Consider the following 69,460-nt stretch of genomic DNA (forward strand, 5'->3'; position numbering starts at 1 on the left):
AGTCCGGAGTGCACTCCGGTGTTGCTGATGCCGTTGACCCGTGTTGCCATCGCCGCTCTATGTGTCTTCTCCTATAGAACGGGTCATCTGCTGCCAAAAAAACGAGAAGCAAGTCAGGGAAGATATGAAAAATCACACTGGGAAAAGGGGAGCGGAGGGCGACCTGAAGAGCTCCGGCAAGGCAATCGCCACCCTGATCCGCTTCCGCAATCTCGAGCTACCTCCCGCTTCGGACCAAGCGGACGACCGGCCACGTCCTCCCGCCATCGCCTCGAGAAGGGCCAAGCGGAGGCGCCGCCGCCCCTAGGACTTAATGGTGGCGAGCATAGCTCCGCCGAGAGGAGACAAGGGAGGCCGGTGGAGCGGCACCGGCGGCAAGGTTGCGTGTGAGGAGGCGGCGGCGTGGAGGTCGAAGGGGCAGCGAGGAGAGGGGAAGTGCGAGTGGAGACTGCGGCAGCACGCGAGTAATTGTGGTTAGGGTTTTCGCTCTTTTAGCTCCTCCAATCAGATGATGACACGTGGACCGGATGAAGCAACGCAGCGTCCAGCCTCTCAGCGCGAGGTGGGGATCGTGGATAGCCCCAGAGGCCTCCCTACCCGCACGCACTTGCTTGTTCTACATAAACCATTGTGCATGCGACCACAAGTATATATCAGGTCTTTTAAGACTCCCTATCACACACGCTTGGCCTCAAACATTGGTAATAACTAGCAAAAATGTTTGTGCGTTGCAACGTGTTAAAAATAATCACTATATTTTAAGTATACCTTAATTATGCTTGTAATATTATTTTAAAAGTATATTAGTTTTGACAAAATTTTCAGCTCAGATGCCCCCATATACAACAATGTTCACAATAGTTATAAAAGATGAACTCGCAATTTAGTTTCTTCAGAAAATCACTGGTTAAATCTTACTAATTTTTTGTTGAATTGCTAAAAAGATGGATTGTATGAAAATGCCAGTTCAATTGTTAACAACGAAGCACACAGAAATGGTCATTATTGCAGGAAATTACATGTTGTGGCATGTCTATGTTTCACAACTATTAGGCACTGCAGCCTGGCAAGTTAAATAATTTTGCAAGGATCGAAAGAATATTGAGGCTATTTCAAACACGTCTACTCAAATGTACCTTGACCTCTTCCAATACAGCCCCAATCGTGTTTGGTTATGTCAGTTCTCTCTAGTGATTTTTTCAACACCATTGTTGTCGGCCTGGTGGACTTTTTTGTCGCTGCCATGGGCCTCGTTGGAGCTGCCTCCTTGCGTGGAGGTCGAAGCCTGATACAATGTGTCTTTCTGGGGTAGCACTACCTAAAGACCAACCTTTGCAAAGGGAAAAATTATCCCGCACAACACACCAGGAATCAACACGTGTCAGGCCGCGAGTGTCCTGTCGCGTACCGCGTCACGCCTCCCGGGCGGCTGGCTCGCGCATCTGGCACGCCTCCCGCGAGCGTACTTCCACTCGAGCCTGGGCGTACCGCGTCTCGCCTCCCGCGCGTGAGCGTACTTCCACCCGCGCGTGTACTTGCTCTACCGTCTGGGTACCTACTTTGTGCTAATGCATGCAACTTCCGGCGCGATGTACTTCATCCTGGATACCTATTTACTTGCTAATGCATGGAAGTTTATGATATCAGCTAGCTCACGATTTAATCATCACGCATCTGCGACTTATTTTTTCCATGTGCGCACACACACGAGTACGGTAACGTACACCACACGAGTACAGTTACGTGTACCGCACGAGTACATTCACACACACGAATGAGTGCAGGTACAGTTGCGCACAGGAGACAGGTACAGTCGTGCACACGAACGAGTACAGTCGCGTACACAAGCGATTACAGGTACAGTCGCGCACACGAGACAGGTACAGTTGCGCACACGAGTAAGTACAGTCGCCTACACGAGCGAGTACAGGTACAGTCATCCACATAAGACAGGTACAGTCGCGCACACGAACGAGTACAGGTACAGTTGCTCACACGAGTAAAGGAAAAAATGCACCAAATACATTCAAAACAGAAGTACTTATCAGTTTATGCACGAGTACAGTTAGGTACACACCACAGGTACAATCATAGTGGTATAGTAAGTACGAAAAAAAAGTATCTCGAAACCGATCTAGTTTTGAAGATCTCGACGCGAGGATCTCAAAAGTGGAAACGGTTCGCAATTTGGACTTACGGTTCTCAAGATATTCATTTTAAAAAAATGAATCTAGAAGAAAAAGGGAAAAGCCGGCCTGGCGTCTTCTCTCTCCATCCCCACCTTGCTTCCCCTTTCGACACGTGGCGAGCAGGGAGACCACTTCCCAAGGATTTTCAGGCACCACAGCGCGCCACTTGTCGCGTCCGAAGCGAGTTGCCTTCCCTTCGCGAAGGTCGGCCTTTTTCTAGAGTTTTCCGTCTTTCTGTCTTGAGGTTGAGGTCAGGCTGACAACGGGTAGGTACGGTCATCATATTTTAGGTTAACTCGTCTAACCATATATGTAAAGATGGTTATTTTTAGCCAATAAATATTAATGAAAATTGTTTACTTACCCAAGTCACTGCCCCGCGGGCCTTGATAACAGCTAGGCGGACACGCGAGCTATCCGCGTGCCGTGCGTGAGCATATTTCGACCCCATATATGCGTCGTGTTTGGACAGCTTGGATATTTCTGTCAGGTCGCACGGCTGGGGTGTAGATCTATTTTCCATCTGCGTAGATGCAAACGGATGCATCTTGTCCGTCCACGTAGATGCAAATGGATGCATCTAGTCGTTGGAGAGCCCTTATTGGCTGTTGAATATCAGTTTTTTTTTCCTAGATCATGTGAGTCCAAAACGGATCGATCCTATTGCTGTTTTGCACCTTCGGGATGGAGGCTGCCTCTGTCCTTGGGATGAATTATGGGTTGGATTAGCGATGTAATCACTCATTGGGCCGAGTTTAGCAGCCTATATATATCGGGATCAGCTGTGAGCACTAACCAAATGTACGCCAGCACTGGATGATGAATCTAAAAATCGGGATGATGAATCTAAAAATCAAACAGAAAGATACGGCGCAGCGACACCCGTGGGTTGAAGGGCAATGGTGGGCAAAAGATATTTCACATAACAACAGTTAGATAAATTAAAATGTCCAATTAAGTTTCATAGTAATGTGTACAACAATAACAAAACTAAACAAATGAAATGCATGAGGTATATATTCCTTTTTTATTTGCATCTAAAATACCCTACCAAACTTATGTATTATGGCTGACACACCATACTCCGATTATTTCCTATGGTAGTAGTTCGCCATGGGCAGCAATAACCAGTGTGGCGGAAAGCTCACGCTCAAGCACAAGCATCCTCCGCACAGGCGCAGCGCCTCTGCAACCGAGCGTTGATGTCGTCACGAACCAGCGTTGAAATGTCAGCCGACATTCGGCGGTAGCTCCGAGGTCATGTCCAAAGGTACTTTGAGAATCACCGCAACATGAAGAAGGTCCGGGCAACCAAACAACCTATTTCGTCTACTCCCTCCGTCCAGAAATAAGTGTACATGCAGATCTTTCAAGATAAATTATAAAGTGAAGTGAAAAATGCATTAGAAAGATGCATCTCTCCTCTTTAATTATTTCACCTCCAATGAGCTAAGTGCTTGTAGAAAATAAGAAAAATATGTGTTCAATATTGTTAGGTTTTATTTCCGTGCGATAAAAGCAATTAAAAGATAAGTGTACATTTTTTTATGAACAAAATTTAGAGCTAGATGTTCACTTATTTATTGACTGAGGGAGGCGATACTAGGATAGCAAGTCCCCACCGATTGGTAGGGCAGACTGGCATGCCGCGAGCTGAACGCGAGTTAAGGGTTTGCTGGACCAGTCTCACATTCTCCAGCCATCTTCCATGTGGCGCTGCCGCCGTCGGTGCCCCGCCGGAGGATCCAGTTGCGCCAATTCGACACCCTGGTCTGCTCCGGTCTCGCCAAGACGACGAGACAGGTGAAATTCTTTCTGGCCTCGCCAGCACGCCGGCGCCCCCACTCACCCACGCGGTGGTGTCGAACGAGAGAATCGTCTGTTTGTGTGCGGAACTCGCTGGGGCCAGTCCAGCCAATTTCACTGCCATCTTCTGTTCTGGCGGCATCTTGCTCCTTCAACCATCGATCCAGTCACGCATGCTCCAAGCCGTTTATTTGGACGCATCCACGTCTCGCAATTTTTATATACAGTGACAGTTTCTCCCAACGTTTTGCAGTGCTCGGCAGCTCAGACACAGAGCTAGCCGTTGAAGCAAGAAAGAGACCTCCCTCCTACTACAGGTTGAAGCTGAAAGTGACTGTGGATGCTGTCGAAAGAGAGCGGATACTGCACATACTCTCGACAAAAAAAATCAAAAAGTACCCCAGATATTACTGTGTATGGTCAAACACAAGATTATGGCATGGCATCTTAGAGTACCCCCCAGAAATCATGCAAGTTAATCGAAGGCGACTGTACAGGTCAAGTGACCTTATCATCATAGGCTGCAAACTAATCATCTCTGTCAGGGATCAAGTCTAATCAAACACAAGATCCAATCATCATGCTTCCACGATCTGCTCCCACTACAGAGCAACAAGTTCTGTGACCAGTAATAAGAACTGCTGACTGAAAAGATCCCGGCAACAGCTGGATGAAAAACTAAACTAGGAATTTCACAAAGATTTCAAAATAATAACGAACACAGCAGCTCAGGGCAAGACGAAGCTACAAGAGCTGACGAAGACGCTGTTTTACCGAGTCGCTAGATGCGGTATAGTGGACAAAAAGCATCCAGCCAACTAATGTTGATGATAAAACAAAGGCTTGAGCAGCATCTTGGGGGAGAAAATTAAAGGGTGAAAGTGTTTAAGTGTGGTGCAAATGCCATGTGACCGCATGTGGATGCTCCAGTAAGCTCCAACAGCAAGGCACCAGTTCTTCTTCCAGAGCCAGGAATCAGGATTTGGACTGGGGCGGTAGATAGATCAGCAGAGGAGACAAAACATGACATTACCACTTGCATTAGGTGGTTGGGATCCACATTAAAACTGTGGAGTGTCAGCTGGGGGAATGGCATGTTATGTTAGTAACAAGTCAGAACACCAGCATAAACTTGTGTGTGGTTCAACTATCATCTGTCACAGAATGATGCTCGCATATAATACAATCAAGAGCATGGAGAGGTTGTTAACAGACCCAATGAGGTGCCAAAAAAGAATGTAACGACCACTGGTTAATACCGTACATATCTAGCAGCAATCCACACAAACCCAAGTTCCGGTTTTAGCATCGTTGTCGGCCTTTCATCGTCTGTACCGTTGGTTCTCGCGCTTGCTCGAGCTCCCATCCTCCCTTGAGGTGGATCTGTCCGATGTCGCATGAGGAGCATCCCTTCTGGGCTTCCTATCCTGCAATTTTCATCGCAATTGATAATGTGAGTAGTGGTGTTAAAAGAACTGAGAGAAGGTCAGCAGAATTGTTAAGTAGGACATACATCCCGGAAGTTGAGGTCTTCCATCTCGAGCATGTGGATCACATGCCCCATTTTAGGCCTCTTATGGCCATCGGGGTCGACGCACCGAAGAGCGACTAGAAGTGCCCGCTTCAGTGCTTTCGGGGAGGGCTTCGCGGGCATCTTGGGGTCAACTACTTCTTCTGCTTTCCTTTCAGCCACCATGTTCTTTAGCCATTCAACCAAGTTCACCTGGACAAAAGACGCATTTTCCATGGAACAATTTAGCTTCATCGGACCTCCACAGTTCTGAAAATAAACAAGTGTACTAAAAACAGGCAAATTAAACTAACCTCTGCAGATGCCCTAGTGTAATCTACAGGAGATCTACCGGTGATAATCTCCATTAAAAGGACGCCAAAGCTGTAAACATCGCTTCTCTCAGTTAGCATTCCAGTGCTGGCGTACTCAGGTGCCACATAGCTGCAACGTAAACAAGAGGGGTTCAGTCATGACAAGATCAACCTTAACATACAGCATTGAGCATTAGAAGAACACTAACCCAAATGTTCCCATAACACGGGTAGTAACATAGCTTTCCTCCGAGCACAATAGCTTTGCAAGCCCGAAATCTGATACTTTAGCATTCCATTGCTGGTCAAGGAGAATATTGCTAGATTTGACGTCGCGGTGAACAACCTTCGGTTCCAGCCCCTCGTGAAGATAGGCCAGCCTGGGCAAGCAAAGTCGAGTGTCAGAGGTGAGGAGTTTTACTATCACATACATCTTTGAAGAGAGCTGTTGAGACTGTTTCAGCGAACCACTGCTAGAGTGTTTGCTAATGCACATGATGCTTGAGTTCAGACTTTGACTGTTAAACCGAATCGCAATGTTCTATCCTAAAAACATACGCAAGCTAAAGTATTATTGAGGAATTGTATATTACATTTCTAAAGAGAGAGAACCAACCACAAGGAATCTCAGGCTTTGTGCTATGACTAAAATAAAGATGGCTGCAGGAAAGCAAAGGGAAGGAGGCATGAAAGATAAGCACATGCCTGTGTCTGAGAATTAAACACCTTTACTGTCCCATTTATATGGATGTGAAGTTTCGAATTATTTCCAAAAGCAGCTATGTCCCACGATGTACAAAATGAGAAATCCCATAATTTGTACACACATAACTGAGAAATATAGGTTACAATCAATTGTCTCTTTCTCTAACCTCTCAGAAAGGAATATGTGCATGTCAAGAAATAGGACCTAACAAACTTCTGAGCGAAGCACCTGAATTCCTTGGGACACCAGAACCCGGCTCAATTATCCCAACCAAGACGCATGTCTTGTAACAGAACACACCTAAACATGCCAGCTAGCACTTATGTCGTCTAAGATGATTGCCCATATTTGGCTTTTCTCACAGTCTAGTTAGTTCTAGTCAACAGTTGCTTAAGCTTAAAATGATGGAAGGTTATAGTCCAAGAAATAGCAATAAGCAAAGCACTCACAAGGGTGACAGAAAAAGAAGCATTACCCTTTAGCAGTTCCAATAACTATGTTCATCCTCATATCCCAGGTCAGTGGGCTCACTTCACCAACATCGCCGTGAAGCCACTGATCAAGATTGCCATTGTCAACATACTCGTAGACAAGCATCCTGTCCAAGCACAACAAATTTGAGAAGAGTATTCTGGAAATGAATGCAGAAACTGGGGAAGAGATTGCAGTGCATTTCACCTGTAAGCGCCCTCTACGCAGTAGCCGAGCAACCTAACCAGGTTCTTGTGGCGAACACGGCCGATCGCTTCGACCTCCACCTTGAACTCCTTCTCGGCCTGGCCCCTGGTAAAAAGGGGGGAGAAAATAAATAAATAAATATTTTTGACAGAGATTAGGATAATTATGATGGGGTGAGAGATGAAACAGCAATCCAGACCTAGAAGTCTGTGCAGAAATTAAAAAATATATCTTTGCAGTAATCGAGATGACTCGAGAATACAGATGGGCGCACAGAACGAGAGTGAATGATGGCAACTATTTGAAATTTTATTGAGCCCCACAATCAAACAGTTCATCGGCAAACACCGATTAATGAAAATAAAATCATGCCAGAGGATGCCTCTGTCTTCAAATGGAAATGTATAGTTAAAGTGAATTCACTCGTATATCAAATCAAGCAACAAGAGGGATTCGCTCTGGCAAATGGATGAACAAACCAAATCGCAGAAAATCGAACCACTGCAATGATGGATCCTTTCCCCATTTCAAATTCAACAATTGAAATCGGCTTAACTTGTGAAGTAAAACTAAAAGCTTCAACACGTAGGGGAGATTTTTGTTGAATTCAAATGGAGCAGCTCAAAGGAGAAAAAAGAAGCAGCAGCTTTCGAGAAAAGGAACACAACGATTACCTGTTATTGAGCAGATTCTTGACGGCGATGATGGTGGAATCCTGCAGCGTGCCCCTGTAGACAATCCCGTAGCCCCCTTCCCCGATCACATTCTCCTCGGTGAGGCCGCCGGTGGCCTCCTCGAGCTCCCGGAGCGTGAACCAGTGGCCCCACCCGAGGTGCGACACCTCCGGCCCCATCGAGCCGCTCCCGGCGCTCCTCGGCGTGGCCAGGTCCCGCTCGCTCCCTCCGCTGGTCGTGGCCGAAAGCCCGCTGGCCGCCGTGGAGCGCTTGGATCCCGCGGGCATCGCCGGCAGCTGCGCCCGCTGCTGCTGGAACGTCGGCGGCGGCGGCGGCTCCACCTTGGCGGGCTGCGGCGCAGGAGGAGGCGGCGCCGCCGACATCTGCTGCTGCTGCTGGTGACGAACGATCTCCTGGATGTCCTTGGCCGGCGTGGCCGGCTGCTGCATGTGCTGCTTGAGGACCTTGGTGTCGGCGGCGGGGTAGAGATTCGGGCCGAGGAGGCCGTCGCGGCGGCGGCGGCGGCGGGAGAGGCAGAGGAGGAGGAGCAGGAGCACGAGCACGATCGCGGCGCCGACGGCGATGCCCATGAGCACCCAGAGGCGGAGGCCGAAGATGGGCGTGTGCTGCGACAGCCACCCGTTGAGGTACCCCAGGCTCCACGTCGGCTGCTGCGGCGGCGCCGACTGCTGGTGCCGCGTCAGGTGCTGCAGCCGCGGCGGCGCCTCCGCCGCCTGCAGCAGCCGCCTCCCTGCCGCCGCCGCCATCGCCATCGCCACGGCTGTATGCTGGTGATGGAACAGAGTCGCTTGCGAGTCCAGATTTTCTTGGGCTGCCGCTTACATACGCACGCGACTCTGCAGATTGGAACTGGGGAGACTTCTGTGTAGCTTTTCACGAGTGGCGTTGGCGATTTGCTGAGGTGTGGGGTTGTGCCGTTACTGGTTTTGCATCACACGAGGGGCCGACTGAAATGTGGGCCCAGCTGCAGTGAGGTAATCGGATATGGTTTTGTGCCTTGATCTTTATTATTATGTGAAAATTTGCTGGTTTATATGTAATCTTGCTTTTGTTAAGGATAGTGCTCTCTTGCGATGTACTTTTCCAATATTTTGTTTTGCCCAGTTGTTAGCGTCTTTAGCTTTGCGAATCAAGAGTGTGCTTTATCACCAGTTGGATCATATAGTGGCGATCTTTAGTTGAAAATAGGGTTTATGTTGGTTGGTGGATTGGTGCCATATATGCCCAAAAGGCGTTAAATTGGGCGCTAAGAGTCGATCGAGTTTGTCGAGACTAAAAAGAACACCAATTAACATGACAAGCTCATAATGCATCATGTAAATGTGTTATATCAATATATCAAATGGATGGTTAAGTTTAAAACAAATTGTCCACCTTTACCAAATCGATTGAAATTCTGACTGAAATGGTTTGCTACACACAGTTAGATATTGTATATAGGAACTGAACATATAAATAATATGTAGTTGTGATCGGTCGAATATTATGACATTGGCGGGGGGGGGGGGGTAATTGTACATATTTCCACATATTTGGGTGATCTACGAACTAACCAACTACTTCATTTATTTTTATTTCATACTAAGTAAACTACTATATAGTACACGAGTTTTTGAATTTGGATTTACCACTTAGTTCTAGAGTCTTCCAGCCAGTGGAGTAATCTAAGTCGTTCATTTGCTTGTTGGAGCTTCTAGCTGCCGTTCATCTAACCGAATCTCATTTGATCCAACGGTTGTGAGCTCTTGGATTCGTCACTGCCATTCCCGCGCGGGCGGACTCTGCTGCAGTGTTGTAGTTGCTCGATACTTCTAGACAAGTCTACACCGGTGGCAGAAAAAGCTCCAGCGTTTTATCTGGGTGGTCAGGTTGGGGCCATGCATGTGGGCATGCATCCTGTTACTTGGTTTGTCGCGTGCGGTATGGAATAAACAACTGCTACATGAGCATGTCTACAGTTGGCCTAATTCCTCTTCCCTGATTAATGGTTCTTCAAACGCTAACTACAAAACTCCTTTAGAGAGCGGGAGAGAACAAAAGCTTACAGTATCCGCTGCTATACTTTTTCCAACTGTTATACGTTGTTATATAAATACAATATATCAGGAATATATAGTTTCTACTGTGTAACTATTTTTGTCGTTATTTTTAGTACGATTACTTTAGTACAAAATGTAAAACTATGACAATATAAAAACCATAGTTTTTTTAGAATATACTTTTTTCTCACGACAACGTTGCTATTCTCCAAGGTTAATTTTCCCACACAATTATTTTTGGATCACATGCTTCCTAAGAAAGGACATCAGTCACCTTTTTCGTGTGATTATATTTAGTCCCCGTCTAGAAAAGGATGTCGATTTTTTCTTCTTCTAAATATCTAGACACCATTTAAAAAACTCCGCGACATCCTCTTCGGGATAGAGCGAGTAATACATTTATTGAATCATAAAATTGTCCCCAACAATTGCAAGTCTAAGTTACTTGTTAATTCATGGCAATTCTTATTACAACTTAGATTGTCACTGCAGACAATACATCATGCAAATGTATAATATTACTGTGATGGAAACCAATTCTTGTGTAATAGATTCTTGTCTATGGATACATTGTGTTACTGTATGATAGAAACATTTTCTTGTGATGGTGATTTTTTTTGTGTCATGCACGTTTTCATGAGATGGTAATAAATATACTAATTATAAATATGTGACACAAACATTTTATATATGATAAAAAAGGGTCAACTCTATCCAGCTCATTTCATGCGACATTGGAAATAACAGTCGTTGAATGTAACTTTTGTAAATTAGAAAATGAAATAGACGGAAAATTACAAACATCGGCGAATGGATGCTCGAACCAATGTTCATGGAGAGCTATATGCTCATTGTTTTTATGGACGACAAATGTGTTTAGTTTGTATATCAATGTTCATGGAGAGGTATATCAATTTACCCAGAGTCATTGGTACTCCTAAATACCTGATAAATTACCAAGTGTGGTACCGACTTCTGAATTATGCCGAGTATTATTATTATGTCTCAGTAAAGTAAGATAATATGGTTACGTATTGTCGTGCAAAGCACGTGCACTTTACTAGTACTAAGTAATGATATAGATATAGATATGTAGATCTAGGTGTCAGTCAAGATTGTCGAATTTAATTGTACATATCTGTACGGATATAGCATGGTGTATAAGGTAAAGATTTATCCACGATCTCAAGTAGTTGTAGCATGTTGTTATTAGGCGCATGCAAATCAACACTAGTAGCCATGTTTGCTTGCACTTCTCATATTATTACATTTATAGGTCAACTGTGATTCGAAGATACGGGCTGATATAGAAACTAAGAATTCTGCATTTACACGTATAGATATAGTTATTGATGTAGATATGGATATGATCGATCCAGAAAAGATCACAAGGGTTGTGAGATATGGATGTGAAACCAATAAGGTAGCCCTCCATTAATTGTACTACGTATTTTATACGATGGCGGTGGACTCAATAGAAATTTAGTTAGGTTCGATCTCCGCAAGTAATTGCATCATGTGATTAAATGTTCATGCAAATCAAAAGTATTGTGGTTGGATGAGACGTGAGGACCGACCTCTTGATTTGACGTTTATATAGATCGAAGTCAAGTGTGGATGTAAACTATGGCTGATATATAGAAACTAATAAATCCTCATTTGCTTGTATATACAGATATTATGTGAAATTTTTACACATTTGCTGGTTTATATGTAATCTTGCTTTTGTTGAGGATAGTGCTCTCTTGCGATGTACTTTTCCAATATTTTGTTTTGCCCAGTTGTTAGGGTCTTTTGCTTTGCGAATCAAGAGTGTGCTTTATCACCGGTTGGATCATATAGTGGGGTGGATCTTTAGTTGAAAAATAGGGTTTCTGTTGGTTGGTGGGGTGGTGCCATATATGCCCAGAAGGCGTTAAATTGGGCGCTAAGAGTCGATCGAGTTTGTCGAGACTAAAATGGACACCAATTAACATGACAAGCTCATAATGCATCATGTAAATGTGCCATATCAATATATCAAATGGATGGTTAAGTTTAAAACAAACTGTCCACCTTTACCAAATCGATTGAAATTCTGACTGAAATGGTTTGCTACACACAATTTGATATTGTATATAGGAACTGAACATATAAATAATATGTAGTTGTGATCGGTCAAAAATTATGGGTGATCTAGGAACTAACCAACAATTTCATTTATTTTTATTTCATACTAAGTAATGAAATAGATATAGATATGTAGATCTAGATGCCGGTCAAGATTGTCGAATTTAATTGTACATATCTTTACGGATATAGCATGGTGAGTAGAAATTGTGTAAGGTAAAGATTTATCCACGATCTAAAGTAGTTGTAGCATGTTGTTATTAGGCGCACGCAAATCAACACCAGTAGCCATGTTTGCTTGCATTTCTCTTATTATTACATTTATAGGTCAAGTGTGATTGGAAGGTCGGGCTGATATAGAAACTAAGAATTCTGCATTTGCACGTATAGATATAGTTATTGATGTGGATATGGATATGATTGATCCAGAAAAGATCGCCATGGTTGTTAGATATGGATGTGAAATTAATAAGGTTGCCCTCAATTAATTGTACTATGTATTTTATACGGTGGCGGTGGACTCAATAGAAATTTAGTTAGGTTCGATCTCCGCAAGTAATTGCATCATGTGATTATATGTTCATGCAAATCAAAAGTATTGTGGTTGGATGAGAAGTGAGGACCGACCCCTTGATTTGACGTTTATATAGGTCGAAGTCAAGTGTGGATGTAAACTATGGCTGATATATAGAAACTAATAAATCCTCATTTGCTTGTATATACAGATATATATACTGGTATGGTTGCAAGATTTAGATACGGGCATGATCGATCCAGAAAAGATTGTGAGGGTCACATCAGATCTGTATGCATTTACACGTAGAGGTGGTTTGTACACGGAACAATTTAATTAGGGAACCCTGGAATATCTGACTAATCAAGCGTGCACATCAACAATTAATCCTGCCTGCTGGCTGGATATGTAGGTGTATCTCCCACCAGTTCGCCGGAGTGAGGTCGATCTGGACTTTGGCGACGGAGGGTCTAGGCGACGCGTTGTTCCAAGATTAGCTCGGGCTGTCAGCTGATGATGATAGCTTCCCGGCGGTGACAGCTCGGCGGCGCGCGCGTCACGGTGTGTGCTGATAGACAATTAGACAGGTCGTCGAATCCGTTGTTCCTTTCGATCCGTCTCCCGTGCATGTGAGTAGAGGCTTCCAAAATCTGTTCTCGCTCACTTGTTTTCGCTTCGCTGCTTTTCGGTTGGTTTGGAGGATGCGGAAGAAATTCGCTGTGCTGGTGGCGAGAAGATATCTAGTGCTACCACCTCTTTGCATGCTACCGTGCTACCGTACAAAAAACGTATTTTATACGTGTCAAAAAATTATACGAAAAAATGTGAGTACTCATGAAGCATGTCTAGCACTATTCATGCTGATTTTCTCTTTTTTGTTTCTCAGTGTCCATGTCGTTATTGGATATGAAATTTTGGGATGTTGTAGGGACATGCTTCATGAGCACTCACAATTTTTCGTATAATTTTTTGACACGTATAAAATACGTTTTTTGTACGGTAGCACGATAGCACCTAAAGGGGTGGTAGCACTAGATATGTTCTCTGCTGGTGGCGACCGGCGGCCTCTAGCAAGATGAGACCAGCGCTCTGCCAGCTCGGGGATTTTTTGTTACTTGTGAGCGTGCCCCTTTTCGAGTCCAACAACCTCCGCCATAGATCCAACGGCGGCGGCAGCCATGGGGGCTGCAGATCGTCGATCGAACCCTCTCTTGTTGTCTTGTCTGTTTTCGGGGACCTCGTAGCGGTGTCTCCCGACTCCCTTCTTCTCCCATGTTCATCGGTGAGCTTAGTTTGACTTCTAGGACGACGGCCCTTGATGGTGGGAGCCCTGCTTGTTGGCGAGCGAGGGTGCTAGCCGGGTTCCTCGGTCGTGTGGACGGTGTGGTTTCGGCCAGCTGTGTGGTGTGATGGCGGTTCGGTTGTTGCTAAGGTGATGGCTATTGCCCTATGAGGATGTTGGAGTGCATTTTTCGGGGTTAAATCCTTGCCCTTCTAGGCCACGACAGCAGCGTTCGTGGATGTCGTCCCCTTCTTGAAGTTCTCGATGTGGCTACGCTCGGTTTGTCGACGGCCTCCGGGTGAAAACTCAACATGCTTGGATCAGGTGGTAGCGGCGCTCTTGCGTCGTGATCTTTACTTGAAGATGCCGCCTTGGAGTTCACGGCCTGTGGCTCTCCGATGGTTGGGTGGCGTAGCGGCGGTGCTTCTTCGGATGGCGTTGGTTCTTCGGTTGCTATTATCAGCAAAGTTTGCTTCGTGCTTTGCACCCACGGTTTTCCTTGTTGGGTTCTACTCGCTCGTGTCGGTGTGTCGGTGGTGTTGGCCGATTCATGGTGGTGGTCGGCTACTAGTGGTGTTGCCCGTGGCGGTGAAGTTGTCTCAATGGGGTGAAGATGTTCGTTGGTTCGTGCGTGCTCCGGCTCAAGACAGCCTAGCCCGTCTAGCTTATGCTATTTTTCAGAGTAGTCTTAGTAATTGTTGTGCATGTTGTTTCGCGCTTTCAGGCTTCAAATGCCGCTACTCCCGGAGGATTTGGAACTCTTTACTTTCTTGGCTTGGGATCATCTCGGTCGACATCTCTAATTGGCCTAACTTCATGACGGTCGAAGATTGGTGGCTAAGCTTCATCTTCGTCAATGGCACAAGACGGAAATCCTTAGCGTCTCTCATCATGCTCACCTCTTGGGAAATTTGGAACGAGCGCAATGCGAGGGTTTTCCGTAAGGTTTCCACCATGCCGATGGTTGTTGTAGCTAAAATTAAATGAGAGGCGGCTCTTTGGAGCGCGGCGGGTGTTACACACTTGGGTTCTATCATGCCGCGAGAGTGATCTTTTGTTTTCCGAGTTTGTACTCGGCTTGTAACAAACCATAACTCTTTCTTATTCAATGAATGGGGCAAAGCTTTTGCCCCCTTTCAAAAAAAAAAAGGTTTAGCCTTTTTGGTAGGCATGTACCTTGTAAGTTAGATTTCGCATCTTGTATCCTATTCGCTATTGTCCTTTTTTAAAAAAAATAAGAAAATAAGGAACAATGGTACTCCCTTCGTCCATAAATAGATGCCAACGATTTATTTAAAATCGGATGTATCTATATACTAAATCGTGTCTAGATACATTTATTTATGGACAGAGGTAGTACGTTTAATATATCGTACGAAAATATAACCTCCGTTAGGAAATAAGCGGACTTAAACTTATGTTGATATACGGACACTGAAATGAGTACTCCCTCCGTCCACAAATAAGTGGACGTGCGGGATTTTCAAGGTAGATTAGCAAAAGGAGAAAAAAATTGCATTAGGAAGATGCAACTATCATCTCTCTCTTCTTTAATTATTTCACCTCCAATAGGCTAAATACATGTATAAAATTAAGATAACATGTGTTGAATAATATTGGGTTTGATTTCCGTGCGATGAGAGAGAAACAATTTTTGCTCATTTAATGTGCATTTATGAACAAATTTTAAGGCTAGATGTCCACTTATTTAAGGACGGAGGGAGTACTATCGAGTGAGCAGTGAGCAGTCAGGCAAACACATCGTACCAATCGATGCCTTTTTTTTCGAAAAGGGGCATCGCCCAGCCTCTGCATCAATGTGATGCACACGGCCTTTTCATTTATTAAACAGTTCAGCAGAGTTCAACAGAGTATAAGGCTTACATCACAGATCAGAAAGGGTTGAGACATGTATCAACCATCGAAAAAAGAGAGGAAGAAACTTTTTTTTTTTTGAAACGAGGCAAAAGATTTGCCTTTCATTGATATAGGAGAAAAGAGTTACCCGTTTATGAGGAAAACTGGCAGAAAACCGTTACAAGACGACACCACACGCCAGCCCCGAGGCTGCGCTCCACACGGGTCGACGACCAACCAGGTCGACACCACACCTCAACGCAACAGGTGGAGGCGAAAAAGACCGGAGCCACCGCTCCAAACTACCACGCCGGCCCCGAGGCCGCGCCCCGCCTGGCCGAAGACGAACCCGCCTGGCCGAAGACGAACCCGCCTCCACCGAACCACCAAAACACTCCACAAGTCCCTCTGTCCGGTGGATGTCCAAAGCGAGGCCTCAAGAGGCAAAGCGACATAAGAGTGCCGCCCACGCCCGATCCAGCGAAGGATCTAGGGTTTCCCCCGGAGAGCCCGGACGGAGATCAAGAAACACCCGCTTCGACGACGCCTTCAAGAAGGATGCTGCGCCCACGGGCGTCACCGGCGTCGGTCCTGGCCGGCCGCCAAGACAAAGCTTTCGCCTAGCGAAGAGTCCCGAAACCTCGCGCCCGCCTAACAAGGACCGGAACAGACCACCACGTGCAACCGCCGCATCGCGACCCCCGGAGAGCCCCGCAGCCTCAAACGCTCATCTTCAACCTCGAGCCGCCGCCGAGCTGCACAGCCTATAGCAAACGAAGTACCGCCGAGAAGCACCGTGGGCGCCGCCGGAACGCCACATAGAGGGGGCTCCGACCAACACCAACACAGGGCTCGAGGACGAACGCCGAAGACCGCAGCCATGAGCTCCAACACACCCGCAGGGACGCCGCCCCGCCATCCAGCACCGCGCCCTCCCCAGCAGAAGGGCAACGCCTCAGCCCCGGCACCCACGGCCGAGGCAAGCACGACTCGGGACGATCTCGAGCCGGCCCGCCTTGCTCGCACCGCCCGAGCTCGAGCGCGCGCCGCCGGGCCCGCCTTGCTCGCACCGCAGGCACCACCGCCGCAACCACATCCGCACCGGGAGACGACGCCGGCAAGAGCACCCTGGCCCGACCAAGCCCGGAAGGGCCCGGCGGGGCCCGGATGCAGGCAGCGGAACCGGCCGCCGCCATTGCACCGCACCGCCCCGCCGCTCCGGCGCCATCGCGACACGACGCAGCCACACCGCGCACCAACCGCCGCCTACGCTGCCAGCCGCCATGCAGCACCGCCGCCGAGGGAGAGCTTCGCCGCCGCCTGACCGCCAGCCCCGCCTGGGGAGGTCCTGCGCCGGGTAGAGGAAGAGCCACCGCCGCCGGCACCGCCCGGGCTTTGCCCGGCGGCTCCCGTCGGCGGCGGCGGCGAGGGGAGAGTGGAGGAGGACGGACGGGGGGAGGGTTTGGGTCGCCCTCGAGCCGCTCACGGGGGAGCGACCCCGAGAGGAAGAAACTTCAAACTAAGCATATTTCAATCTACTAGTGTGCCGCCACCCAGTAGCCTGGAAATAAAAGTCCTGAGTAACCGTTAGCAGACGGTTCCATCCAGTAGCCAAACTGTCCCGCTGATCCTCCGGAAGTAGAAAGGCCCACTGCTGAATGCAGTATGCTGCTTCGGCGGATAACACCGCAAAAATTTAGTTCCCTTTTGTCTGTTAAAAATAATGTCATTCCGACTAGTCCAAATTGACCAACACACAGCGGATATTCCAATTCTTATTTTGGCTTTATCAGTTTTGCCTACCCCATTTAGCCATTTGCCAAACATATTGGTAATGTCAGCCGGTGGTGGCAAATTATATAAGTTAAATAAAGCATGCGCCAAATAATTTTTGCAAAGGGACAGGTTAAAAATAGGTTTAAAAATAGGTGTTGAATAGTTTCAGATTCATGCGCCAAATAGTTCCAAATTGACCAATCGATGCCTAACGTGCAGGTACTAGTCTCCAGGTGCGCGAGGCGGCTAGTTGCAGCGGCAGAATCTTTCGTGTCTGTCCCGGCCGGCCGCACGGCACGGATAAGCGATCCACCAACCGCTTCCCGTGTTCGACTCGAATACTCACTCGATCACCTTCGCCGACGGCATGCTATAATGTACAGCAGTGCGCCACCAACGCACGTCGGCACCCGGACGCGTCACTCTGCTGCGCTCGGCTAGCATGCACGCCGCTCCCAGCCTCCCACCAACGGCTCTCTCTCGCCGCGGTTGGTCCGTCACTTCACTTGTTGGCTGTAGGTGGGCCATACGTGCGTGCACGACTGCAGGTGATATCGAATTCCTTTTCCGTTCAGCTCTAGCTTGTCAAATCAGGCAGAGGCTTGTTTGAATTGGGAATTCGCTACATTTCATCACTGGAACAGAGCCTGGAAGAAGAGAAGCGCCACAAGTCCACATTTCTGCAGTCGAAAACGAAACATGGGAAAAAGATTTTTTAAGAAGAAGAGCTTTAGAGGTCCAAATACAAGCCATTCACATACAAGAGATCAATACTATCGCGGCATCAAATTACCCAGAAGTCCGGGTGAGGAAGCCCAAGCCAATCTTTAACAATTTTCCAAACACAAGCGGAATACCGGCGTCGAAATAGGATGTGGCTCGCCGTTTTGTCCTCACATCGACAAAGAGGGAAAAATCCTCCCATTCGGACATCGTCTTTGCCCAACATGGTCTGCCGTCTAAACTCGGTTTTGTAGGATAAACCAAGCAAAAAAAAAAAAATCTTACGTTTTGGAGGCGACCAATTTTTCGACACAATTGCGTTCAAAGCAGAGCGGATGGACCCGATAAATTGCGCATGTTAGGTCGAAGAGCAAAAACTATTGACCGGAGTAGTTAAGCTTCCAGGTAATGGAATCCGGAGTGCCAATGGTCAAGGGGGTTCGAGATGAAATCCCAAAGCTTGGTGAATTCTTCAAAGTGTTGGAGGGAAAGGCCATTGATGATGTCAATTTGTGAGACCCAAGCATAATCTCCAAGTTCCAAGCATAGGCAGGCACAACTGTCTTCATAGGTATTCAAATACCCTTTTTTTTTGGCAACAAATAATCGCTCATTATTTAACCCACATAACCCAACGAGTCTAGGTATCTTTCTCACCAAATAGCAGCAAGACTAGCGGTAGATTTACTCCTATAATGGTCCGACGGTAGCGCGGCGATGCCATACGCAGTCCGAGGCAGGAGCATCGGGGCTAGCAAGGGGTATCGATGGATTCTAAGTAATTTTTCTCTAACTTTGAATACCTATTGTTGATATCATGTGCCCGCCCATGATTCCAAGACTTACTCTTGGAGAGAGTGAAGATGTTTGTTGCTGGTCTTAGGCCTAAGACCATCAATTCAAGTGGCATCCCAAAATCTAGCTTTGTTATCGTCGCCAACGGACCTTTGCTAAAGAGTAGAAAAGGTTCATGCCATCTTTTTTGCAAGGATTTCCCATACCTACCCACGGCCTCTCTGGTTCCAACCATTGAAGCCACGGCCATCCAATGTGAAGGGCCCTTTCTAAATTCTACATGTTTAAGATACAGAGGCCTCCCAAAGAAGTTAGCTTTCAACCGCCGTCCAATTGATTTTGCGCTTTCTTACGGTGACCGTTTCATTGGCCTCCCAAAACAAGCCACAAATAATATTTTGGATTGCTTGGAGGGGTTCCATCGGAACATCAAGAGGAGTGAGAGGATAGCTGGTTTGGGAGGTTAGCACCGATTTGACAAACGCTTTCCTCCCCGCAATGTCGAAATATCTACCATTCTATGGAGCAAGCCGCTTTGTTGATTTGTCTTCAAGGGATTGAAAGTGGGATTTTTTAGCCTTTTGACCCCAAGAGGGAGGCCAAGATATTGCATTGGAAAGGTCATAGGCTTAGCCACTAGATCTTGAAGAACACTCTCAAGGTCAATCTCATTCTCACCACGTCTTGACTTGTTAGAACTGATCTTTTTTTTTTCCAGGCTAATTTGAACCGGGAATTCGAAGGGAGAAACCAAAGCCGGATACGCATGGAGAGGGGAAACACCTTTACCTGCTTGCTGCCGCATCACATGACAAAAAGAAAAGACTGACGGAAATTTACCAGCAAAGTGCCTCCTGCCACACCATAGGTACATGCGCAAGCTTTCTCCGTTTCTACCGTCACCCCCCAGCACAGCACTCTCCTCGCTATTCAAAATCAAAGCTGATGTACTTCTTCCAAAGTTGCAAGTCACCCATACGGTCAATCGTAGTATTACTATGAGATAATGGTCAAGCCATCGAAGAGCATGTACTTACTGCATATGGGAATAAAGTCAAGTCATAGCCAAGGGTTAAAGGAGCATAAAGTCTGGTGTCATGGCATCAGGGAGCACCCTACTTTATTTTCTGAATTATCAATGGTCAGTTCAGTTTCCAAGCAACGGACAATATTCCTTGAGTACGCAAGGAACAAACAGAAGAGATTCTGCTCGGGAATCACTTCACAGCAGAGACCAAGTTCAGCCCAGGTTCAGAGAAAAAAAATGTCAGGGCATCAAATCACAAGTTCAACAATCTACTAGATAGTACATTTGTGGATAGATCTGCCATATCTACTAGTGGTACTTACCAAGGGAGCAGAACAAAATTTCGGTCATTGGTGTATTACTGCCCCGTGCACGGTGTTAAAGCTGTTGCCACGGCATGTACTTTGGAAGCTGGGAATGCATTAACTTGACACTGGATCTACAGGTAAGCAATGTCACTCCTGTTATTCGACCAACAAGCACGTATTATTGCACATGGTACAAGACTACAAAAACAACTCAAAATTTACAATCATGCCAGTTCGGCCCCTGTGGTTTTACAGCTAGTCTATGAAGTATAACATGGCGGGGTGCAGCAACACAACAGTAACTAACTTCTTTGGTGCACTACCAGAAGATGAACGGAGTAACGTGATCGCCGTATCATTTCAGGATAGTATAACAGGATGAAAGATCGCGAAGATGTAGCAGAAGCCTTCAACTGGGTAAACAGGATGAGCTGACCAAGAATCATGCACCTTCTGTCGGTTCCGACGGGAGGAAGAAGCGCGGTGATCTAGCAGAAGAAATCAACTGCACCGGGAAGAACTGAAAATTTGGTTGGAAGAAAACCAAAATGCTCCCCATCAGATTGCACGAAGATGTCACCATTAGCCACCACCTCTGCTACTTCAATAGATTGAACTCTGCAACAGCAATGTTGTTGTTGGTTAGATGAAGACATCTAGAGGAAATTCTGAATTAGACTATGCTGGTTGTGCTTTAGAAATGCTTCGGAAATCAGGGCCGCGATGACAGTGTTTTGACTTTTGAGAACTAACAACATGCAGTTGGGGAGGAATCAACTGAGCTTTCAGAAATACACACACACAAAATGGACGTCTGTCAATATTATAGCTGGTGCTAATCAGAAATGATAAGAAATACCTGTGCAACCGATCAACATTAAAATATACTAGGAAATAGACCTGCATGTTGAACTGCCTTCCTTGGGAGCAAGAAAGACAATATGCTTTTATGAAGTATCTTTGTGTGTTCTCCATTTACGGAAGGCAGATTTTATTCCATTTCACAGAATCATTTTAACTGCACTTCTACTTCAGTCTCAAGTGCAGGAACCTTAACAAAAGTCAAGGTTGTGTTTACCTCATTGATGACACGCCATTCACGGTTAAATGTGTGCCCCCATACAACCTATGTAGCTTAAGAAGAAAATCGTACCACTTGAAATTTTGTAGAATGACAACCTGTAGAAGGTCATACAAATTACTAAAAGCACGGCATTTACTCAAAATTGTAAAATCAAATTTGACTGTCTTAGGCACCTCAAGGTCACCGCTAAAAGGATCAGCGGTCGGAGTTATCTTCATGCCACCACCAAAGTACTTGGCATTTCCTACGCATAGAGCGGTGACTTTATCAACTGTTTGCCACTCTCCACCATTTACCTATTATATGTGTTACCAAATTGCAGAGATTCAGAATTACAGTGGGAAGGGAAAAAAGTACATGCAACTCTCTTCGAAGGAAAACTTAGGTTAAAGCTCACCTTTATTCTCATATCTCGGTTGTTATGTCCCCAAAAGCCTCTTAGAGCTCCAATAACATAACATAAGTTGCCAAATCTCTTGTACATAGACGCAAAATAACCTGCCTTGGCACTCCTGTAGACGTAGAATTTTTTATATTTCCAAACTATCCATTGAATTTCATGTTTCAAATTATCGCTATCCGCTTACAGATGGATATCAGCAACATTAACAAAGAAATGGGGGTCTCCACTTGGACCTTCCATCATGCCTATGTCTAGTTTTGATTTAACTCCTGCAGAAACGGTTTACCTGTGAGTCTCACATTTCAAACATACAAGTCCACGGGTACATAAGTATCTGATGATAGTCTTGGTTTCAGAAATGTTACTCCCTCCGCCCAAAAAAGGATGTCCAAGATTTGTCTAAATTCGTGTATAAACACATCCAAATTTAGACAAATCTGCGACATCCTTTTTGGGGTGGAGGGAGTATAAAAACAGCTAAGTTTTATTGAAATGTTAAGTTGGAGTGGTTAGAATTTTCTCATTTGGTACAGCTATCAGCATATCTGTATTAGTTTAATCAGGTTGCTGTACCCCGCATACTTCACTTGATAATAGAGAAAGAATGAACAAAGATGCTATATGAGGATAAAGTAGCACGAAAGAAACCTCTGACAATTCGATCAATCGCTTGACGGGGATCATTTGACCTGGTATAACAATCCAATGAAAACAGGGGTTACCAAACCACAATGACATATGTAGATCATACAAGAAAGAAAACAAAATTACCAGCCAAATGTCCTAGCAAAATCTGAGCCAGTTCCAAGTGGAATGAGCTGCCACAGAAAAACAAGGCGCTTCACTACCGAACAAATTCCAGCGACTAAAAAGCCACAGCTCAAAGCACTGTTATAGTTCGTTCTCAAAAGACTAAACAGGTAATCTCGCTATTTATTATCGCGAAGCAACAAGATATGGTACTCACACCAAGCGCCGTCAAATGGTCAGGCCCTCGATCAAGAGCGCGGACTGGGCTGCCTTTCCAAAAGAATCCGTTCACCACCTGCACATGTTCCCAATGTCAATTGCAGGAAATGCTAACTAATTTTGTGCCAATATCATACCAACACGCCACACACGAATACCTCATGAAGGGTCCCGTCCCCGCCGACAGCGATCACAGCATCAGCCCCATCCTTTATAGCCTAAGACACGCACATAAATGCCAGTGTTCACAAACAAGGGGAAACCCATACCGGGAAAATTAACAGGTGATGATTGAATTCGGTGTGAAGCCGGGCACACACCTCCCTCGTGACATCTATGGCGTCGGACGGGCCCGAAGTGATGCACTCGCAAATCTGATCACCGGATACCCACAGCAAAGGGACAAAGCAAAACATTCTGTGAGATCACCGAATCAGCTCGGATCTGAGCCCAAACGGCAATTTTGAAAAAATCAGTTGCTGAGTGGCGTGATCTGCGGCGATCTCGGAGCTCACAGGGGGCTTACGTTGCATTGGTCAGCGAGGCGGGTGCGGAGTTGGGGGAGCAGCTGCGTCCACTGCTTGCCCGTGCGGCCATTGGCGCCTGCGCGGCGGGATCCGCGTGACGCGGGGAGAGTTCAGAGCTGGGATGGCTAGTGAGAGTGGCTGGGGTGGAGGGGGGAGGTTGCATCAGGAGCGTACCGGAGGGGTTGACGACGAAGACGAATTCGCGGCGGCGGCGGGAGGAGGCCGTGGAGGCGGAGTTGTCGGACGCGAGGCTGACCGCGCCCAACTGGGAGTGGCTGCGCGAGGCGCGCGGCCGGATCAGCGCCGGCCTCGGCGCCGCCGGCGAGGCCATGACGTCGCTGTTGCTTATCGCGATTTGACTGTGTAGAGTGTACACACACGCACTGGGCGAAAAGGTGTACACAGAGCTGAAAGGCGCCGCTTAATTCATTACGTTTCCCAAGGACAAAGCATTATCCACGTGAATTTTCTTTAAAAACGACAAAGTATTACATTTATCTAAATTTGGATGTATCTGCTGCGGTTGGAAAACTCAGGGTATTACAAAGCATTACAAAGCAGTACATACTTTCTAACATCCAAATAGATAGGGAGTATTAATTTGTGGCAAGGTAACAAAGTTCAGGCGATTAGGGAATTCAGGGTAAAATAACATTGCTAAAACTGCGGCATACCTAAATGCCACCCACAAACTAAATCTCTATCTCTACTATATTAAAAGGAGGAACTTCCTCCGTTTTCTGCCATCATCTTTCGTCAACCATCGCTAATCCCGAACGGGCTTTCGTCTCCCTATCGCTAATCCCGAACGGGCTTTCGTCAGCCATTATGGGCCGCGTCGCTACCTGCTGGCGCTCGTTCTCCCGAATCACGGAAATCACCAGAATCACTCGATCACCAGAATCACGGAAATCAGCAAAACAACAAGTAACGGAAATCCACAATTCAGCAAAACAGCAAATCACGCAATAATTCACATGCCAAAATAATCGAATGCAAATACTAATTGATAAATTTTATGATCATGAGATCCTAATTGATAAATTTATTTTCTTAATAATCGGTATGCTATTTTCAAGTTTAATCAAATATGGAAAATACAAGTATAATTAGGAAGTACTCAGGATTCGTCAATAAAAACAACATGATCACACACCAAAATAAACAGGAAATAAAATATTATGCGCTCCAACACCTACCAAATACCAAATAGAGATTACCTATTATTCTCCTCGCTCATCAACCTTCACCAATCCAATACCGCCACGAATTCTTCCCTGATAATAAAAAACCACCACGAATCCTTATAAAATAATCACCTTCCTTATACAAAACCTGAATTATAAACATTGCCTTCTAATATGTTTATTGAAATGCCAGATCACCTTCCTTATAAGATAATCACCTTCTCAGGATTTATAATCACATACTATTAATTCCGCCCGTTGCACAAATTTCGCACACTTCCCAAAAAAATAACCTTCCTTATATGACAAACAGTTATTAATGAAAAATTGAAAATATATTACTCCGTAAGATTGATTATAAAATGCTGACGAGAGACTCAAAAAGGAAAATATCTCTCCACGGCTACCCCAAATTGTGCTGCTTTTATGGCTACCCTCTCTCCCTCTCTTCAACGCTTTTTCATTAACTACCTGAGGCACTATCGTCCACACCCAGCACATCCCCAATCTGAAGCAATTCTGATCATCATCGACAACAGGGAGCCAAGGTATGTTAGAATGGATTATTGCATCACGTGCATAACATTTAATTTCTCGCAAACAAGTTGTAACCATTGAGCTGATTTTTTTTATCTCAATGAGTATCTTTCATAGATGAGCTCAATCGATGTTGAGATGGGCGAGAGTCAGGATAATCATATGAAACAGAAAGAAACGGTAGACAGCGCTGAGGTAAGGCAATGAATATAAAATGATATCATTTTGCTGAACATCTTATTATTATTTTAATCTATATATGACTACTATTCGTAGGTGAGCTCAATCGATGAAGATGTAGGAGAGATTAAGGAAAAGGAAAATGATGATAAATTGCGTGACACGGTAGGCAGCACTCAGGTAACGCAATTATGAGACAATGAGTTTAATACACATTATCACATGCTCTTAGTTCTTCATCTTGCTGACTAACGTTCTATTTTTAACTCTATATAATTACTGTTTCCATAGATGAGCTCAACCGTTACAGAGGTGGGAGAGATCAAAGAAACTGATAAGAATCAGATTGACATCGTAGCAAGCACTCAGGTAAGGGAGTTGTTTGAAAATGTGGTTAATGCATTAAACCACATATACCATCTAATCTTACCTTGCATAGATGGGCTCAACCGATGTTTGGATGGGAGAGAATAAGTAAAATGATGAGGAACAGATTGTTGCGGTAGGCACCATTCAGGTAATGTGCTTTACAAAGAAAATTATTATAATGCACTTTACCACATTCCATTTACATAAAAGAAACCATTCTCTTCCAGACTATCTTGCTAAATTTATTAATATTTCTATGGATACCTCTCATCGATGAGTTCAACCGATGGAGACATGGAAGAGATCATGGAAAAAGATATTGACGATACTAAAAAATACATCATGTCGTTCCCTTCCAAGACCAAATTAGTCCGGATTGATGACGCATGCTTGAGGCGCATTGATGTTGAAGAGTGCTTATTTCCGGACGACGGATGGTTCGATGGAGACGTAAGTAAACATTTTCGCATTTATGTCTATTGTATTGTAAATCAATTTGCTAATTTGACACAATATTTTGCTTTGAACTACAGTGCATTAATGCTTACATCTACTGCTTGAGGGCCAAAGAACATCTAGCTACCAGGGCAGGTGGAAAAGTTTGGTTAGAAAGCACACATATTTCGAACTTAATCGGATATTATGCGGGAAAACCCACAAGTGTGAGCTATCATGACACTATTATAAAACGTGTGCATAATTACCTAAAACATGACATGGTAAGTTCAGCATACCTTATTGAGTTCAATTTAAATAGAGATATTATTCCACAACTTACTTTTGTGCGTAGAATGTGCTGCCAATATGTATGCTGTTGTGGTGCATATTGTTGCTTGATTATTTCTTCACTCTCACAGTCTCACTGGTCACTCTAAGAATGTCTCTCGCCAAACCCAGTCAATATACCTGAATCATAACATTAGCTTTTTCCAATGCATAGGTTGTCAGTTTGTAATTGTTACTCTGGATGAGCTTTTGATATCTGGATCAGCAGATAAGGTGCACTCAGTTTAAAACACCCACACGTAGTGTATATCAGTTAAGTAGATCATTACTTTGTGTCAGTTCTATCCATTTCAGTTCTTACAAAAACTGATTTCAGTCATTGAGTTTTAATTATGGTAAATTATGTCTCAATGGTAGTCTCCTCCTAATGGCGTATTGGAATATAAAATAACTTTCTTGCACTGAGCTGTCAGTAGCTCACTGTCGAGTATAATTTGTACGTTGATCTATTAGAACATCCGACCACAATAACATTTGGTACCTAGCATATTGCCAAACATCTAAATAAGGTTATTACCCTCGTCCATATGGTAAATATTTGCTTGAGTAGTTCAGTAGTTCAGATTCACTGCAGTTCGGTAGTTTCTTTAATTGCTCGTACCAAGTTTTTAAAATTTGTTCACGGTTTCTTCCATGTTGGTTAAAAACTTGATACCAATGGAAGCTTAACTTGGTGGGAATGGAAGGGTGCAGCGACCAGATTGCAGTGGTCGGCCTCCATCCACACGAGACAGCAATAATCCATATTAATATCTAAGTTGTTCTTATGCGACCCATTATTATTTTGACTCAATCAAACCAATTCACAGAAATAAGCTTTGTTTTGCAAAAGCATCGGCCAAGTTCTTTTGCATACATGCTGCTAATTTGGTTCATAAAAATTAGGATGGTGCAGCTGAAGCCATGTGTTCAGGTCCTTGACTGCTTGCGCTTAAATAGACAGCCATGGTTGGATGCTAGAGTCAAAGCATTGTGGAGTATAGGTATGTGATTGAATCATGTGCTATTTATGTCACCAGAGAAAAAGACCTAAATGTTTGCTGAGTAGAGAGGTTTGAGAGAGAATATAGATATTTATTGCGCTGATGATTCTGCAGCTTTTTCACTACAACGAAATGAGTCAGTTGAAGAACCTAACCGTTTAGGAGGTGCGAGAAGGGGCGGCGGGGGGACCGACCGCGGGGCTCGGCCACTAGCAGAGGCTGCCTCCTCCGCGGCTACATCCTCGTCCGGCTCCTCTCCGGCCGCATCCCCGCCTCCAAAGCCCTCGCCGGAGACCAGGCTGTCCTCTGCGCCGCTCCGCATCAACGGTGGGCACCAGCCCTGGCCTCCGCTTTTGAGCAGTACCTTGTCAGTGAAGGTCTCTTTGCTGAAGGTAAGGACGTCGAGGCTGAATCGCGCGGCCAGAATCGGAGTTCCCCGAAGTCCACCACGAAGATGTGGATAGAGAGGCGTGCGCGAGCACGAACAGCCAGATCCTTCCGCTGTGCGGCCATCTAATGCCACTCCGCCTCTGTTGGCCGCAAGCGCTCGGTCGCACGGAGAAGAGCGGGTCCGTGTGTGGCAGCCGTGGGAATTACAAGGTCGTCGAGGCCAGTCGTGGGGAGAGAGGGGAGTGGACATGCCGCCGGCGGTGGGGAGAGATGGTCGGCGTCGGCGAGAGTGGACGAGTGACCCGCAAAAAAAAAGTGGACGAGAGTGAAACAGTCAGTGAAGTTTTTTTTTAGAGGTCCCTTCAACTCGCTGCGTCACAGATGGGCTTTAATGGCTGGGCCCGTTTGGCCTGTCAGTGTGGCTCGCTTGCACGCTCGTGCGCGGCGAGCTGGGTCGGTCGTTTCCTAATTTTTTTTCTTGCTTTGCCTTGGGTTCTTTTATTACTTTCCTTTCTTATGAGATATAATACTTTTCTTTAAAGCTTGAGACATAATAGTTGAAATTGAGATCACGCGAGAGAGAGATCCCTCGACGAGCCGCAACCACTATTTTGACTCCTTTTATGTAATTATGAACGAAACTTTCTCGATTCCAATGCAACTTATCCTTTTGAACATGGCAAATCGGTATGAGGTTTAAGTGATCACTTTACGGTACTCTTTAAGCTTTATTGGTCACCGGACATAGTGAGAACTAGAAGGCTCAAATCAAAGAGAGAAGGTGTCATGGACGCAGCGATCTCGACGGCGACGCGGTGGCTTCCCCTCCATCGTCGGCTCTTCCTTCCGCCATCAACTTTGATCACCCTCGTATGCCCCTTATAGACCTATACTTCCATTCACATTCTTGAATATAGGGTTCTTGATTTTAGTCTCACTATTCCAGTATGAATCATGAAATCTATAGAAATTCACAGGGGCTATAGAAATTCACAGTATGAATCGGTTCAGAGATTTTCTCTCGGCATACCTCCATCTTATGGCTATGTATTAAGTTCTTCTATGATGCATTCGGTCCCTCTTTTTTATTGTATACTTTGCTACTCTATGAACCCACCTAGAAATCCACTATTATTCATTTGAATTTTCATACGTGAGTTGTTAATTATATATGTGCATTGAGAAATAAAATATGTTTTCCCGTTGCAACGCACGGGCATTTGTACTAGTATGCTCTTATATTTCCTCAGATTTGTTTTTACTTGATGGTACATGACTCGCTCTAATATCTACTTTGAGACAAAGTTTGTTGAATTTGGTTGGCGGCAGTGCATGTAAAAATACCAACTACGTCGATCTGCAGCATCACATTCCAATGACACGCGAACAGTTTTGTTTACACAAGAATATCACATGCATGAGAAAACATACTCCAAAGAGAATTATCCAAATCAAAATGAGCAAAGTGAATTTGGATAGCTAGATGAGCGAGCCAGCCTATGGCACAATTGGCAGACGCAACCCTCCAAAGAGAATCACAACACATGTAAATGCAACAGCCACATAGACATCATGATACAAATGTTTCATCGCAGACTTCATATTTTTGCTGTGGGAAGGAAGCAAATGTGCTAGAGTGTACACACACAAAAAATTAGCACATCTGCCACTAGCAGGTTTTGCTGCAAAATTTGAACCCCGATCGGCAAGGGTATATGACTTACATCTATACTGCGCAACTTGATGTGCCACCTACATCTATACTCATCCGAATCAACAATCAACAAGAATATCGCCTCAAGGGCTGCATGCCACGGGGAAAAATCACACCGCAGCCCGTAGCTTTCGTTCCACTTCATGATACAAGATGCACCCTCTTGCCCTCCAGGTTGAATTTCCTGCTTCCTTGTAGCTTGAAAATGCAAAAAGAAAAAGAAATTAAATCACACATAAACTATGACAAAGATTAGCTTTTGGGCTCCTTTGATTCATAGGATAAGGAAAAGCAGGATTGGGATGTCATGCCTATTTGAATCTTATGGGAAAATGAAGTGTGTTTGATTGTAGCAAAGGAATTTTCCATGAGGTATGACCTAATGTTTTTTTTTCCTATAGAATTTACACTACTGTCCAAGATTCCTATAGGATTAGTTCATAGGATATGTTCCATTGAATCAAACAACTTGTGTAGAAAATTTCCCATATGATCCAAATCCTACACAATTCCTATACAAATCCTATGAATCAAAGGAGCCCTTAAATATAAGTGCTTCCAAAGGGGGTTAAGATAAATCTACAATCTCAATACGGTTAGGGTGCAAAAATACTCTTCGAGCTTTAGAAGAAGAGATTGGGTGGGCCCTTAGTTCCTATTTACAACTAGTCAGGATAGCTGGCTGCCTAGAGTGCCGATCTGCACCTAGGCTCAAGAAAACTATAAAGCAACAGGGCAACACACAATAAGCCCATATCTGCCAAATGAAAAGGTGAAGCGGTGCATACCTTCGTCTTCAGGAATGATAGAGCTTCGCGTCTACAGGAGAAGTCAGAAAATATAGTTGATTGTGCTTCGACAGCTTCCTTCAGCTCCTTCAGTTTCATGGACTGAGATGGAGCCTGGAAATAATAACAACCAATAAACATCATGGTCACAAGAGCACACCTGAAGCTTCAGTGTCTCACACAAAGAGACGATAAGAGATTGTACCTGACGAAGTATTTTTTTGCAAAGTTTCTTAAATTTGATTCTAGGTTTAGCATCCACAGGAACATCTTTCACTGCTGCCTGCTGAATTTCTTTTACTTCAGCATCACTACCAGATCCTTCTTCGTCTTCATCCTCTTCCAGTTCTGATAATTCAGACTGGGTAGAAATTTCATCATCACTATCACCAAGAGATTTTTTGTTCCCTTTCCAACGGTGGCCAGCAATTTTCATTGGCAGGTCCTTGATGCCAAGACCCTGCTTTCCAGATGTAGCTTTGTCCTGTAACAATACCATTTGTAAATAATGGATATATATTGGAAATGTTGTTACATCTATTTGACGGCAATTAGATCAGATGAATTCCATAATCATGCAAAGTTTCATCCACGGAAATCAAAAGAGATTCAAGACTTCAAGCTAGAATTTATAAACAGAATCTTTTTTGAAAAAATGAGGTGCTTTAAGGGCAGTTGAAGGGCCTCTTATGGACTGTGCATACCAACCTGGACAAGGTTGTATAGATTCTCTTGATCGTCTTCCCCAAACATCTGGCGGGCATTAGGATCTTTTTGTGTGGACGATTTCTTCTTGCGAGATTTTGCTCCTAAAAAGCCTCCTGATACATATCCGAACTTGTGGCCCCACCAGTTCACATCTTCAGCTTGGGATACTAAACCAGCATAAAGTTGACACAGAAAGTTAATAAATCTGAATAAAGTTATTAGTGCACATCATAGGAAACTTTAGTAATATGGAAAAAACTTTAGCACTATCAAAATTAATTTCAACAAAAATGCATTTTGTGTTAAGAACCAGAACGGAAGCTCAGATGCTGGGGCAGATAGACTTTATTTCCAACCAAGTTATCAACAGTATAATCAGCGAAGCTCATACCAATTAGGTGATAATTGAATTGTATTCAGTGTGCACAACATTCTAAATGTTCCAGTGTTCTGCATTTGTTCCAAGCATGGCAGTACAAACCAACTGATCGAACTTCTATTTTCCTTTCGAAAACACCACAATTGTCGATCACCAGACCCAAACTAGTGAACGCGTTCTAGCATTTAGAGTGTTATTTTATAACATTCAGAAACTGCTCTTGCCACAACCACTTTAATTATAACTTCCAATATTTAAGAACCTCAAAACAAGAAGTACATGATGGGACAATAGCTAATGAAATACAACTTCGCTCAGCAAGAAAGCAAAACCACATATGCAAATGAATTGCCAACCTGCAGTCTGACACATGATGATATCAGTCTCTTCCACGCCTGACGGTTGAACTTCCTGATCTACCTCACAATCACTTTCATTTTTCCGAACCTGTGTCAAAACAGAATATTACAATCTCAAAAGATACTACAGGTTAGCCACACGGTACACACTCTGAAGTAGGAAACAAATGCTCGTCAACGCTAAGTATATTTGCCTGATAGAATAGCAACATGCAAGAAAAGAATCACTCACAAGTATGCCTTGAAGATCAATTGCTGAATAACCCTTCACACTTTTCCCCCTCTCTCGTTTCTTGTATCTGTAGGAAATAATGGTATGATGAGAAGAAAAGATAAATCAAGAAATATAAGGGCTGAAATTAGGGGTCCGCCTAACCTTCCTTGAGGCCGGGTAACTTTGGCGACTTCATCCTTTGCAGGTTTTTCTTTCTTAGGTGTACTGTCAGGCGAACTGATTACATCCTCAACTTCTGTAAAAAATAATAAACAAGATTAAACCACAACTGGCAAATTATTAGATAATAAAGAGTAAAAGCACATGAACACTTTCCACTCTACCTTTTTTATCAGGATTAGAAGATTGCTGTCAGCACGGAGAGGAGCGATTACCAAATGACAAGAAGATAACATAATGAGACATTGGAATCTTCATTCATTCATATAAGGAGCTATTAAAGAATTGCTACACGCCATACCACTTTCAGTTTCTTTAGTATATCATCAAATTGGGTGGTATCGTATGCCCATTTGTTTTGAGCAGTGTCTACACCAACACCTGCATAGGAGAACAGACTCAGATTTCAGCGACCTGGGGCTAATCAGAAAAGGGTGCTTCTTTGCTCACCAAAAGCATGAATCATGCAGTAGTTCTAGAAGAAGTAAGCATACCTAGTGTGTCCTGCTTTTGCTTCACTCTAACATGCCCCTTTATGCCTTGCTTGTCTTTCCCAAGGCCTTCACCTTCTTCCCATCCCTAACACACCAGAAGAAATATGCTGATCACCAAGAGATCAGTAAAATAGATCAACTGTAAATTAATGCACACAGATAGAATCACTTGACAAGAGCATCTGAATATAATAACAAGAGTGCACAAGTGCCAAACAACAAATTATCCACATGCCGTAAGTGGGTTCACTCGAAACTCAAAACTGCAGATAGACTTCTCACTTCGTGCAGTTGCAGCAAACTCTGAGACAGCACAAAATTCTACTCTAGCTCTTCTCCCCCGAAGTCCAGACAGATTCACCTTTTTTACAATTTTGATAGAGCAATCCTAGAGCGGTATATTAAATTTCTGTGTCTATAAACGTCATTTGCTAGTTACACAAACAGTCTTAACGAGAGCCACTCCTATCAAAACTAGCCTATGTACATGCTGATACGCAACCTAAACGAATTATTGGATGTTAAGCTGCTATATCTAGTTTAGCTTGCCACTCCAGACAAATCAACACAAATAAGCTCCCCAAATATCGGAACTAGCCTACACATGCTGGTATTCAACCTGAATGAACTGATCAATGTTGAGTAGCTACATCTAGTTTACCTTGTCACGCCAGACATATCGAAGTAAAATGAACTCCGCATTTTCTACCGAAGTTTTCCACGAGGAGATGATCGGGCCAGGGATCACGTACCATTTGCTTCATGAGGCGGAAGGCGGCGGACTGGCGCGCGACCCCGACGTAGCATGTGGGTGCCTCCGGCGCGGCCATGGCGCCCTGCACTGCGCGGGTTGGTCGCGGCCTTCGCCGCCGCCGGTAAGGTTGGGTTGGGGGTGGAGTTGCCCGGACGGAGGAGAGAGAGGAAACCCTAAGAATGCGCGGTGGATCGGTTTTGAGCCGGTGTGTTTCGCCTGGAGATTCGGGCTCGGGTTGGTGGGGTTTGACCGACCGCCGTTCGTTCGGTGTGCGACGTGCGAAGCCGTCTGGGCTTCGAGTTAGCGTTACTGGGCTTTGTTGTCGTGGTTTAGGTAGTAGGCGTTTCTACAGCCCAATGATGGATTGTTTGGGCCCTTATTCTTCTGTCTGTGTTAATTAGTTTTCGGTTGTGGAATTCTCATCAAAGTGGCTGTAGTTTAGTGGTGAGAATTCCACGTTGTGGCCGTGGAGACCTGGGCTCGAATCCCAGCAGCCACACTTGAACTTTTTTGTCGCTCCAGTTTTGTACTACAAGCTGAAAGTGTCTCGGAGATTTGTTGCCTGTACACAGACGGATATTTTTGCATGTGAGCTTGTCAATCAGGCAGGCCGTAGGCGATCGTCCACTCAAAAGTCAGACTTCCTCCAGTGATCACTGTCACCAGCCTAGCCTATCTATGAGCACGCATCCATCCATGCAGCTGGTGCAGTCCAATCGCAGTCTCTCTCACAGCTCTATCCTCAATTCCTCATAGCAGCGGGTGCGACATATTATTTGCTCACACCGCTAGGTGAAAAGCGTGCATCATGCAGGAGAAACGTGGAGGCCCTCCAACAGTGACCTCCACTCCCGGGCTCGGACTAGCAGCAACAGGTGCCTATCACCCAAGAAATCAGGCAGGTACGTGGTATGAATGCCACGCATTGCAAGTCCAAATCAGCCCAGAAGCAGATAAGCTGCAATGGAAAAACGGATTTGGCCGTGGGGATTTGCCACGTGGTACTGTTTCCACCTTTAGTAAAAATGATGTGTTATTCCCCACAATTTCATATCGACCAGCATAAAGTAGAAATCTCAATATGTCTGTTCCTTTAATTTGTGATATTGGTAGGCGGTAAGTAAAATAGACAATGGGGCAAACGATTTTAGCAAACGGGCGTGGGAGAAACAATGGTGGATTGTATCCTCTATCTTGAAAAGAAACATCAATTTTTTACATCCATTACATTTTACTTTGCCATATTATCTATTGTATGCAAAACCTTTCTATTAAGGAACCAATGAATTTTCCCGTCGACAGCGAGGCGCATGTGGTGACTTCGTCAATCTCAAGACCTGCCGGATCAGTTCTTCAACGCAGTCTCTTAGAGGTGCTCATAGGGGTAGGGTGTGCGTGTGTGCGTTCATAGGGGTGAGTGTGTGCGCGTATGTATGAGCGTCTTTGATTGTACTGTGTTTCGCAAAAAAAAAAAGAACCAATGAATTTTTAATGTTTAGTGGGATCTTTACCTTCCATCACTATCTTATAGCAAAACAATTATGCCCATTCAATAGGACTTAGGAGTACATCGATTTGGAGTAAAAAAAATACCTAAGGTAGTTAACTTCCATACAAAATTATCAGGTCCAGCAATCTTTGCCACAAATGTAGCAAGCGATCTATTTATCTAAAATCTAGTTTTAAAAGCACTTCAGACAACACAAACATCTTTCTATTGCGTTATATTAGATAATGATCTTCTAACCAAATATTCTCTTAAAACCAATACTCATACCGTCCCGAAATTTGAAAGAGCCTCTACTAAAAAGAATCATCCTTGGCTCAGTCATGAGATCTTTCCAAAAATGAGGAGTCCATCGGCTAAGCTCTGACCTGTGGTAGGGTTTTGTTACTAAGATAAAAAAAAATGTACCAACTCTTGCTACACTTCTTTCCGAAAATATTACTAGCAACTCAATGCCAAGACCACCCTTGTCTTTCGGTCCATAAATGATATTCTATTTTGTTAATCGATATTTCCTATTTTCTCTTTATTTTGCAAAGAAAAGTACTAGATCTTTAAAAGTCTAGTATTTTAATTTCACCTTAGGTATCTCTAGAAAAACGACATAAACATAGTCATGCTAGTTATAACGAAATTAATCGGAACAGACCAAAAGCATGTCTAGTAAATTCAGCACATTCGCCGTCTCTTTTCTTTTGAACATCCATTCGCAGTCTCTTCCACGCCATTACTGCGAGATATTATTTGCTCACAGATAGCATTTGGCGAAAAGTGCATCACACAGGAGAAACGTGTAGACCCTCCAACACCACAGTGACCTCCACTCCACACCGGCCCGGCGCTCACTCACAGTGGCAACGATAACAGGTGCCTCGCACCCAGGAAATCAGGTCAGCTACGTGGTACGCATGCAATGGTTTGCGAGTCCAAATCAGCCAAAAGCCGATCGATCGATCAACGCGAGTTTGACCAGGATGATGAACGGATTATCTGCATGACTGACTGCATGCGTTACGTGCCTACCTAGAAGGCTAGGATTAGTTATCCCGGAGCCGCTGTCAAGGTACGTGTCGCCGGCTCCGGCGATACGCGGCGCGGCAGCCCCATTATGCACGGCTAGCTTAGTTAGAGCTGTTAGTGATGGGCTGACGGCGCACTCGTCGCGCGCCATGGATCTAAAGCGATCGCGGTTCGCGTCGCCGCCATTATCTATCGTGTCGTGTGTACCGATCAGCAGGTGGCGAAAAGGGAGTGGGGGAATTAGCACGAGACGTACAGGTCGTGTGACACCACTGATCAAGATATTTTCTGCGATGGTCATTGGTTCCATTCCTCAGATTAGCGAGCGGATCAGAGAGATGCAGCTGGGAAGTATGAAGAAATGGGAGAGTGTGGTCGTCGGCAAGTGGAACGGTGTGAGTAGTGGGGCGGCAACCCGTAACAACCGATCGCCGGGCAAACGCGTACGAACCCGCTGTGCTTACACGTACCACCGACCCGTTTCTTCTCTTTCGTAGCTACGGAACTTGCGAGCGGAGAGTGCTGAACTGCTGACGCAGCAGCCCGCACAAGCACAATGCTCTTCGAATTCAGGATGAGCAAACAGGGGCCACCTTTCAAAAGAGAGCGAGAGAGATCCACGTAACGATTCTACCTCTGTCCTATAATTACTGTAGTACTGTACTAAATTTAGATTAGTCTAGACATATCCTGTAAAAATATACATCCAAACCTACGATAGAAAATATGGAACCAAGGGAGTAGATGTGTAAAAAAATAACGACCTAGAAGGCTCGTCGCGTGCAGTATCTAGTACATTGCAGAACAAACTGACCAGCTTAGTTAGGGCAACTCTAACATGTCGACACGAAACGTGTCTGTTTCGATCCGTTTAGGTGGACGATTGACCGATTTTGTCCATTCGAACCGTAACATGAAATCCAACGTTGGAGGTTTATTTGATCATTTTTTTTAGTTTTAAACATTATTTAATGGCTATCATCACTAAACGCCCATCCCTCTCTCCAAACCTAGCCCATCACCCGATCCGACATTTACTACAGTGATCCACCTACCGCACCCAGCCACCTATTTTACCCCCCCCCCCTCTCGGTACAACAACAGCAAGTCTCGTCTTCCATGTGCTACCATTGTCTCTCCTTTTGCCCTCTCCCCTCGCCGCCTTGTATGTGGATAAGAAGTGTTGTCCTTCCACGAGGCTACCGAACACGACATCCTTGCGCCGCCAAAGGCGACGGTGCTAAAAGGTTGAGCCATCAGCTTGGGTGGGGTGCTTGTGCTGTCGCGCATGATATCTTCCACCGCATGCTGAAGTACATGTTATGTGGTTGGATCCTCAGTACGCCGAGAACACTAACTACTAGCCCAAACTCTTCCGGGAGGAGTAAGAGGCAGGATCAACTGCTTCACCGGCAAACATCTATTGCCGGAGAAGAACGTTGTCGAGCATGTGCGGTTCTGGTCGGTGCACGTCACACTTGCAAGGATGTAACACCCCTACGTGTCCTCACTCATGCGCCCGGGAAAAGAGTTCTCGGTCGGTAACACATCCTCAAATTGATCTCATGTCAATCACTCATAACCTCGGACGTCTTTGCGGATGAGCTTTCGGAAAAAATGCATCTTATTGGTATGAGTATCCTATTTGTCTTATTGAGTCCATGGCTAGTCCAAAGTGTCATCACCGCCGCCCGGGCCAAAGCCTTCCACCGTGTTGTTACGAAGGCCAACATTGACATTGAGTACGACTCCGATGAGGCCACGTAGGGTAGATTTAGATTAGTCCTTATTTGTGGAGGAAATGATGAGACTTTATTGCTCAGTAGAAGTGTTACAATCAGCTAACAATAGGTGTGAGATACAGTGTAGAGCAAAGTGTAGCATGCATGCACCAGCCCATTAGATATCCTCTTCGTTTTAGTATGTATGATTATCCCATCAATCCTATTAAACCTTGAGTTAGGATGTTACAACATTGTTTAGGACGTCATCACCGCCGCCCGGGCTGAAGCCTTCCATCGTGTTGCCGCCTTGGTTCTTTAAGCAATTTGCCCTTACTTAGAAAGTGAATTTTCTGAACGTGAACACTCTTGAACTAATGATGATGAATAGTGAAATTAAAATAAACACTAAATAAAGTCTAAAAGATAAGAAATGAAATTTTGCATGTAGAGGATGGAGGTAGGTATGTGCGTGTCCAATTTTAAACTTAAATGCGAAAGTATGTAACTTGGACAAAAATGACAAACTGACCAAGCCCTGTGTCAAAATTCATGTTTAAGTTCTATTTTTTTTTTCCTTTGGCCACGTACGGTCATATTTTTTCTTAAAAAAATACATGAGTAAGTATAGTACGTATATACGTGCATAATTTATGTACTGTATCATAACTTCTGAAAACATGTAAATGCGAATTTTCTGGTCCGATTCTCGCCACGAGCTCAGGAGTCCCTGGGTCCAGTTAACAATATTGGCCTTAGGTATGTTTCTAGAGGGAGGTTGGCGATACCGATACGGTTAGCAGAGAAAAACAAGAGAAGGAACGGCGGATAGAACAGACACACGTCGGCGCACGTCGCTGGCTTCCTGCGGCCTGCGGGCGGCCGGCGCCCGGCAGCGCGCCGCTGGTACGTGCAATGTTGCGAGCGGGGACAACCTCGCCGTTGCAGCCTCGTGGTGAGGCGCCGCGACCCACGTGCGTGCGCTGTCCTTTTCCACTGCCCCTCACGCCGCTGCTACCCGGACGGCCCCGGCCTCGCGACCACGACCCTCTCCAATGGATCTGCCCCTCCTTCCAAACGAAATGAACTATCAAAGGCAGTTTTTTTTTCTAACAAAAAATATTTTGATCTGTTAATAATCATCAACCAAAATACAAGTAGACTGAAAGGTAATAAAAATTACAAATCGGTACTTGAACTCCCTGATCATAATAAAAACACCAGCGTGAGCCAAAGGTGTGCGCCCCTCAAGCAAAGCTAGTCCCTCCGATTCATATTACTTATTGCTTGTATGAATGTATTTAGAACTAAAATATGTCTAGATGCATCTATAATGAAAACGATTACGGAGAGAGTATTAGAGTTTGTTGTAATAGACAGCCGGCGGAAAAGCTGTCGTGCTAAAGACAAAAAAGCACCAGCACACCAGAGCAACAAGTGTAGATTGAAAGAAAATGACTTGAAACCACACTAATGAACACACAAAAAAACCAACGAGACACACACTCCACATGCCCTCCCGGCTCCGGACTCCCCATCAAAGCGAGGATATGACGGGGAAGACCTTATCATGACTTTAGGATATAACCGTCGCCTCACCATCCCTTAAAAGGAACTAGAAAATCAGTCTTTAAAAATAATGGAAACCTCTCGACAAGAGGTCATGGTCTGCTACACCTCCAAGATCCCAAGGTCACCAGAGGGGAGCAGATCGACAGTGACACTGACGGGGGTATAGTATTGTGGCCTCCTCATGATCACATCTACTGGAGTCATCACCTCCCGGTATGGTGTTCTCGAATTAAAGGCATTTTAAATGGAAAATGCTTCGTTTCACCAGACGGATCGCATGCGCCGCATCCCTCACCTCCCTTGCATGACACATGTCCCTTCATGTGATGGTGGAGAACGGGTCAAGGAGGGTCCCTCCAGGCCACGACACCATGCATCCTTCCTATCCTTTCTCTAGCAGTTGTTTTTGTTTTAAGTTTTACCCTTCGTCTTCCACATCTTATCTACACGCGGAGACAAGGGTTGTCGCCATGGAAGGGCTCTCGCCGCCGATTGTTCGCGGTTTCAACCTTCGCACAGTCGCACCAAAGCCACATACTGGCCCAATTTCTCTTTCTCCTCTCTCCGCTTTTGCCAATCACGTGCGTCCCCTGAGCTTGTCTCCTTGGACCAATGGGCCCAAAGCCCCCTCACCTGGATGCGCTCTGTCTCCGCCATGTCTATGACCGCTGCTACAAATCATTGCCCACTGGTTGCAACAGTTTCGACAGTTGCTACCATGGGCGGCCAGAGTTGCTACTTCGGCCACTCAGTGTTGCTGCCACTGGGCAGCCAATGTTGCTACTTTGTTCACTCGTTGTTGCTGCCAAGGGCGGCCATCATTGGTACTTTGGTCACTCGACACTGTTGCCACGGAAATGGGGAGGGGATGAATGGGGCGCAGATCGAGAGAAGGAAGACATGGTCATTTGCAGTGGTGGTGCTGCTGGCGGTTAGCGGCGAAGCGCTCGCCAATAGGGGCTGCAAGTTCGGCGGTGCTCGCCGGTCACCGGTTTGATGGAAGCAATGGGAGGGGATAGAGATTTTTCCGATCTACTTCTCACGAGCGAACGTCACGGGGAGTGGATCATGGGCCTTCAATGAGACAGATGAAATGGGGATGGGGGAAGACGGGTGATCCTTGGGAGACGCCCAAGGTTTGCCCATTTTTTGAATTAAAAGACCCCCTTTGACCCCTTTTGCCTGCTTGCCTTCCTCATATGTACATGTCATGCGTCCGCGAATAAGTGTATGATTTTTTTCTGAAAGTTAAATATTTTTAAAATTTGATTATTTTTTACACAAAATAGCAACATGTATGATATTAAATTACTATATTAGTAATCTAAATGTTGCTACGTTTTTTTTGAACTTAGGGTGTGTTTGTTAGCCTGAGCCAACTCAGAAAATCTGTCCTCATCCCACTTTTCCCACCAGAGACAGTGTTTGTTAGGTCGGATGGAGTATGCCGTGAGACCGGGTTTCCTTCCACCATACCGTAGGACAAGATACCACTTGAAGGAGTATGGTGCAGGGAATCATCCTGAAAACTATAAAGAATTGTTCAACTTGAGACACTCTTCTCTAAGGATAACAGTAGAAAGAGCTTTTGCTGCGTATAAGAATCAGTGGAAATTTGTTTACAATAAGCCATTCCATCCTTACAAGACCCAAGTTAAAGTAGTAATAGCTTGTGCCATTCTCCATAATTGGATCCTTCAATTTGGGGAGGATGAATATTTCCCACCGGAGGAGACATGGGATCCCGAAGCCAACAATGAAGACCACCACGACATTGCTTACGATAATGCATCTTGGAAAGCAAAGAGGAATGAATTTGCCGAAGCGATGTGGGCGAATAGGGGGGCAGCACACATTTGATTTATCATGTTGTAACATCAGCGCTGGAACTACTTTATTATTGCTAGAACTTGCTGGAACTTGCATTTTGGTGCTGTAATATATGAATATGGTGCTGAAATGTGTAACTATTTGCTGGAATATGCATACTATTTGCTGGAATATGCATACTATTTGCTGAAATGACTCATTTTGGTGCTGAAATGTCTATATATACTGCTGGAATATGCATACTAATTGCTGGAATATGCATACTAATTGCTGGAATATGTAACTATTTGCTGGAATATGCATACTAATTGCTGGAATATGTAACTATTTGCTGGAATATGCATACTATTTGCTGAAATGACTCATTTTGGTGCTGAAATGTCTATATATACTGCTGGAATATGCATACTAATTGCTGGAATATGCATACTAATTGCTGGAATTACTCATTTTGGTGCTGAAATGTCTATATATACTGCTGGAACTATTTTATTATTGCTGGAAATTGAGCATGATATGGGTGCTGCATCTTTGTGTAGATGGCTGAAATTGAGCATGAAGTTCCAGAAGTAGGTGCTACAAAAAAGAAGGCTCCGAAGGTTATGACTTGGACCCCTATGATGTCAGCATGCATGATGCGATGTCTCGCCGACATTGCAGCAAAAGGTGTCAAGACCGACAAAGGATTCAAAGAGATCCATATTGGACAAGCAGCAAAGCTTTGACCCAACTCGTCGGTTACGATGTGACAACTACCCAAGTAACCAATCATCTCCGCAAGTGGAAGATCAGGTATCAAAGAATCGAGAAACTGAGGCTTCTAAGCGGGGCACTTTGGGATGATGATCAGAAGATGATTGTTTTAGAAGACCAACATTACTTGGGACATACCCAGGTATGTCCAAATAACCATTGTTTCATTGCTGAAATCGGTTGGTGCTATGTTTTTATAGTGCTGAAATGTATTTTTATTGATGATATATGTAGGATACTCCTAAAGATGCTGAATTTTTAAACACACCACTTGTGAACTATGAATACATGGAAGCTTGCTTTGCCAATAAGCTAGCCACAGGAAGGTTTGCAATGGGATCTAATGAGCCTTTGGGGAAACCCATTGATGTTGAGGGTCTAGAAAAACCTATTGATTTGGAGGGTGGAGAAACCAATGGTGAAGGTTCCGCGCAAGGAGAAATCCCCTTCGACTTTGGAGCTCAAGGCCTCGGAGCAACTACTCCTTCACCTTCTGCCTCAACAAATAGTAAAAAGAGGAAGCGGGTTTTACATGACGAAGATGCAATTCAGGTAACCAACATGTCTAATGCATTGCGTGATGTTGCTGGTGCTATCAATAACACTTGCCATACTGAAACACACCCTGATTTGTGCAAAACGGTTATGGACCTTACCAATTTCGACATGGATGAACGGTTGGCTGTTTTGGATTATTTGACGGAGCATAAGGGTAAAGGCCTTAATTTCATCAAAATGGAAGCTGCTGTTCGTGAAGCCTCGTTCAAGCGTATCATAGCGAAAAATCCGGATCTAGTTTGAGATGGTGTGAGTTGGTGCAACATCACAATCTATATCTTTTGTAATGCCTAGTATATTATATGATGCAGACTTGGTAATATTTGGACGTATTTTCTATGTTAGCTTTTGCTGCTGTAGACATGTTGAATTATGTACTGAAGTGAGCCTTGGTAATATATCATTTTGGAGATTTTCGTGCTTCATACTTGGTTCTGTTTTGAATTTATGATGTTATGGATGAAATTTGACAACGTTTGTGTGCTGATCTCACCAAGCCAGGTAATCACATCTTACTCAGCATAAGTCAGGGTAATCACATGTTACTCACATGCATTCTACCAAACAAACTCTGAGTTCAGCATGGGTAAACAGACCCAACCCACCAAACAACATCTCAACTCATCATATCTCAACACATACAGGCTGCCAAACACAGCTGAAAATCTCAGCTCACCCTAGCTAGGGTCAGCTTGTATGGGATGAGATGGGAATTCTGGATTCACCCGCGTGTTTCTAAAGAGTTGATAAAAGTTGCTGTAATAAAGTTTGATTTAAGACATGTGCACTTATTTGAGGTCTATCACGATGTTCTGCGTATTATTTTTTTGTTTGTCTTTGGCTTTTGGTTGGCTATAAAAAGCGGATCCCCTCCGGCGCATTTCCCTTGTCCACAAGTTGACTCCTGCGACGACCCACTTGTCCCCCAGCGTACGCTTCACTCTCTCGTTCCACGAGCCAGACCCCGCAAACGAGCGCTCCTCCCCGGTCGGACGCTACGAACCCAGGAGCGAGCGAGCGACATCCCCGGCAAAACCCACGACCGTCTGACCACCCGAGCCGTCTGATCTCATCTCTCATGGCCGTCGCGAGGCTGGTGGCCGCGCCATTCCCTCTCGCCGCCTCCAGGACCCGCGGACCGCCGGCGCGCCTCGCCTTCGCGCCGCTCCCACTTGTCTCCGCGCGCCGCTCCGCCGTGCCCGTCCTGCGCGTGGCCTCCGACGGCAGGACCGACGCCGCGGAGGTGGAGTTGGAGGTCGAGGAGGAGGCGAAGGAGGCGCGGATGGCGGTTTCGGAGCGCAAGGCGAGGAAGGAGTCGGAGCGGCGCACGTACCTGGTGGCGGCGGTGATGTCCAGCCTCGGGATCACCTCCATGGCCGCCGCCGCCGTCTACTACCGCTTCGCCTGGCAAATGGAGGTACCACCACCTTCTCCTGATTCCCCGTTCCGCGGCTCGCATCACATCCATGGCAATTCCCCACAATTTCGGTTCCTCTATCTTTTTGAGTCGATCCGTTCCTACTGCTTTGCTTTTGCCCAGGGAGGCGAGATTCCGGTGACGGAGATGTTCGGCACCTTCGCACTATCCGTGGGCGCCGCGGTGAGTTTTCATTTTCCCCGTCACATCCTACCTCCACGTGACGCACGCCGCACGGGCCAGCAGAACTCGATGTGCATTTCTGATAAGGCATCTGTGGCGATGGCTTGCTGCGCAGGTGGGGATGGAGTTCTGGGCGCGGTGGGCGCACCGCGCGCTGTGGCACGCCTCGCTGTGGCACATGCACGAGTCGCACCACCGGCCCCGCGACGGGCCCTTCGAGCTCAACGACGTCTTCGCCATCGTCAACGCCGTCCCCGCCATGGCACTCCTCGCCTTCGGCTTCTTCAACCGCGGCCTCGTACCAGGACTCTGCTTCGGCGCGGTACGTCCTACTCTTCCTTGCCCTCCATTCCAATTTCCAGTTCCCCTCTTCCGCCACCACGCGCGCGCGCCCACACACCTGTGCGTCGTGCCGTGGGAGATACACAAGTGTTTCTCCGTTGTCGCGTTGCGGCGGCGCCATCGGCGCCCATGCTGCCTGCCCACCGGGCTCCGGCAGACGACAACGGCCCGCGCGGCGCGCCCAACGCCGATTTCGTATCGTAGCTGACAGCAGCAGCTTTCCTGTCCACGACAATATTTTCTATACGCAAAAAATTTGCGATGCGGATGTCAGTGCTGACGTGGCGCGATCTGACCTGACCCTTCCACGTGTCGTCGCGCGACAGGGGCTCGGGATCACGCTCTTCGGGATGGCCTACATGTTCGTCCACGACGGCCTCGTCCACCGCCGCTTCCCCGTCGGGCCCATCGAGAACGTGCCCTACTTCCGGCGAGTCGCCGCCGCGCACCAGGTCTGAATCCCATCTTCCTCTGCGCAGCTCTGACCCAGCTAGTAACCACGGTCGTCTCCGAAATCTGACGCGTACATGGCATTTATGCTCCCTGCTGCAGATCCATCACATGGACAAGTTCGACAGCGTGCCGTACGGGCTCTTCCTCGGGCCCAAGGTGACTCAACTTATATATCATTTGATTTATGACAAGATTTTGAACTGTTTTGACATTCTTCAACGCTTCTATTGGTTCATACTGACGGATTTCGGTTGGCAGGAGCTGGAGGAGGTGGGCGGGACCGAGGAGCTCGAGAAGGAGATTCAGAAAAGGATCAAGAGGAGAGAGACACTAGACGCTATGCAATGAGAAACATCTGATCGGTTCATCATAGGTATTCTGCCTTCTTGTAATTGCGGAATACAGGTTTTGTCTGAATGTGGTCTGTCCATAGAAGAGGAAGAGGGATAGTTTAGTTAGAAAATGGGAGCTGGCTTGAGTCAGTCGGTGGAGCACACTGGTATTAGAGATGTTGTGCTGGTGCATGTTGACGCCTCCTGCTACTGTATGTGGAGCTGACGTACTGTATCTAGTATTACTGTAGTATTATCTTGCTGTATCGTGCTGCTGACTGTAGCGAGACGGTAGTAGTATCATAATACAAAACCTTTCTGTATTACTATCGCCCACATGACATGACTGCATTATGAGCGCTTGAGCAGAGCTGTACATGATGCCCTGACAGCAACTCATCGTCACCAAACGGATTCTGGGCCACGCGGCAGGTAATACAGGTACCAGTCATGCTAGGAACCTTTTTTTCTGGAACATGCTATGTCGGTCGGGATCAACCCTGAATAGGCAAAGAAGAGACCTCCACGGACCGACGATCGTGATGCTGTTGGTCCCTGGAAGCAAAAGTTGATCACCAATTATCAGGGAGCTCGGCCTTTTTCAGTTCAGTTCACGGCGCGCGTCTCTACATTTCAATGATGTGCACTGTATCTGTGCATGTGACGAGTCGTTGCATTGCCTCGTGGGGCTTGGGGATGGATTTGCATGTGTGCGGGATCCTCGCCGTGATACGCTTGCCGGTGGTCAATGGGATAAACTGGGCTCTCGAGGCCCCTTTCAAGAATTACACTACTGCTCCGATTTGTTTAAGGAAGAACGGACGCACCGCCTTGTCATCGACTCACTAAAATAAGGTACTGCATACGTTGCACGATAGCACAGTCGTTGACTCCTGTAAGTTTGAAAAAAAAATCAACTCATGTTATTTTTTAGACAGGGTGCATATGGTTACAGTCTTCAAATTTTTTATGTAGCCACAACTATCAACCACCCACGTCCATCGCCATCGCTAGAGAAAAAAGCACGAGTTGATTCACTCTTTAACGCTGAACAAACCCTAAGCCATGAGACGTTAACGAGCCGTGATAGCCACAAGCCCCGTACGACTATATCTAGCCCTATAAGGAACATCTGCCGAAGAAGCCCTTCGAGCCTCTTCAATGCTGGAGCTGTGTCCATCGCCACCCCACCCTTCAAGCGGCCGGATGCCCCACCGTTTTTCGCAAACACACAACAATCAAGACCGCCACACTACAAGAGCATCACATCCCCGCCGCCACGTCACGACGCAATGCCAGATCGACATCACTCCAACAACTTGGACTCCACAAGCATATCACCGGCGTCAGCATCACCTCCAGCGAGTCGTGGACCGAGAGAGCATTATTACTAGAAGCACCATCAACATATGTCCCAACATCAGACACCGATAGAGAAATCTCGAAAACCTAGGGCTAAAACACACACACACACACGATAATTAGACCTCCCCTCTCCCTCGCTATGCCAGGATGGTGATGGAGGAGAGGGAGGGATGGAATCGCTGGTGAGAGACCTGGAACCGGAGAAATCGCCTCGTGCGGTTGTTTCTCACGAGAGTCATGTTCGAGGCGTGGAAACATCTCAATGTACAGTATTCAATTTCAATCTTTCTTTTGGATGTCTTTATGTGTTCTATTCTTGAGTTTCAGTGTCAATAAGGCAACTTCTAAGATTAGGATTGAGTCCTTATAGCCTGAAAGAGTGAAGATTTTTTGGCTCCCGAGATCCAGTGATCCAACAGTTTTAAAATATAAAAACACATTTATGAGTTTCAAACAAGATTTGAGAAAAATCTGGATGTAGCCATTGATCTATCCCACAAACATGCAAACTAGCAAATTTTAAATACTTACGGCATTGACTATATCCATATATGTATTAAAAAGTATATTGAAACTTATAACTATGTTTTTTTTAGAAATAAAGGGATCACTAGAGCTCGGAAATCAAAGACACTTTTCGTTATCCGAAATTGCTAATATAGGCACTGTTAACCGGATCCTGCACGGACCTCTGCAAAAATAAATTAGGTTATGGTGCACCTATTTTTGAAATCTTAGTAAAAATGTATTTCAAGTTTAGTAAAATATTGAGAAAAAGGAAAATCTGTATCGAGTTCAAGCTTGGTCATGCAAAAATGTTCATAAAAATAATTTGACCATTTGCTAAGTTTTTCAAAATAAAAAAATGTGTGCTAAAATTTAAGTTTGAAAACTAAAGTCATAGCAATGTCATTTCTAGGTTTTGTGCTATATCTGTCACAATATTGTCTTCATTTCTAGGAGGAATGGTAGTTTTTCTCAAGGCGCAAACTAACTTTTGAAAGCAACTTTCGAGACCACATGAAAATATGTAACTAAGATTCACGTATTCCATTTGTTAAGCTAAGAGTATACATCAAATGGGCTCTAGTCGAGCTATTTAGGGCCTCTTTGATTCAACCATCTTTGTAGAAATTGATTCAAACACCAAAGCAATGTCAATTAATTTGAAACGGAGGCTTTATTTTTGTTTCATTGTGGGTTGTTTGGTTTGCAATATTACATTCCTTGTGGATATTTGCAAGAATTTATTTGACCACATTTTACTGAAAAAAATGCGTCGTCTCAAAATTCTTGGAATGAATCTGGCAAATCTTACCCAAAGTAACGGGCCAGGAAGGACTCGATGAATTTGTGCCAGGCCTTCACTTTTGTAGATAGCATTAGTTTGCAATGTACTGGGCCTGCACTGGACCGCTATAGCAGAAACGAGCCCATCCTTAGTGTGAAAAAAATATTAGTAGGCCATTTGCAGTGACAGTGAGCAGCCATCCACAGCCAATTTGCCTTATCCCGTCATCCACCCATGGCAATGGCATAAAGCCCTGTCGCCCCTCTGCTCTCCCCGCACGCTCCAATGGCAGCCACGGCGGTGACCCTGCCCTCCTCCTCGCCCTCCCCCTTCCCCGTCGCCACCACTTCCGCCCGGCGCTGCCTCCACCTCCGCTCCCCGCCTCTCCGGCGCTCGATCCGCGTCGCCGCCTCCGCCGCGACCGAGGCGCCGCCCAAGCCGGCGGCGGCCAACCCCATCATCCTCGTCGACCCAGCCGAGGCCCAGAAGGTCCACCGCCTCAAGACCGTCTACGACACCAAGGTTGTTCCCGTCATCACTGAGGAGTTCGGCTACACCAATGTCCACCAGGTAGGTGTTCCACCCTCCCCTGCTCTGATTCTGCTCAACGACGGAAATGCCAGCCGTTTCTGCCGTGTCTAGGACGAACCGATAGTAGATTCTTGATTGGTTATTTTCGATTCTGTTAGGTGCCCAAGATCGAGAAAATTGTGGTGAACTGTGGGCTGGGGGTGGATGCGGGGAACAACAAGGGGCTGGAGGCCGCCATGAAGGACCTCGCCTCGATCACTGGCCAGTACCCCGTTAAGACCAAGGCCAAGAACTCCGTCGCCAGCTTCAAGATCCGCGAGGGCAACACCATTGGTATCGCCGTCACGCTCCGCGGCAGGGTGAGCCCCCTTGTGCCGAAATGTCATACTTTCGCTGTGAAATGCATACATAGGCAGATTGGCTTCTCAAAATTCTAGGTGTCTGAAATTTCTAGCAGCCTGAAATCCACACTTATGACAGATGAGCTCAATTTCACCTTGGGTTTGCATACAGGTGATGTACAACTTCTTGGATAGGCTCATCAACCTTGGGCTCCCTAGGACCAGTGACTTCTTGGGTGTCAACCCCAACAGCTTCGACGGTAGCGGCAACTACACCATCGGTATGCGCGATCAGGGCGTCTTCCCGGAGATCCCTTATGAGGTGGGTGGCAAGAAGAACGGTATGGACGTCAGCATCGTCACCACCGCCAAGACCGACAACGAGGCCCAGAGGCTTCTTGCCCTCCTCGGAATGCCATTCGCCGCGCACATGAAGGGCGACGAGTACAAGAAGAAGAGGTTGAAGAAGCACCACTTCATGAGCAAGGGCAGGGGAAGAAAGTGAAGATCCAGCACAGGATGACCTTTGCTTCCCAGTTTGTTCATTGTAATCATTTTGCATAGTTTGGTTTAGAAATTCGATCATCTTGCTGTATGTTACTTGCTGCTAATGTTGTTGTACCTACTGCCAGAAAACCAAAATGGGAAGTGTTGCTTTGGTCAGGTATAATTCATTCTGCAAGTTCATGTCACACATATGTTTTATTCTGCAGCATTTTTCAGACTGCAAGACTATACTAAGACAGGAAGTACATCATCTCTTTGGTTCTAACCCTGATGGCTATAACCTAGCACACGTATCAGTAGGTACATTTGGGCAACTCTGGCGGACCAATGACGAGCTCGTCCTCCGGGAATGTGCAGGGCTTGCCCACAGCGCCAAGCTGCGGGCATGGCTTCGGCCAGACACCAGATGCCACTCCCTGGACGTCGGTGCAGTTCCATTGCAGCTTCTTGGCCTTGGGCGCAAGGTGGGCGGTGATATTGGACATGCATATCCCGGTGTAGGGGTCATTCGGGATGCCCTCCATCCTGCCAGCCATCGTCACATTCTCGGCTAACACGTCGATGTAGTTGATGCCGGTGACCTCGGGCAGGGCCTTGGGGTCGGAAGAGTTGTCGGGGTGCTGGCCGTAGTTGCCAGTCATCCAGAAGACCCACTTCATGGTGTGAAGTCTGAGGTTGCGCACGAAGATGTCCTTGACGAAGCCGCCCCTCCCCACGCCAGACTTGATCCTGACGGCCGACTCGGTGTTGATGGCGATGCTGTCCTCGACGCGTATGTCCTGGATTCCGCCGGACATCTCGCTGCCGAGCGCGATCATGGCGCTCGTGGGGGAGATGCAGGTGAGCCGCCTGACGACGATGTGCTGGCTTGGCATGTTGAACCTGATGCCGTACTCGTCCCAGCCGCTCTTCACGGCAATGCAGTCGTCGCCGGAGACGATGTAGCAGTCCTCGATCTTGACGTGGGAGGAAGAATCTGAATGAGCAATAACAGTTTATCACATTCAGATTCAGAAAAAAATTAACATTCAGATTCAGCAACACAAGGATACTTCTTTTTTTACGGGAAACGCAAGGATGCTTCTGACGATGAACTAACACTACTGGATGGTTAGTTCATGCTGCAAGTGTGAGTGATGTACCTGGGTCGATCCCGTCGGTGTTAGCCGAGTGGATCGGCGCGAGAATCGTGACGCCGCTGATGGTCACGTTGCTGCCCAAAACAGGACACGCCAAGGTGAGCACGATGGATTCATGACCAAACAACTACAGGATGAGAACTAACATTGGGCATGGATTCAGATCAGTTCATACTTGCAGTAGGTGGGGTGGAGGTTCCATGAGGGCGCGTCGACGAAGGTGACGTTGGAGATGATGATGTCGCGAGAGTAGAGGAGCTCGAGCAGGTAGCCACGCGTGTAGGTGAGCTGCTTGGCGCGGTACTTGTCCCACCACACCTGCCCCTGCCCGTTGATCGTCCCGTTTTGACCTGAAAACATTTTGCATTTAGCTTGTTAGTCATGTCTCTGCAGCTACTAGCTACATGGCTTCTGTTCTTCAGTTTGTGATGATCTTTGAGGTGGTAAGGGATGTTTTACCGGAGATGATGACATCGGTGAGGTTTGATCCGCCGATGAAGTTACTGTATCTTGGGCCAGGCTCGTCCCTCCCTCTCCCGTAGGACGGCAGGGGAGCTATCAGAGGCCAATCGTTGAGGTCCTGGATCAAGGTTGGATTCACAAGTAAGATCACGAGATAATGCAAGCAGAGTATCAGACACAAGCAACACGGGTCGCTAAAACTGCCAAAAAATAGTACTGTGAAAATGAGACAGCAATAGCTAGCAACCAAGCATGCATATGGAACAGCCAAAGAATATTCAGGGAATAGGCTGTTTATTTATGAACATATTCAGAGAATTGGCACATCAGTATTTTGATCCTCCTATTTTCCCTTGCTCCCACGAGTATTCAGTAACCACATCAAGATTGCTTGACTTGCGGTCAAATGGTACGCCGTAAGCAGCTTTATGATCAAATCCGTAAATGTATTGAATGACCACCAACTCAACCTCCAGGGAACCACCTGTTAGGACATAGTGGCCGGGCTGTTCTTGGCATATATTTAAGCGCCGAAATGATACGATTTCCTACTCATAAACACAGATCATGGATAATGCAAGGTAATAAACCCTCCATACTAATCGTCACTAAACTAGGCAGAAAACAAGGACGAAACAAGCATGTAATCGTATCACTTAGAGCATATTAATAATTAGCATTCCATGTAGGGCAGCTATCCATCGTCGCGAGCACGGAGACGCGTTCACCATGCCGTATGCCTAGCATGGAAAGGTGATCGATGGCATCGCCATGCCTGGAAAGCTTGACAAGGAAAGATCATGGGCTCATGGCAATGGCAGAGGCAGGACCAAAAAAAAGCTTTTGTCCCTGCCTAAACCACGACCTAGTACGCAAACGGCCAAGTGCCCCTCCGGCTTTACCACCGTCCCCGTGCTATCCCGTCGTTATTGCACATCACTTATTGCCCCACGTGTCACAGTAACTGATTACACCACGATTTCTAGCGTAATCCCTGTCCTTAAACGCGCCATTAATTCCACGGTTGAAGAAAGGGGCAGCAGCCGTGGTTTATGTTCGCCGGGGTGTGGTTAATGGCTGTTGTTACTGACCTGGGAGGCGAGGATCTCGGCGCCGTGGCGGAGGTAGAGGGTGAAGTGGCTGGTGAGGTTGAAGGGCCCCGTGAGCCACCTCCCCTGCGGCACCACCAGCGCCGCGCCGCCGTCGCCCGCGCACCGGGACAGGTCCGCCACCGCCCTGGCGAACGCCGCCGTGTTGAGCGTCTTCCCGTCCCCGACCGCCCCGTAGTCCGTGATCCTCTTCACGTGCTTCCGGCACCCCGCACCCCTCGACACGGCTGGCGACGCGCCAATGCCGACGGCGCACAGCGCCAGCACCGCCACGGCGAGCGCTACTCTTCTTGTGGCCATGGCGAGCTTGCGCGAGGCGTTTCCCTGTGCGAATGGTGCGGGCATAAATGGGCGAGGAAACGGCGGAGCTTATATAGAAGCGGGATGGAAACTGATGGGGAAAAAGATTATGTGTGGATCTGCCAAATTTCCTGCCTAAATCAACGCGTGCTATAGACGTGGCCACAAGCTTGTGCAGCGCACGCGCGCGTACGCGAGTGGGCGTGGTCCACGGACCACGGGTGTCGAGCAAGCAAGCTCGCCCCGGCACGTCTCGCCTACTGCTTGCCGTTCAAGTGTGTGGGCTCGTTCTATCTAAGCTACGATCTCATGGAGATATCCCGGACAATCTGCAGAATAAGGCGTGTGATCAAGGAGAGGAGTGCAAGGTATATTTTCCATTAATGTTTTTGGATTTGCATGCTTATTTCTTTCTCTGCGAAGCAATGTGCTGAGATTCGGTGCTGTTTCATGATATATTTTCCTTTCTTATTTGAAGAAAGAATGGGGAAATAAATTAGAACGCTCTAGAGCTGCACTCTGATGACAACATGCAGGCAGTGATGGGCTTGTACCAGTTTATGGGAAGGAAACCTGCCTTGCGTGAGCTCACAGGTTTGGGCACGGGTGACGCGCGAGGTCATCATGAGTTTGAGCATGGAGCGGAAATTAACTCTCTAGTCTCTAAACGTAGCCCCGACTACATGGCTCCTTTTTTTTTTCTTTCAAACTTCAAATCATTCAAAACATGATTGAATTCAAATAGAAGTGAAGACGCTGTGACTGGATTGACTCTCGCGCGGGATTCTGATGGAGCGCTCTCGCGACACGCTTGGCGACGAGCATGGCGACGCGGGCGACCCCTCCGGCGACTCGCACCAGCATCCCCACCCGTCCCGTCCCGACTCCCTTGCTCTGCCTCTCCACCAGCCTCCGTTGGCGCTCATCCAGAGCTCCAACGCCACCCCTCCCGAGCGTCGGCCAGCTCCAGCCGCGCTCGCCTACACACACAACGCAACCCATCCTCTCCTTGTCCGCTCCCTCCCGGTTGGCCCCTCCGTTGAGGGTGGCGGCGCCGTTGCCGCTCGCCGTGCTCGCCTCGCTGCATGGTCTGGACCAGGTAAGGTTTTCCAGGACTATGTCCTCTCCAGGTTTTCGTCGCTTCCTTCCCACAACCCACGCCACCCATGTCCCTCCGGCGAGATCTGGGTCTCTCCTCCCTTTTTCTCCCCATGCTTCTCCGCCGCTTCTGTAGGTAGCATCATGTCCTTCTTCTTCTGGAACCCTGAGTTTAGCCTGGTTGCCACCGTGGTGGAGGAGGGGATCTTTCATGTTATCGTTGCGTCGTCGGCGGTGGCCCGTTTCATCCTCGACGCCGGCCCCCTGCGCCCGTTTCCGTTTAGGGTTCTATCGTAACCTACCCGACGCTCTTGCCTCTGCTGCTGAGCTGTCTGCTCAGGCCCCACCAATCATGGTCGCTAAGCGTCGTCGTGGACGTCGCTCTCTGCCTGCATGGTCTCGCCTTCCCGCGTCCTCCTCTGAGTTCGGTGGGAGAGGTTTAATTCCTCTTCCTCACGCACAAAATGGGGAGGATTTACTGCCGCAACTACTTGTCGCGTCTGAGGTCGCCTCCTCCTTCGAGGAAACCGCGTCTGCACCTGCACCCCTATCGCCTACCTCCGGAGCTCCACGCCTCGCCCATTATGGCCTCGAGCCTCGCGTCGGCGCCAACGGTTCTCCAGGTTCCCCGGCCTCCGATCCTCCGCTGTTCAATGCTCCTAGCATGCCACTGCTCTGCTCTTATCTGGACGTCGCGCGCTGCCTTCCCCTCCCTTTTCCAAAAACACCCGCCACGCCTTTCAAAACCCTAAGCCTCGACGGGTGTTTCCACTGCCTCTCCGTTCTCCACCAACTGCGCTCCTGCAGACACCCCGTACACTGCCGCATGTGTGGCCGCTCCGGCCATGCCCTTTCCCCAGCCCACCTTTGCCCCCGTCCGCTCGTCCCCCCGTCCGGCCAACCCCACTGCCAACCCACACCGCCCCGCCACTCCTTATCTTGCCGCGCTGCTGATGCCCCTGTCGCCGCTCTATGGAGCGCGCTGGGCTTGTTCTTCCTCTCCCCCTCACCGCATGGGCTCGCTTTTCGAGGTTGGTGAATCCTCGCAAGCTCCTCCACCTACTGCTGTTGAGAGGGTCATCAGCATTGTTGAGCCATTGCCTCCCCCGCACGCTCCGTCCCCAGTCCCTTTGGCTGGCGATGAAGAGGAGGTGGAGTTCGACGACGCTGCTCCACCTATGGAGGTGTTCATGTCTGCTGGCGACATGCAGGCGGCGCGCCACATGGCGGTTGTCTACATCAACTCACTCCCTCCTTTTTTTCGCCCGCTGAGGCGTGCGCCGAGGATTTCTTTGCGGAGCTTACCGGCTTGCACGTCACTATGGTGGGCTCCTCCATCGGTGACATTTACGCCCGCTTCCTCTCTGAAGAGGACATGGAGCTTTCCATCCTCCACCAGCCCTTCCACAACGAAGGCGCCACCTTCCGCCTCATGCGCGAGGAGGTTGCAGACCGCATCCCCTGCAACCTCAAGTGGGTTGCCCTCGTCCTCGCCCGTCGTGTTCCTATCGAGCATCTGAGCCACCTCAACGTCGCGGAAGCATTCAGCTGTTTCAGAGAGACCCTGGAGGTCGACACTGCTTCTCTCACTGGCACGGACTATGCTGATGTTCGCGCCGTTGTGCGCCTGCGCCACGCAGAGTTTGTTCCCGCGGAGATCCTGCTCACTCGCGAGCCATGTGACTCTCGTCTGATCACGCTTCGCAAATTCCGTGCGTGGCGCGTCGAGGACTCCTACAACAGCGAAGGGGAGTACGTGCCATTCTTTAGCCCTCCCCCGCTGCTGTTGTTCAACTGTAGGCTTGGACGGCTGCCGCCGGTGCCTGCTCACCTCCCTCTTGCCCCTGGCGCGTACAACGACTCACGCGGCGACCACGACATCGACACCATCGACGGTGCTCTCCTTCCCCATAATGTGTTTCTCACTTCCTAGACAGCGTGGCGAGCTCTCCACAGCGCTCTGCTCCCTCCAGAGCCTCCTCCGGCTCATCCCGCTCGTCGCTCACGCTCACGTGGGATGCGGTTTCCAGGGAGCTGAGCCCTAGCCCTCCTTCTGGATCTTTCTATGCGTCGTGGCGTGGTGATCACAGAGATTGTCGATGCCACTCTTGACGCTGCGTCCTCCGTCGTCGTGCCCACTACGGCTGTCCACGCGCCTCCTGGCCAGGCCCTAGCGGCCCCCGTGAAGCGCAGCTCCCGTCTGGCCTCCAAGGAGTCCCAGCTTTACGAGCCGGACGAGGTGCGTGCCGTCAAGCTCTGTGGCCTCAAGGACGCCCTTGGCGGTTGCACGGCCGCCCTGCAGAAGCAAGTGAGGAAGCATGGCTCCCTTGGTGCTGTGACCAAGTGACAAGGGATTAACTTGTCAATGCCTACAGATTGTAGACTTAGGGTTTCGTGGAAAGTAGAGGGCAAGTAGATCTCGAGGGTTTCAGCCGAAAATTTGCTCGACTAAAAGTTACGGTGGTTCTGTTGACAATAGATTCGATCCTTTCTATCTCCCCCGGCTCCCCTTTATATAGGAGATGGAGCCAAGGCTTTCCATGTCGTACAAGATACAAATTACAAGAGGCTTACGGGCCTTTCCTATATTGCTATCGTATTCTTATTACATCTCGACTTTCCTTATACATAGTTCTTTGGGCTTCCGAGCTTCTCGATCTTCGGGTCCATGGGCTTCTCGTCTTTTACAGATAACATGGGTACCTTATACGGTATGCCTGCTAGGCATACCCATGTCAGTAGCCCCCGAGATTTTGCTTGAATCGTAGAGTCGAGTAAAATCTCCATCATAAAAACCGCAATGTATAATTACCATAATAATTATTTTGCTCAGTATCTATCTTAAGTACAGGGATATTGGTTAATGAGGCTGGTTCGTCTGACGGATAAGGTACCAGTTAATTGCTCTTGTGGCAAACCCGCATAAACCTACTTCAAGCTCGAGTCCCTCGACTCGAACCCGGGATACTGGCGTAATTCGACATGTGCCGCTTAAGGACTTACCATTATCGAACTCCAGTTTCTATTTTATCGAGTACCCAACGCGTCCGTCAGGATTTTTCTTCACATCTGTTGATGTGGGTAAAGTGGGAGAGCGCATTCAGGTGCGATGCCACGCAACACAGGACGGATCCTGGGGTCTTACCTTCGCACTCTTTTTTCGAGTAACAGCATTCAGAGTTATAATCGCGGCGAATGCGCTTTAAGAATATTTTGTCGAGTACCTTTATTCGGATGATGGAATACTTCATTCCTTCGAGATGATATATTTATGTATAACTCGAATATGTACGGTAATTTCTTCGACTGCAACTTTTTATATTGTCTTTGTACACTTTTCTCTTCCTCTTTTTTTTTATATATCGGGTGCACGACCAGCGCTCCCGATGGGAGTAGCCCCCGAGGCTACAGCCGAGTGTTTGCACTTGGTTGTAGGCTCAACTTCTGTTATCCACTCACTCTATTTTGTATCCTTCAGTCGAAACTTGGTGTTTCCTCTTTCTCTATTTATTTCATCGGGTGCGCGACCAGCGCTCCCGATGGGAGTAGCCCCCGAGACTACAGCTGAGTGTTTGCACTTGGTTGTAGGCTCATCTTCTGTTATCTTGCCACTCTATATTTTCATCGTTACCTCTTATCAGAAACTTTGTTCAATGCTTCTGATAAGAGTAGCTCCCGAGCATGTGAACAGGTGCTTGCATCTGGGCATAGGCTCCCGAACTTTTCTTCAACTACATATTTCCTCAACTCCAGAAATTTTATTGCTCTTATATTCTGCCTCATCTCCCAAAGTTTTCTTGTTGTGACGTCGCTGCTGACGATAATCATGTTACGCACTATTCTATTTGGAAATTCGCTAGTAATTCACTAGTTTTATTACAGATGTTCGTCGCTACCTTCTCTTTTTCAAAACTTCTACCTCCTTGGGAAAACACAACTCCTAACAATATACTGTCTTCGGTCTCATGGTGTAGTTGGAGACCGGTTTATAGTTTAGTTTCCGTACTATCAAGAGGGCTATCGAGTGAGTAACTCTATCCTATCGTTCGGAGAGAGCTCAAACCTTTGCATCCTTGCATCATCTTTCTTGGTTTTTATTTGGATCTTATCCATGTGGTGTTTTATAGCTTGTGGTTATTTCCATAGCAAGCTCTAGTTCATCAAAAAAGGATTCCGCATGAATCACTTGTTGCGTTTTCGATATTGGAGTTTTTCTCGGTTTCTCGTATTGAGAGGTTTTACTCTAAAATACATAGAAAAAAACTACCCCACTTGTTCTTAAGTTTTTCACTCTTTGAGTGGTAGCTCTTGTCATTCTCTTTACAACAAAATTGGTTTCACCTAAATCCAAGTCTCCTAACTCAAGTTGTTGCATTTTCCATATTGGAGGTTTTACTGGTTTGTCTTTTATAGATAGGTAAAACCTTTATTAATTTATTTATATCCTCTCTTATTGGACTATGATGGTTCCCTGCATGATCTTGTAGATCTTTTTCCTAGCTTCAAAACAAGCCCAAGATCATCAAAATCGGAGTCTGGATGCTAAAGTTATGCCCGTTTCAGCGGATTATCCGGCCCAAACAAAATATCCGGCCAAATATCCGGCCCCATCCAGGGGCATGTTTTTTCTGGTCCTTAGCCGTTTTACGGGGGCCGGTTATTTGCAAATATCCGGCCCCGGATAATCCGGCCCGAGCCTACCCAAACTGTCATATTTCGATGGGAGGGGATATTTAAGCCCCCCTTCTTCCTCCTTGGGCTGTTACCTCTTCCAACATTTGCTCTCCACCATTGTTGACCTTCAGAGCTTGCCATATCCCTCTACTCCTCCTATGCTTCTTGAATTTTTTGAGGTAAAAGGAAGAGTAGATCTAGATCTACATTTCTACCAATCAAATCCCTCTCTTTGTGAGGGGAATCCACTAGATCTAGATCTTCGAGAAATTTGGTGTTCCTCCTTTTATTTGTTCTTCCTCTCTTATTCCCCCGATAGCTTTTGTACGTAGCTTTGTTGGAATTTGAGAGAGAAGGACTTGAGCATCTTTTGGTGTTCTTGCCATTGCATTTGGTGCATAGGTTTGAGTTCTCCACGGTGATTCGTGGAAGTGAAAGCAAGAAGGTTGTTACTCTTGGGTTCTTGGAACCCTAGACAGATTCTAGCCCTTTGTGGCGATTTCTTGGGAGCCTCCAATTAAGTTTCGGATGCATGCCGCAAGCTTTGTGTAAGGCCCGGATTCCGCCTCGAAGGAAATCCCTTAGTGGAACCGTGACCTAGGCCTTTGTGGCGAGGGTCACCGGAGAATAAGGTGAGGCGCCTTCGTGGCGCTCGGTGTGTGGTGTGAATCCCGCATCTTGGGGTGAGGCGTTTGTAGCGTTGGTGTGCATCGAGCAACCGCACCTCAAGGTGAGGCCATTTGTGGCGTTCGGGAGAGCTAAGCCACCGCACCTCTCCAACGGAGATTAGCACTTGCAAGAGTGTGAACTTCGGGATAAATCATCGTCTCACGCGTGCCTCGGTTATCTCTATACCCAAGATCTTTACTTATGCACTTTACATTGCGATAGCCATCGTGCTTGAAGTTATATATATCTTTCTATCACATAGTTGCTTGTATTGATTAGCATAAGTTGTTGGTGCACATAGGTGAACCATAGTATATAGGCTTTGGGCTTGACAAAGTAAACGCTAATTTTATTCTGCATTTGTTAAGCCCATCTCGTAGAAGTATTAAACCGCCTATTCACCCCCGCCTCTAGGCGACATCCGTGTACTTTCAATTGGTATCAGAACAAGGTCTCTCATTCTTAGGCTTCACCGCCTTGAGAGTAAAGATGTCGGTTAGGGGATTAGCGCACAATGACTTGTTTATATTTGATGGCACAAATTATGATCTATGGAAAATTTATGTGCTTAATATTTTGTGGGGTATTTCCCCGGACATGGAGCTAATTCTTGACATGGGTTTTTCTTCTCCCAAGGATCCCCAAAATTTATCTTATGAGAAGAAGAAAAACTCTTGCCTCGATGCTCTTGCTTCTCATGTGTTTTCCATTGTTGTGAGGAATGTAGTTACTTCATCAATCATGCCTTTTGGGAGCGCTCATGAATTATGGACAAAGCTTCAAGATAAATATGATGTGTCCAATATTATTGAGGATGATTGTATTACTTTCACTTTCGGCCGTGATGAGTTCTCATCTTCATCCACTTTACCAATGTGTGACAAGACACAAGTTAATGATATGGTGAGTGGTCATGGAAATTGCAATGTTGGTATTGAGCTTACTATTGATGATCATTCATCTATATCTCATTGCAATGGTTCATCTTTGGACTTAAATACATCTAGCACTAGAAATGATCTACATGCTTGTGTTGATAGTCCTTGCATATCATGTGTAAGTTGGTTGAATAAATCTCGTGATGATATACTTGCTTTGTCTTGTGGCCATGATAAAAATGCTTGTCTTTTCTCTAGTTGTTGTGTGACTAACAATGTAGAGGAAACCAAATAGTCTATTGGTCAAGACAAGATCTTGAAAGGAGCCTCAAGTAACTCCTCATCTTTATCTCATGGTTCTCATATATGCCTTATGGCCAAGGGTTCCATGATACCTCCTACCATGGAACCTAACATTTCTCGTGGTGATAAGGATGAGGATGAGTATGAAGAAGAGGATTGGGTTGTCTCCCTACGCGATAAGGGTGAGAGTGTTTTCAAGATTCTTTGCAAAGATAAAATTGCTAGCTCTCACTTCTTTGAAATCTTGACTACCGCTATTGAGAACCAAAAACTTATTTGGATGCATGAGAACACCATTGATAAAATGGGTGCTCTTGAACGGGAGTATGCCAATGATGTAGCATCCCTAAATAATGATCTTGAAGAAGAACAAGATATCGTAGCCTCTCTTGAGGAGCAACTTGAAACCCTTGAGGTGTCTCAAAATGAAATATTTTCGAAACTCACTAAGGAAAGAGATCATGCTAAAGCTCAAAAAAAAATGCTTAAAATGAAAACTCCAAAGTTGGTGTTGGTCATTGTCGGGAACCCCGGAGGTCGGGGCTAGACAAACCCAGATATCACATCTGGCATACGCCTAACCTAGATCTGTAGGTCCTACAGGGTGAGACTCGATAAAACAACAGTGACTCTACAACTGAAAGCAAATATATTACAACTCTTAGCAGAGTTAAGATCCAAATTTATTACAGCAGAGTTCACTGACCACAATTCAACAAGCAACGGAAAACAAATTATGTTATCTAGATAACAAGACTGCAAAGGGCCTAGGAGGCCATAACATAAGGCGACGTCCCAACCCATAAGTCTCAGGCTGCCGCCTGAGGAACTCCGAACTACTTGTCGATGTCGAGGTAGAAACCACCATCAGTTGGAAGGACTTCGTATGAAACAAAGCATGCAAGGCTGAGTACAGGGACTCAGCAAGACTTAGTACAACATATTAGCAAAGCGGGTATGCGAGGCTTTATGTGGAGCTTATTTTGCGGAAAGCCAGTTTTCCTTTGTAAATAGGAGGGAGCAGAAGCTCGTCTATTCAGACCATTTTCAGAAGGGGTAAGAGAGCGATATCAACTCTAGCTCTAATATCATCATGTTGAATCCACCGAATCTTCATCATTACCTGAACCAATCACCTAGGATCACCCCCTCGACACCCTGAGAAGGGATCCTTATTCACACATTGAGATCAAGTTTTACGATTTGGTTCAAGTTGTCTATGATCACAGAATCCATCACCAAGTCGTCCGTAACCATGGACACGGCTTTTCGAAAAGATTTACCCTGCAGGGGTGTGCAACTTTACCCACACGCACCGACCGACTCTTAGTGCCGCTAGATTAACACACTTCCTTGGTGTGCCGGCAGAGGGTGGTCGACCAAAACCTTTCCCTTACTTCGCCTATTCCATGAGTCAAACTAACTGGGGATCCGTCATCGTAGGTAGCCATTCTCCGAGGCGGTCCCGGTCATTGCGTGTGCTTGTGATGGTAAAGCAGACGTCCGTTGGGAACCCCAAGAGGAAGGTATGATGCGTACAGCAGCGAGTTTTCCCACAGTAAGAAACCAAGGTTATCGAACCAGTAGGAGATGAAGGCCACGTGAAGGTTGTTGGTGAAGGAGTGTAGTGTGGCGCAACACCAGGGATTCCGGCGCCAACGTGGAACCTGCACAACACAATCAAAATACTTTGCCCCAACTTAACAGTGAGGTTGTCAATCTCACCGGCTTGCTGAAAACAAAGGATTAAACGTATGGTGTGGAGAATGATGTTTGCTTGCGAGAAAACAAAAGAGAACAGATGATTGCGATAGGTTGTATTTCAGATGTAAAAGAATGGACCGGGGTCCACAGGTTCACTAGTGGTGTCTCTCCAATAAGATAAATAACATGTTGGGTAAACAAATTACGAGTTGGGCAATTGACAAATAGAGAGGGCATAACAATGCACATACATATCATGATGACTACTATGAGATTTACTTAGGGCATTACGACAAAGAACATAGACCGCCATCCAGCATCCATCTATGCCTAAAAAGTCCACCTTCGGGTTAGCATCCGCACCCCTTCCAGTATTAAGTTGCAAACAACAGACAATTGCATTAAGTACTGTGCGTAATGTAATATAAATATCCTTAGACAAAGCATTGATGTTTTATCCCTAGTGGCAACAGCACATCAACAACCTTAGAACTTTCTCATCACCGTCCCGCATTCAATGGAGGCATGAACCCACTATCTAGCATAAATACTCCCTCTTGGAGTTACAAGTATCAACTTGGCCAGAGCCTCTACTAGCAACGGAGAGCATGCAAGATCATAAACAACACATATGATAGATCAATAATCAACTTGACATAGTATTCCATATTCATCAGATGCCAACAAACACAACATGTAGCATTACAAATAGATGATCTTGATCATGATAGGCAGCTCACAAGATCTAAACATGATGGCATAATAGGAGAAGACAACCATCTAGCTATTGCTATGGACCCATAGTCCAAGGATGAACTACTCACGCATCAGTCCGGAGGCGGGCATGGTGATGTAGAGCCCTCCGGTGATGATTCCCCTCTCCGGCAGGGTGCCGGAGGAGATCTTCAGAACCCCCCGAGATGGGGTTGACGGCGGCGGCGTCTCTGTAACTTTTCTCGTATTTTGGCTCTCGGTACTAAGGTTTTCTGATACGAAGGAATATATGGGTGAAGAGGCAGCGTCGGGGGAGCCAGGGGGTGGGCTCCCCACACCTCGGCGCGCCAGGAGGTGGGGCCGCGCCGCCCTATGGGGTGGCCCCCCTGCTGGCCGTCTCCGACTCTTCTTCGATGTTCTGGAACACTCCGTGGAAAATAGGGCCGTGGGCTTTTGTTTCGTCCAATCCCGAGAATATTTCCTGTGTAGAATTTCTGAAAGCAAAAACAACAGAAAACAGGAACTGGCGCTTCGGCATCTTGTTAATAGGTTAGTCCCGGAAAATGCATAAAAATGATATAAAGTATGAATAAATAATGTAGATATTGTCATAAAACTAGCATGGAACGTAAGAAATTATAGGTACGTTGGAGACGTATCAGTGTGCAGGGGATCCAGTTCAATGCCTCCAACATCCTTCACCCTAGCCACACCCTGTATGATGCATTTTGAAAACCTTTTCCACCTTTTCCCCATACTTATGGCAAATGGAACTCGCAAACTAATTGACTCATGGGTAAGCTAGGCAAGTTCGGGCCAAGGAGTTCCCATGGGCCCCGTGTGGTTGTACGCTCAGTCTTGGTTCCGAAGGCGAGAACTCAGGTCCTAGTATCGGCGAGAACGAGTCAATCCACCACATCCCCATGTGGCGGCCCATCCAAGCCTTTAAACATGTTTATTAACATCATCTCTGATCTTACCATGTCATCTTGACAAACTAGGTTCATTCGTAGCTCTAATTCATCAACCGGATGGATCAGACTTCAACGGCTAAGCATGGCTAAGAATATCACATATACGGCTCTAGCGATGCGAACAAGCTCAACCTAGTTTTGCTGGGAGCGGTGGATCAGGAACTTTGGGCTACAACAATGGAATATGCACACATATGATATCTACAACCGCCAATAAAACATATTTGAAGCAGATGCAATATGTAAGAACCAGAAGTAAAAGCATTTCGAAACCATATGTGAACCAGGTTAGGGCTTGCCTTGTCCCTCGTTGTTCTAGTGTTGCTCTTCGGTGGCGTTGATCTCAGGTCTGCGTTCGGTCCCTATCATGAAGAACCAAACACCGGAAAGGAATAGCACGATCAAGACATGGTACAATGCAATGCACATACAATATGATGACATTTCATATTAAAGGGGTTTGGGTAACCCTAGGTGCATCGACGGAAATTAGAGGGGTTCGGCATCGATCACGACACATGAGAGGGGTCGATTAGGGTTTCCACTAATGGTCCATATTTAATTGGTTCAATCATGTATGAAACATGTATAAACAAATCGGAAATGTTTTTCTGATCATTTTGATATATAACTTTATATTTTTCTGAATTAATGAATTATTTAAGAATTACTGAAAAATAAACAGAAAATAGAAAAACTATTATGGCATCATGCTGACATCATGCTGATGTCAGCTAGCCATGAGCTCTCTGTGAGCTCGGTTGGAGCTCCAATCGGACGATTTAGGCCGCGATAGGGCGCGCGGGCAGGGGCAAAATACTCGGGGTGACGCGCTGAGGCGGTTGGTGGCGGCGCCGCCCGCGTTTGGTCGCCGGAGCTCGGCCGGCGGCGAGCTCACGCAGCGGCCGGGGCAGGTGCCCGATGCTGGCAGGGCTAGACGGCGAGAGGGTGCGAAGCGAGGGCACCAGGAGAGAGAGGAGCTCACCCCGAAGCTCATGGAGGGGTCGGCGATGGCCGGGGAGCCTCGCCGGCAGCGAATCGAACGGCGGCCGGCCGTCGGTAGTAGGCTAGGGTTAGGGTTTCTAGGGCGTCGGGGGCCGTGGGGAAGAGGAGAAATGGGGGATTAGGGTTTGGGTGCTGGCGGCACGGCTACTTATGGCCGCCGGGGGCGGCGGCGTCGATCTCCACGCGCTGGAGCATCGAGTGGCTGGCGGCTTGCCACCGAGCAGCTTCAGTGCGCGGGGAAGACAAGCACTTTTGCGAAACCCCCTGGGGAAAAGTTGGGCTGGTGGGGGTGCGGCTGGGCCGACTTGGGCCGCGGCCAGAGAGAAAGGAAGGGGGATGGAAAAATGGGGTGAACCCAGATTTAGAGAGAGGAGGGCTCTCTCTCTTTTCTCTTTTTCTAAATTTATTTCTCCAAATTCTAAACCAAATTCAAATCTATTTTGAATGGAGTTTGAAACTCAAATTTTCCAGAGAATAAACTATACACACATGGGTTTATTGAAAACAACAAAACCATGTGGCCTATTTTGAAAACTTGAGAGATTTTGAATGAGATTGAATTAGAGGGAAAAAATGCACATTAGGGTTTGATACAAAAAAATTCTCAAATGCAAACTATATGCATGCAATGCTCATGAACACTCGTTCATTCATGATAACAAGGTTGGGATGTTACAACTCTACCCCCTTACAAGAATCTCGTCCTCGAGATTCCTAGATTTTAGAAAAGAAGGAAGGGTACTCAGATCGTAAACGATCTTCTCGTTCCCAGGTTGCTTCTTGCTCTGAATGATTAGACCACTGAACTTTCAGGAACTTGATGCTCTGACATCGAATTTTATGCTCGGCTTCATCAAGGATACGAATAGGATGTTCTCGATAAGTTAGATCCTCTTGAAGGTCAAGAGTCTCGTGATCAACACCACGGATAGGATCTTTGAAGCAACGCTTGAGTTGGGACACATGGAAGACATCATGAACTTCAGGAAAGTTGGAAGGTAACTCCAACTTGTAAGAAACATTACCACGCTTGGCAAGGACGCGGAAAGGACCAACATAGCGAGGTGCTAGTTTGCCTTTGATACCGAAACGACGGACACCCTTGAGAGGTGTGACTCGAAGATAAGCTTGATCACCAATTTCATACTTCACTTCTTGATGATGGCGATCATAGTAGATCTTTTGACGTGACTGAGTAGTTTTCAGACGCTCGCGAATGATGCAAACTTGATCTTCTGCTTCACTGATTATATCTGGTCCAAAGAACTTTCTTTCTCCAGTTTCGGACCAGTTCAAAGGAGTTCTACACCTTCTGCCATACAAAGCTTCAAAAGGTGCCATGCCCAGGCTAGATTGGAAGTTGTTGTTATAGGTGAACTCGGCAAATGGAAGACACTTTTCCCAATCTTTACCTAAGGATATAACATAGGCCCTGAGCATGTCTTAAAGAATTTGATTCACTCTTTTGGTTTGACCACCGGTTTGAGGATGATAGGTTGGGCTAAAGGAAAGACGAGTTCCCATAGGTTGTTGAAAACTAGCCCAAAACTTTGAGGTGAAAAGACTCCCACGACCAGAGACGATCTTCTTAGGAACACCATGAAGAGTGACTATCCGTGAGATATATAGATCTGCTAGTTGACTAGCTTTTACGTCTTCTCGGATAGGAAGGAAATGAGCAACCTTGGATAGACGGTTAATGACTACCCGTATAGCATCTCTTCCACTTTTGGTCTTGGGGAGACCAGTAATGAAATCCATGCCAATTTCATCCCATTTCCACTCTGGAATTGATAGAAGTTGGAGAGTGCTAGTAGGTCTTTGATGTTCAGCTTTTACGCGATGATAAACATCGCATTCAGCAACAAACTTAGTGATCTCTTGCTTCATCCCGGACCACCAGAATCTTTGGCAAAGATCCCGATACATCTTGGTATTACCAGGATGGATGGAGAGGGGTGATTCATGAGCTTCTTTAAGGATCAGCTCTTTGAGATCCGGTTTATCCGGCACGACTAGACGCTTACCGAAATAAATGGCACCTTGATCATCAATGGAGAAACATTTAGCAACTCCACTAACAATGTTCTTCTTGATCTCGGTAATGCCAGAATCTTGCTTCTGAGCCTTATTGATATGGTCTTCAAGAGAGGGCTTCACCTCTAGATTAGCAAGGAATACAATAGGAACAATCTCAAGGTTGAGTTTTGCAAGTTCCTCATAGAGAGAAGGTTACGCTTGCTTAACCATCAGATTGTTGCAATATGACTTCCGACTTAGCGCGTCAGCAATGACATTGGCTTTGTCGGGTTTATAGTTGAGACCCAAGTCATAATCTTTTATGACTTCCAGCCATATTCTCTGTCTGATATTCAGATCCGGCTGGGTGAAAAGATACTTCAGACTTTGATGATCCGAGTACAACTCGCAACATTACCATAAAGGTAAGGTCTCCACACTGCTTAAGAGCATGGATCACAGCTGCAAGCTCGAGATCGTGAGTAGGATAATTGAGCTCATGTGGTTTCAACTGTCGAGAGGCATAGGCCACCACATGGCCATCTTGCATCAACAGACATCCGAGCCCTTGGAGAGAGGCATCGCAATAGACAACACAGTCTTTGCTTGTGTCCGGAAGGCCGAGCACAGGAGCAGTAGTCAGCTTGGTTTTAAAAACCTGGAAACTTTCTTCAGCCTTATCTGACCATTCGAACTTCTTATCTTTCTTGAGAAGATCGATCATTGGCTTGGCAATCTTGGAGAAATTTTCAATGAATTGGCGGTAATAACCCACCACACCGAGAAAACTCCGAATCTCCTTACCTGACTTAGGTGTCTTCCAGTCAAGAACGGCTTGAACTTTATCTGGAATGACTGCAACACCTTTTTCAGAGATAACATGACCAAGGAAGATCAACTCTTTTAACCAGAACTCACATTTGGAGAACTTGGCATAGAGACGGTGCTCACGAAGTTTGGTTAGCACCAGACGTATATGTTCATCATGTTCTTCTTCGGTTTTGGAGTAGATCAGAATATCGTCGATGTAGACCACGACGAACTTGTCAAGATACTCGACGAAAACAGAGTTCATGAGCCGCATAAAAGTGATTGGAGCATTTGTGAGGCAAAAGGACATGACAATGTACTCGTAAAGACCATAACGAGTTGTAAACGCTATCTTTGGAATGTCCTCCTTGCGGATTTTGATTTGATGGTACCCTGATCTCAAATCCATCTTTGAGAAGACTTTGGCACTGGACAACTGATCAAAATGATCATTGATTATAGAAAGAGGGTATTTGTTCTTGATTGTCACTGCATTGAGCAAACGGTAATCAACAACCAGCCACAGAATGTTGGTATCTCTCTTCTTGACAAAGAGGACAGGGCAACCCCAGGAAGAAGTACTAGGTTGGATGAAGTTCTTCTCTTATAGCTCCTCTAACTGCTTCTTCAGTTCAACCAACTCTTCCGGAGGCATACGATATGGTCTCCGGGAAACAGGGGCAGTTCCGGGAACCAACTCAATGACAAAGTCCACACTTCGATCAGGTGGCATGCCAGGTAACTCTTCAGGGAAGACATCTGGAAAGTCACGGACCACCCAGACATCGGAGATTTCTGGTTTAGGCAGGGCTTCAATGGCATACAACTCGGCTTCAGGGGTAAACCTTGACGACAAAGGTATTGCGGATGGAGCCCAGTATATAATGCTTTTGCCAGAAAGATCAGCCAGTACAATAGACCTGGCTACGCAATCAATGACAACCTTATGCTTTACTAGCCAATCCATGCCCAAGATGACATCAATGTCAGTTGACTTGAGGGCAATGAGAGAGGTGGGGAACAACAGATGCCCTATACTGATTATAACCTCAGGGGTAATCCAAATGGTTTGCCAATGAGAACCAGGAGTTGTGATCTCGAGAGGGGAGGGCATTGTCTCGAAGGGTATATCATGCTTTCTTGCAAACTCTTGAGGTATGAATGTATGCGATGCTCCGGAATCAAACAGAACTGTAACTAGGATTGAGTTTATATAGAGCATACCCATTAGGACGCTTGGATCCTCTTCAGAATCATCAGCAGAGACATGGGTCAGACGAGCACGACCATAGGGATATTTGTCATCCTTCTTGAGCTTAGAATATCCACGACCAGCAGACTTACGGGGGCACTCCTTTGAGTAGTGGCCAAGCTGACCTCAAGAGTAGCAGACACCACTAGGCACAGTACCCATGGTAGGCCGATAGCTTGAACCACCAGATGGTGCCTTAGAGTTATTGCCAGAAGACCTTGGTGCATAGGGAGCACGAGGTACATCACTGTACGGGATCCAGACACGGCGCTTCTTATTGTTAGAGGAAGACACATGAGAGTCACCTTCTTCACGCTTCTTGGATTTTTCCATATCCTTCCTTCCGTTCTCCATTAGAAGAGCACGGTTATGCATGTCTTGGAATGACTGGAAGGTGAAAGGAAGCATCTCATAGCGAAGCTCAGGGTTAAGTCCCTTGCGGAACAGATCTTGCTTGTCAGCATAACCAACCACATCACGGGGTGCATAGCGAGACAGCTGAGTGAACTCACGTCCATATGTCTCCACATCCAGCTTCCCCTGATTGAAATCCAGAAATTCCCTCCTTTTTATGTCCATGACAGTCTTTGGGATATAGGCTGCACGGAAAGCTGTGACGAACTCCTCCCAGGTAACATCATGTCCTAGCGCTTGAAGAGCCAGAAAACCTTCCCACCAAGAACCGGCGGCACCTTCTAACTGGTAGGTGGCGAAGTTCACGCGTTCACCTGGTGGAACATGAATAGCGTTGAACTTGCGTTCGATGGTGCGAAGCCAATCATCAGCATCAAGAGGCTCCTTGGGGTGGGTGAAGACATGAGGCAGTGCACGGATGAAGTCCCCAAGTCTGACATAGTTGTCGGGACGACGTTCTGTGTTTTGAGCTGCACGCGCCAGGAGTTGTTCATTCCTCAGGCGGTTGGTCTCAATGTTGTTAAGAACCTGCGCCATTGTGGGAGGTGGCGGCAGTTCCTATTCAACATTGTTTTGTCCACGCCAGTTACGACCAGAACCACAACCAGCCATCTTGAAGAGAAAGACAAAGATCACGAGAAACGGATTCCTTGGAAAGAATTCAACAGAATGATAACATTCACTGAATGGAAGGAACAAGATTCAGATCAACTGATGTAACTTTAGGAACACTGAGTTAAGCAACCAAGTACGGAGTACTTGTGGAGAAAACAACCCAAACCCGTAGTTCCTAGATGTTTAGAAATAACAGGGTAGAGGGAAAACCTTTTTAATCAAAACAAGATAAGATGAATCAACATTAGAGTGACACGAGATAAGG

The 69,460-nt window shown here is 46.4% G+C and overlaps 6 protein-coding genes, 1 long non-coding RNA gene and 1 other non-coding gene across 8 annotated transcripts in view; 3 read left to right on the forward strand and 5 right to left on the reverse strand.

Moving 5' to 3' along the window:
• Nucleotides 1–217, reverse strand: part of LOC124696147 — a 502-nt gene extending 285 nt beyond the window's left edge. Inside the window, exons 1-2 of the long non-coding RNA XR_007000644.1 lie at nucleotides 164–217; nucleotides 1–87 (exon numbers count right to left, since the gene is read on the reverse strand). The exon at nucleotides 1–87 is cut by the window's left edge and continues 84 nt beyond it. This is a non-coding gene — a long non-coding RNA (uncharacterized LOC124696147). The remainder of the gene's footprint in view (nucleotides 88–163) is intronic.
• A 4,902-nt stretch (nucleotides 218–5,119) lies between these two features.
• LOC124703642 (probable serine/threonine-protein kinase At1g01540) lies at nucleotides 5,120–8,650 on the reverse strand. The gene is made up of 7 exons (XM_047235865.1): nucleotides 7,878–8,650; nucleotides 7,204–7,308; nucleotides 7,001–7,123; nucleotides 6,029–6,199; nucleotides 5,820–5,949; nucleotides 5,509–5,718; nucleotides 5,120–5,422 (listed from the first exon to the last, which is right to left on the reverse strand). The coding sequence occupies exons 1-7, from the start codon at nucleotides 8,648–8,650 to the stop codon at nucleotides 5,318–5,320; spliced, it is 1,617 nt and encodes a 538-aa protein (XP_047091821.1). The 3' UTR covers nucleotides 5,120–5,317.
• An 11,770-nt stretch (nucleotides 8,651–20,420) lies between these two features.
• Nucleotides 20,421–23,654, reverse strand: LOC124694165 (sphingoid long-chain bases kinase 2, mitochondrial-like). The gene is made up of 12 exons (XM_047227182.1): nucleotides 23,486–23,654; nucleotides 23,311–23,387; nucleotides 23,105–23,158; nucleotides 22,943–23,002; nucleotides 22,783–22,860; nucleotides 22,587–22,633; nucleotides 22,464–22,504; nucleotides 22,000–22,084; nucleotides 21,810–21,924; nucleotides 21,586–21,708; nucleotides 21,407–21,507; nucleotides 20,421–20,946 (listed from the first exon to the last, which is right to left on the reverse strand). The coding sequence occupies exons 1-12, from the start codon at nucleotides 23,640–23,642 to the stop codon at nucleotides 20,817–20,819; spliced, it is 1,068 nt and encodes a 355-aa protein (XP_047083138.1). The 5' UTR covers nucleotides 23,643–23,654; the 3' UTR covers nucleotides 20,421–20,816.
• Nucleotides 23,655–29,200: 5,546 nt separating this feature from the next.
• On the reverse strand, nucleotides 29,201–33,438 carry LOC124701086 (G-patch domain-containing protein 1-like). The gene is made up of 11 exons (XM_047233136.1): nucleotides 33,332–33,438; nucleotides 32,580–32,664; nucleotides 32,387–32,466; nucleotides 32,250–32,274; nucleotides 32,068–32,161; nucleotides 31,924–31,990; nucleotides 31,689–31,779; nucleotides 30,954–31,120; nucleotides 30,451–30,729; nucleotides 30,246–30,359; nucleotides 29,201–29,655 (listed from the first exon to the last, which is right to left on the reverse strand). Exons 1-11 carry the CDS (start codon nucleotides 33,407–33,409, stop codon nucleotides 29,599–29,601), a joined length of 1,137 nt encoding a protein of 378 aa, XP_047089092.1. The 5' UTR covers nucleotides 33,410–33,438; the 3' UTR covers nucleotides 29,201–29,598.
• A 322-nt stretch (nucleotides 33,439–33,760) lies between these two features.
• Nucleotides 33,761–33,832, forward strand: TRNAH-GUG. Its single transcript has one exon. It is a non-coding gene; the product is annotated as a tRNA-His (tRNA).
• Nucleotides 33,833–43,195: 9,363 nt separating this feature from the next.
• On the forward strand, nucleotides 43,196–45,052 carry LOC124694166 (beta-carotene 3-hydroxylase, chloroplastic-like). The gene is made up of 6 exons (XM_047227183.1): nucleotides 43,196–43,711; nucleotides 43,835–43,894; nucleotides 44,010–44,216; nucleotides 44,563–44,688; nucleotides 44,789–44,845; nucleotides 44,948–45,052. Exons 1-6 carry the CDS (start codon nucleotides 43,373–43,375, stop codon nucleotides 45,035–45,037), a joined length of 879 nt encoding a protein of 292 aa, XP_047083139.1. The 5' UTR covers nucleotides 43,196–43,372; the 3' UTR covers nucleotides 45,038–45,052.
• A 2,895-nt stretch (nucleotides 45,053–47,947) lies between these two features.
• LOC124694167 (50S ribosomal protein L5, chloroplastic-like) lies at nucleotides 47,948–49,216 on the forward strand. Its single transcript, XM_047227184.1, has 3 exons — nucleotides 47,948–48,247; nucleotides 48,367–48,567; nucleotides 48,722–49,216. The coding sequence occupies exons 1-3, from the start codon at nucleotides 47,963–47,965 to the stop codon at nucleotides 49,052–49,054; spliced, it is 819 nt and encodes a 272-aa protein (XP_047083140.1). The 5' UTR covers nucleotides 47,948–47,962; the 3' UTR covers nucleotides 49,055–49,216.
• Nucleotides 49,217–49,349: 133 nt separating this feature from the next.
• Nucleotides 49,350–52,066, reverse strand: LOC124703681 (probable polygalacturonase). The gene is made up of 5 exons (XM_047235903.1): nucleotides 51,749–52,066; nucleotides 50,655–50,775; nucleotides 50,371–50,545; nucleotides 50,199–50,269; nucleotides 49,350–50,032 (listed from the first exon to the last, which is right to left on the reverse strand). Exons 1-5 carry the CDS (start codon nucleotides 52,064–52,066, stop codon nucleotides 49,350–49,352), a joined length of 1,368 nt encoding a protein of 455 aa, XP_047091859.1.
• Between the last annotated feature and the right edge of the window lie 17,394 nt (nucleotides 52,067–69,460).

This window comes from Lolium rigidum, chromosome 3 (genome assembly GCF_022539505.1).
Source record: "Lolium rigidum isolate FL_2022 chromosome 3, APGP_CSIRO_Lrig_0.1, whole genome shotgun sequence".
In the NCBI taxonomy this organism is placed as follows: Eukaryota; Viridiplantae; Streptophyta; class Magnoliopsida; order Poales; family Poaceae; genus Lolium; species Lolium rigidum.

Coding starts and splice junctions, on each gene's coding strand:
- LOC124703642 (XM_047235865.1), bottom strand. CDS start 8,650: ATGGCGATGGCGGCGGCGGCAGGGAGGCGGCTGCTGCAGGCGGCGGAG. Junction 7,309..7,877: donor AAGAATCTGCTCAATAACAG/GTAATCGTTGTG, acceptor CCTTTTTACCAG/GGGCCAGGCCGAGAAGGAGT. Junction 5,950..6,028: donor CGTGTTATGGGAACATTTGG/GTTAGTGTTCTT, acceptor TTTACGTTGCAG/CTATGTGGCACCTGAGTACG.
- LOC124694165 (XM_047227182.1), bottom strand. CDS start 23,642: ATGGCCTCGCCGGCGGCGCCGAGGCCGGCGCTGATCCGGCCGCGCGCC. Junction 23,388..23,485: donor CTTCGTCGTCAACCCCTCCG/GTACGCTCCTGA, acceptor CCCGCCGCGCAG/GCGCCAATGGCCGCACGGGC. Junction 22,505..22,586: donor TTTGCTAGGACATTTGGCTG/GTAATTTTGTTT, acceptor TTGTTATACCAG/GTCAAATGATCCCCGTCAAG.
- LOC124701086 (XM_047233136.1), bottom strand. CDS start 33,409: ATGGCCGCGCCGGAGGCACCCACATGCTACGTCGGGGTCGCGCGCCAG. Junction 32,275..32,386: donor TACTAAAGAAACTGAAAGTG/GTATGGCGTGTA, acceptor CCGTGCTGACAG/CAATCTTCTAATCCTGATAA. Junction 29,656..30,245: donor TATCATTCCTGAAGACGAAG/GTATGCACCGCT, acceptor TGCATTTTCAAG/CTACAAGGAAGCAGGAAATT.
- LOC124694166 (XM_047227183.1), top strand. CDS start 43,373: ATGGCCGTCGCGAGGCTGGTGGCCGCGCCATTCCCTCTCGCCGCCTCC. Junction 44,217..44,562: donor CAGGACTCTGCTTCGGCGCG/GTACGTCCTACT, acceptor GTCGCGCGACAG/GGGCTCGGGATCACGCTCTT. Junction 44,846..44,947: donor GGCTCTTCCTCGGGCCCAAG/GTGACTCAACTT, acceptor TTCGGTTGGCAG/GAGCTGGAGGAGGTGGGCGG.
- LOC124694167 (XM_047227184.1), top strand. CDS start 47,963: ATGGCAGCCACGGCGGTGACCCTGCCCTCCTCCTCGCCCTCCCCCTTC. Junction 48,248..48,366: donor GCTACACCAATGTCCACCAG/GTAGGTGTTCCA, acceptor CGATTCTGTTAG/GTGCCCAAGATCGAGAAAAT. Junction 48,568..48,721: donor CCGTCACGCTCCGCGGCAGG/GTGAGCCCCCTT, acceptor GTTTGCATACAG/GTGATGTACAACTTCTTGGA.
- LOC124703681 (XM_047235903.1), bottom strand. CDS start 52,066: ATGGCCACAAGAAGAGTAGCGCTCGCCGTGGCGGTGCTGGCGCTGTGC. Junction 50,270..50,370: donor CTCCACCCCACCTACTGCAA/GTATGAACTGAT, acceptor TGTTTTGGGCAG/CAACGTGACCATCAGCGGCG. Junction 50,033..50,198: donor CACCGACGGGATCGACCCAG/GTACATCACTCA, acceptor TTGCTCATTCAG/ATTCTTCCTCCCACGTCAAG.